General features: G+C 43.5%; 1 protein-coding gene across 2 annotated transcripts; it reads right to left on the minus strand.

Annotated features, from left to right (window-relative positions):
• Positions 1 to 5,027: 5,027 nt before the first annotated feature.
• Positions 5,028 to 49,229, minus strand: wdr19 (WD repeat domain 19). 2 transcript variants are annotated; one of them, XM_060916656.1, is made up of 36 exons: positions 49,173 to 49,229; positions 48,714 to 48,805; positions 48,547 to 48,612; positions 48,341 to 48,472; positions 48,068 to 48,183; positions 46,080 to 46,195; positions 45,922 to 46,002; positions 45,479 to 45,591; positions 41,924 to 42,097; positions 41,775 to 41,845; positions 41,433 to 41,605; positions 36,309 to 36,423; positions 36,112 to 36,218; positions 35,907 to 36,020; positions 35,660 to 35,809; positions 35,327 to 35,474; positions 31,247 to 31,454; positions 30,966 to 31,125; positions 29,737 to 29,847; positions 29,541 to 29,650; positions 29,358 to 29,415; positions 29,125 to 29,271; positions 28,844 to 28,926; positions 28,653 to 28,736; positions 28,415 to 28,561; positions 28,202 to 28,326; positions 27,878 to 27,987; positions 27,675 to 27,743; positions 23,188 to 23,265; positions 17,500 to 17,596; positions 14,825 to 14,949; positions 14,568 to 14,649; positions 14,295 to 14,445; positions 6,803 to 6,926; positions 5,772 to 5,848; positions 5,028 to 5,271 (listed from the first exon to the last, which is right to left on the minus strand). In XM_060916656.1, exons 1-36 carry the CDS (start codon positions 49,176 to 49,178, stop codon positions 5,154 to 5,156), a joined length of 4,038 nt encoding a protein of 1,345 aa, XP_060772639.1. In that variant the 5' UTR covers positions 49,179 to 49,229; the 3' UTR covers positions 5,028 to 5,153. The 2 variants fall into 2 exon arrangements, with proteins under 2 accessions (XP_060772639.1, XP_060772640.1); XM_060916657.1 differs by lacking the exon at positions 41,924 to 42,097.
• Positions 49,230 to 57,610: the final 8,381 nt, after the last annotated feature.

A 57,610-nucleotide genomic window follows, 5' to 3' on the forward strand; every position in this document is an offset into this window, starting at 1 on the left:
GTAATGACCTTCCCATTGAGGTCAGAACTGCTGACTCCCTGACCACCTTCAAGCGCAGACTGAAGACTCAACTCTTCAGGCTGCACTTCTCCCCTTCTTCCCTACCCACTGTGTAACTGCATTTTGATCTAGACCAACCCAGGCTGTGTATGGTCTAGCCTGGGGTTAGCTGTTTTGAGTTCTCTATTTAGCTATACTTTATATGGTTGGTTTGTTTCCCTGGGTGTTTGAGTATTGGTATTTCAATAGCATATTGAACTAGGTATTGCTGTCACTTGTTCAGCTGGCACTAGAACTTCTTGTCTAGAAGTTCAGCACCTCATGTACCTGACTTTTGCACTTGTTGTACGCTGCTCTGGAAAAGAGCATCTGCTAAATGCCATGTAATGTAATGTAATGTAATGTAATGAAGAGGCCGCTAGGAAAGCAGCAACAGCCAAATACCTGCAGAGGGTAAGGTAAGTCCTGAGAAGTCAGCTGAATGGGAAGAACAAGGTCTGGGCCATCAACACCTACTCCCTGTTGGTCATCAGATACCCTGCTGGCATAATAAACTGGCTGAAGAAGGAAATAGAGGCCATCGACATCAGGACAAGAAAACTCCTGACAATGCACGGAGGGTTTCACCCCAAGTCCACCATCCTGAGGCTGTACGCTAAGAGGAATGAAGGAAGCTGAGGACTAGTGAGCATCAGAGCCACTATCCAGGATGAAACAACAAAGATCCATGAGTACATCAGGGAGATGGCCCCAAATGATGAAGTGCTTAGTGAATACCTCAGGCAGCAGAAACCAGAGAAGGAAGCACAAGAGGAATCATGGAAAGACAAAACTACTGCACGGGATGTACTACTCGCAGATTGAAGAAGTAGCTGATATTGAAAAATCCTACCAGTGGCTGGATAAAGCTGGACTACAAGACTGCACAGAGGCACTAATCATAGCTGCACAGGAACAGGTTTGTGGGACGTCCAGATACAAACAGTTTTGAGAATTTCAATTCTGAATTGAGAAATGCACCAAAGCAACTGAGAAAAACTGTAGGGGAGAGTGGGGTAAGATGAGCCACTTTTTACATTTTTCATCATAACTACATGTTAAAGCCATTTTTGCTTCCAGTCTACACACCATACCAAATTTCAAAGTGTACTGTTACTATCTGAGCAAAACATAATTGATAAGCTCTTATGGTTAGAGTGATATTACCTCTTGAAAAAAAAATGTCAAGTGGCTCAACTTACCCCATGCACGGGGTAAGATGAGCCACTGTGTGGGGTAAATTGAGCCAACACAAAACATGTTAGGTTAACAAAGTAAACAACTTTTATTATTAGAAATGCAATCAATGAATCAAGTCAAGTCAATCAAGTGGGGGATAGGGCCGTTGCATAGAGAAGGGGAGATGAAGAGAGAGGTGATAGAACGAGATGGGATAGGGAGGGATAGATAGATGGATAGAGAGAGAGATATGCGTAGATAGATAGAAAGAGGGATGGTTAGAGAGGGAATGAGAGATATACTATATTATAGAAATTACTAAAACAGTAGAACAGTGCCAAAAGAATCTTATTTCTTTCAGTAGGTTAAAACATTGCTAAAACATGCAGCAATCATTCCATCAATCATTCAATCATTCCATCATTATTCAATGTTCCAAGCGTTCAAATGGCAAGGGAACACCATTTGCCTCTCCCTCCGTGCTGTCCCCCCAACAGTAAAAGGGGCGGGGCAATTTTTTCACAATATCCTGTCTTGACAGGACAGCCTCATCTTTCTCTTTGAAGACAAAGGTTGGCTTTCTTGCAGAGCCATGGCATGACCGGCTTCTTTTGAGAAATCTTGCCTCTATTTCGAAGACATCCAATTTGATTATCTGGCCAATGAAGAAATGCACTTTCTTCTTCCCCGTGTATTTTGCCACAACATAATCCCCCACATCTAACAACTGGTCTTCCTCATCTGATGTCATATATATATATATATATATATATATATATATATATATATATATATGTTGTTGTCATATATGACCAGTAAATGTGAAAACTTAAGTGTCATCCATATTGGGTAAGCTCAGCCACCAATGGGGTAAGTTGAGCCAGTGGCTCAACTTGCCCCACATCTAATGGCTCATCTTACCCCATGGCCACCATTTTGTAGAAAAATGCTAATAAAGGGGATTAGGCTAATCAAAATTATTTTTATTAGCATTCATATCATAGCTTAGAAAGCCACTAACTTAACCCTAATGTGTCTAAATATTATTCTACTTTTGTCTTCTCTAAATCATCTTCACTGTGGACAAACATGGAATTGACTTAGAAAGCACAAAAACACATTTTTATAAATATCTCCCTCACCTAGTTTGACATGTGGTGCTCCTCTCCACAAGTGTAAGTAAATGGTCCCGGCCCCCTTTGAATGTGGTCACATGGTCACATTTGTTTACTGTTTCTTAGAAACAGGGGGTGGGTCATCTTACCCCCTGGCTCATCTTACCCCGCTCTCCCCTAATGGTTTAGAGTTTAAAGTACTTAAAGGTACTCTTAACTAAGTGAGACAGGAGGCGTCTGGATTTGAACCAGAGACCTCTTGACTTGCAGCATGCCAAGTCTTAATCTATAACAGGACACTTTATAATGTCAGAATGTTAAGGGATCCAATGGCAATGTTAGCTAGGAAGTACCATGCTAACGTGAGCTACTGTTACCAAGGTTACAGTAGCTGGTTTGCTAGCTAGCTGTTGGTCAACTAACATTAGCCAAACAAACATAACTACGTTCATAACAGGTGTGAGGAATTAGCAGCTCACTAAACAGTTAAACTCATAGCATTGTGGCAAAAACAAGATGAAATAGCCATTTAAAAAAAATGCAAACTTACCACTGTCAGTGGAATTTTGTGACAGTGGATCATCCACAGTCACCTCAAGCATTTCTGAATTTGAGTTCAAGGCCTCGGTCAGTTGGCATGCAGGTCTGCCACTGAGCACAGAGTCAAGAAGCTTGAAATGGGGATTTCTCTGTGATCGAACACTTGTTCCACCCAAGTTTCTTCTTTTGGTCCCTGTACTCCTTTTTCAGTTTCTTGAGTTTGTTGTTGATCTGTTCGATGTTTCTGTTGTCCCCCACTGCAGCCATCTCACACTATCTATTTAAATAAGTTTCTTTTTTGAATCTCCGTCTAGTTTTTTTCTGAACTTCTGCTGAGGACCACAGCACCAGGAGACAGTTTGTCTCCTCCTCAGACCACTGCTGCTTTGATTTCGCATCCATCCTGAAGCTCTACTTGGCCTTAGGTTGATTAGACACTACAAAAATGGCGATCACAAAGTTGTTAGTCACAATAATCCCACCCCCAGCCAGTGACGTAAGCAGTTCTAGACTAATTAGGTGCTTCGTCTGCTCCTTCTTGTTCTTCATAAATGCCACAAAACATTTAAAAAAAAAACTTCAGAAGGCAAGATGTTACATCACCATTCTTTAACTCCAAAAGAGAGCAGAGAAAGTGGTAACAACAATCTCTGAAAGTTCATAAATAAGTATAACTTATAACGTTATAATTCTGACAGCTACACATGATGTAGACATTCCAGGAACCTACATTTGCTCACATAACCTGTCTACATGTTTACCCATTCGATAGAGTCAAGCAGATTTTGACAATTTATCCATGGCTGATAAATTTCCATCCTGACGAAAAACCTGTCAAGTTTTTGTATTTTCTCACCAGGTGTGACAACTGACATCATGTTCCCTCTGGAGCAACGATCGACAGATTCTTGACCGCCTTCCTCAACGACACGAATGATGATTGGTCCGAGTCAAACTTGTAGCATTGCCAGTTTCCCGACCAAGACACGTCACGAATTTATGGCACTACGATCACCCAATCTCATACGATGACCATTGTGGAAGAAAAAATACAGTATCATGTAGTCTGATCTTGGCATTACACTCTCTTTCATACTGTTGCTGGCACAATTGTACAATACCATCAATTAGCTTACTTATTAATTCTGTTTTACCATTTCCAACACTAATTGAGACTTTTTCTTGATTAAAAGTCTATGTCAATCCTATCCGCCATTTCGTGGCCCATTATGTCTTTGTGTTCGTTTGGTTATACAGTGCAGAACTGACAGTGTGTCGGAGTATACAGCTCTCTTTTTAAGACTCATCTCTCCCCAATGAAGTGCACTTCAAATGGTGAGAGACCATGGTTTAATCTACTACCAAAACTCAAATCTAGCTGATAAATCCATAATTTGATAACTCGACAAGAAATCCCTCCCTCCATAACATGTCATAGGCCTTCTCAATACGCATTTCTTTCCTATGCCTTATAAGAGGGCTTTAGTCAAGACTACAACTGTCTACAAGTCCACAACTAAGACTTGCCAAGACTGAGTCAAGATCCAGTTTTAAGAAGGTGGAGGCAAAGCCAAGAGCAAAAGATTCAACTAGTTGGTGTCATTCATGCATTGCACCAATGATTAGGTTTTAAAGAATGTATTACTTCTTGTAATACATTGTGCATGTAAAAAGAAATGACAACACAAGTACTGTATTATTTTTTACCATGTTTAGCTCGACCAACACCCAAGACAAGTCCGTAAATAGGGACAAAGTCTTGAGACGAGACATGAGTCCTACCTTATAGCTTCCAGTTTAACCTTGTGCAATCTGCACTCTAAAACAGAGAACTAATGGAGGCGTGGCCCAAAGTATAAACGTAGAATTGTACACCAGAAGCATACTTTGGGAAGACAAACACATCTTGGCTGATTGATTGACTATATTTGGAACAAAGGAGTGAGAACTGTCTACGTTTCATTTTAGATTCGGAAGATTGCAAATAAAATGTCATATTTGAAAAGCGAGCAGTGAAATAAATGAGCCTTGGATAATTAGTTCTCAATAACCTGAGAGAAATAGGAGACCAGCAAAATCGATTAGAAATTATTACCACAACTGTACAAAATGGCTCATTAAAAAAAAAAAACCAAACATTTAATTATTGCTGTTGATTATCTTTATTTTGCTTTTCAATCAATATGGAGGATGGCAGAACACACACACAAATTGGCTGTTTGACCCTTCCAAAGGCAAAACAGAAAAAAAGGATAGAAAAACCAAGTGTGTGTGTGTACGTCAGGGTTCATCTTGGTCCTGGTCCTGCTGCAGATATTTGGAGCAGTCAGAGATCTTCAGCTGACTTGCGCTGACACTCTCAGAGCACATGGGACACATCGATTCAGTCTCTAACAGCCTGTGGCATGTACACACACACACACAGTCAAAATGTCACTGCAAAATATGTCTTAATGAAAAGATCTTAAATGTATGCACATTTCTCTCACATATCAGACAAGGAAAACACTTGGAGTTGTGCAGTTATAGGAAAATAATCAACACTCGGATGTGACCTGAAGTGGAGTTACCGTTACCATCCCTGTGTGTTTTATTCCTCTTATACCACAGAAAGTTACCAACTATGACAGTTTATCATTAATTCATACTTTTTAACCATTTATAGTTCTATTTAATGCCCATATAGGACCACATATGAAGGCAGCTTAAATCAGACAGCTGTGAAAACGTCATACTTGTGTCACTTTAATGTGAATGTAGCTTAAAAGACAGCACTCGCATTTGATTGGTTTGTGGAATTTACTGCACATTTACCCTTTACATACACTGCAGGTCAATCGTATACAGTATTTTCAGGTGTTGGTTGGACGGATGAAGAAGAATAGTGAATCGACTTACTGTGTAAACTGAGAGTACAGAGCAGGAAAGTTGCAGTGTGGACACACACACCAGTCTTCCTTCACCATGTGGCGACCCTGAGCGAGAAGAAAGAAAAATTATACCAGAGACATAAAGACAAATGTGTGTGTGTGTGTGTGTGTGTGTGTGTGTGTGTGTGTGTGTGTGTCAAGGACCACACATCTATCTGACCTGAACTGACCCTGCTTCATATTTCCACAGTAAAAGTCTTACTCCTACTACAGTTCTGGAGTTGCCCTTGTGTTTCCTCAACTTTCTGGCCTACATATGCGGAGTAAAAGTTTCGTTTTCTAATGTCAATATTCACTTCACCAGATCATCTTCCTCCATCACTGCTGCTTGTATGGGCTTTGTAAACTAGCAAGCGAAAAACAAAGCAACCTCGCGACTGCCTAGCAGCCTCGCAAGCGAAAGCAAACTAATACTCGAAAGTTCCCTCAGTCCTTGTGAGGAAACACAAAACACTGAGTTAAAGAAACCCAACACGTGAAAGCAAACCTAGTGATCAAAAGGCACCAAGCGGCAGAGCCGAGCAACCTCGTGGGCCGAATGAAACCAAACATGCGAGAAAGCAAACTAAAAAGCCAAAGCAAAGAAAATGCGAAAGCCAAATAGTGAGCAAAAGCAAGCAAGCAAGCGAGAGCATACTGTTGTATAAAGGCAAATTAGAACAAAAGAGGCAAAGTGGTGAGCGAAAGCAAACTAATGTGAAAGTAGCGAGTGGGAAAACTAACAAGGTGAGCAAAAGAAAGCAAGTGAGAGAAAGCAAGCGAGCAAACAAAAGCAATCTAACCTGTGAAAGCAAACTATAGCAAGTAAAAGCAGTAGCAACTGTGCAAAAGCGAAAAATTTCACGAGCGACAGCAAACTTAAAACTGAAAGGAAACGACTGAGCAAAAGCAACCTTGAGAGTAACAATGCACTTGAAGATAAAGCTGATATATTTCCAGCTATGTTTTACACAACGCATGCCTGGAATGTTTTTGTGTTTTTTAAACCCGAGTCCGTACCGTAGCAATGCAGTAGGGCAGGTTGTTCTTGCAGCCAGGGCAAAGCAGCTCACACTCAGGCAGGCTGAAGCCACAGTATGGACATGGAGAGCTCTCCTCCTCCACCTCAGATGTGTCTGGACGACTTCACACACACACACACACACACACATATATACATATTTATTTTTTATATATACACACAGTGGTGTAGTGGTTAGCGCTGTCGCCTCACAGCAAGAAGGTCCGGGTTCGAGCCCCGTGGCCGGCGAGGGCCTTTCTGTGCGGAGTTTGCATGTTCTCCCCGTGTCCGCGTGGGTTTCCTCCGGGTGCTCCGGTTTCCCCCACAGTCCAAAGACATGCAGGTTAGGCTAACTGGTGACTCTAAATTGAGCGTAGGTGTGAATGTGAGTGTGAATGGTTGTCTGTGTCTATGGGTGTATTCAGACCAGGATAGTTCGATAGTTCACTTGCTTTGGTCCGAACCAAACTTTTATTTATTTTTTCATTTTGGTGCGGTTCGCTTTCACACTGTACATTTTAGTAAGCGAACCAAAATCTGTCAACAAAGCCACGCACCCTGAGGTCGTTCAGCTATTGGTCAGAGACGACACGCGCACAAAGTGCTCAGTTCAAAAGTAGTCATGGAGGCTTTCCGTGCTGTTATTCTTTTTAATGTCAAAGCTATATGTTTTTTTCCAGTTTTTACTGTTTTCACAATTGTGCGATTACTATGCTGCTATGCTGTTGTACAAGTAATTTATCAACGACGACTTCAAAGGGCAAGGCGGCTACGGAGGATAGCGCTGATGAGCGCACATCATGTTGTGACAGTTCTGGCTCTTCACGCAAGACGGAGGAGGTATGTGTCGGGATATTCACCTTATCCATCGTCTCATCTCATCTCATTATCTCTAGCCGCTTTATCCTGTTCTACAGGGTCGCAGGCAAGCTGGAGCCTATCCCAGCTGACTACGGGCGAAAGGCGGGGTACACCCTGGACAAGTTGCCAGGTCATCACAGGGCTGACACATAGACACAGACAACCATTCACACTCACATTCACACCTACGGTCAATTTAGAGTCACCAGTTAACCTAACCTGCATGTCTTTGGACTGTGGGGGAAACCGGAGCACCCGGAGGAAACCCACGCGGACACGGGGAGAACATGCAAACTCCACACAGAAAGGCCCTCGCCGGCCACGGGGCTCGAACCCGGACCTTCTTGCTGTGAGGCGACAGCGCTAACCACTACACCACCGTGCCGCCCCTTATCCATCGTAATAGATGAATTTCTTTTTTGCGTCGCTAGTACCGCCACTTTTTGAAAGAATGTCCCTGATTTTAATGTAGGTCTGACGGAGTTTCTTCACTTTTAGCCGACATTGTTCTGGGGAGCGCGTGAACCCCTTCTCCTTCATTTTCTCACTGAATACAGCAAACACGTCGGCATTTTTGTGTGTTCTCTCCAAAAGCTCAGATATGTGGACATCTGCCCAGATATCCACAAGGGTACGCGTTTCTTCCTCGGCCCACGTTTGCCCCCTACTCATTTTTTGTACTCTGTAGTCTAGCCTACCACTGGTCTGAATGACTGAACGACTGTTGTAAGGTTCCCTTGACAACCGAAACAGTGTTTGCACTTTGCGGTGGAGTGTCAAGACTCTGTTTCCCATAATGCTCGACAAACGACGGAAGCTCCCAAGGTGCAAAAAAGCAAAACTGGTCCAGTCTGCTTTCACACCTCCAAAAGGTCCGCACCAGGGTTCCTTTGGTCCGGATCGAGTCCGACCTTGCAGCTCGGTCTCGGTCCGCTTGTTTGGTCCGGACCAGAGTTGGTGGTTTGTATTCAGACCAACCCAAAAGGTCCGGACTAAGGGAAATTTGGTTCGTTTGGTCCGGACCAAACAATGTAGGTGTGAATACGCCCTATGTGTCAGCCCTGTGATGACCTGGCGACTTGTCCAGGGTGTACCCCGCCTTTCGCCCGTAGTCAGCTGGGATAGGCTCCAGCTTGCCTGCGACCCTGTAGAACAGGATAAAGCGGCTAGAGATAATGAGATGAGAGTGGTCGAAATACTTTTTTCCCAGTGTTCTGCAATATTGCAGAATGTCAAAATTTTGTTCTGCAATTTGGAAATATTTTCTGCAAAATACACAAGCCTCCATACTACACCCTTCTCAACCTAATAATGCCTATATTTACATCATATCTCGCTTTATAACTCCTAGCATTACTGTAATTATTTATTCTCTCACTCTGTTTTTAATTTCAGTCTTCACAGATCCTTCTCTGCAGCAAAGTTATCATTCCATGATCCCTCCACAGGTCTTTCAACCCCCTCGCCCTGACACTACGGGCTACCACAACTTGAAGTATACCAACTAATTCATAAATATACTAGTTATCAGGGTGGCACGGTGGTGTAGTGGTTAGCGCTGTCGCCTCACAGCAAGAAGGTCCTGGGTTCGAGCCCCGTGGCCGGCGAGGGCCTTTCTGTGTGGAGTTTGCATGTTCTCCCCGTGTCCGCGTGGGTTTCCTCCGGGTGCTCCGGTTTCCCCCACAGTCCAAAGACATGCAGGTTAGGTTAACTGGTGACTCTAAATTGAGCGTAGGTGTGAATGTGAGTGTGAATGGTTGTCTGTGTCTATGTGTCAGCCCTGTGATGACCTGGCGACTTGTCCAGGGTGTACCCCGCCTTTCGCCCGTAGTCAGCTGGGATAGGCTCCAGCTTGCCTGCAACTCTGTAGAACAGGATAAAGCGGCTAGAGATAATGAGATGAGATGAGATACTAGTTATCACACCCACACATTATCCTTCCACACAACATACTAACCACAATAAAAAATAGAACACAACTGTTCTTCAAGAAACAAAACATTCATTTTCATGTTACACGACATGTTACATTTTGTCAAGATTAAGTTTCTAGCTTGAACAATAGATTGTTAGCCAAAATGTACTTCATTCACAGTGTTTGCATCTGCAACCTGTAGTTTTGAATTGAAAGCAAGGTTTCAATTCTACACTCTGTTACATCTTACAATGATGCAAAGAATTGATGCCATTAAGGAATAAAACCCAACTGGCAAATGGAAAGACGTTTGGGTTCATTGTGTTTGCCTGGCTTCTAAAGTGCAAGGTCACGAACTGAACTGAGAACGACTGCAGGGGCTTCACTGCTCGAAACTAACAGAGAACTGGGTACAAACTAATCACGGCAGAACTGAACCTATGAGCTTTGTCTTACAGGGCAACTGTTTTACTTTGTGCTAGTCTGCACCACAGGCAAGACAGCACTAGTAAATAAAAAATAGAACATGTACACATCATGTATTAGTGTAGCTTGGTATGAGAAAACAAAATATTCAAACGTATCTATGAATAAAGGTAAAATACTGTTGCTGTCTTCAAAAGGGATATACACTACCGTTCAAAAGTTTGGGGTCACTTTGAAATGTCCTTATTTTTGAAAGAAAAGCACTGTTCTTTTCAATGAAGATCACTTTAAACTAATCAGAAATCCACTCTATCCATTGCTAATGTGGTAAATGACTATTCTAGCTGCAAATGTCTGGTTTTTGGTGCAATATCTCCATAGGTGTATAGAGGCCCATTTCCAGCAACTCTCACTCCAGTGTTCTAATGGTACAATGTGTTTGCTCATTGCCTCAGAAGGCTAATGGAGGATTAGAAAACCCTTGTACAATCATGTTAGCACAGCTGAAAACAGTTGAGCTCTTTAGAGAAGCTATAAAACTGACCTTCCTTTGAGCAGATTGAGTTTCTGGAGCATCACATTTGTGGGGTCGATTAAATGCTCAAAATGGCCAGAAAAATGTCTTGACTATATTTTCTATTCATTTTACAACTTATGGTGGTAAATAAAAGTGTGACTTTTCATGGAAAACACAAAATTGTCTGGGTGCCCCCAAACTTTGGAACGGTGGTGTAATATCAGTATAATTTTGCATGAGTCAACAATACAATATATACAAACTAGGCTTGGCACGGTTATGGGAAAAAAACCGAACCGTACGATACGCCTGTTGTGGTGCAATACGCGTATAAACCGCGGTACCCCTATTTAAAACGTTCGCAAAAAAAAAAAGCCGAATGCCCGTATGAAACCACGTGGTTCTCTTTCGCGAAAGAATTGAAGTGACAGCGGAATGTGGATGGCAAGTGCAAAAATGGCAAGTGGGAGTGGAGAAGGCAGGTCGTCGTACATAGAGGATGCCCCCGCGGCATTCATATCAGGTGTGTGGGAACATTTTGGTTTTCCCATTACATGCGATGACGTGCAGTGTGGATTGGGTGGCAGTCGAAGGCAGGGGCCTCGACGACCTGATCCCCGGACACAGCGGCTGGCTGTTGGGACATGGAATGTCACTTCGCTGGGGGGGAAGGAGCCTGAGCTTGTGCGGGAGGTTGAGAGGTACCGGCTAGAGATAGTCGGGCTCACCTCCACGCACAGCTTGGGCTCTGGAACCCAGCTCCTCGAGAGGGGCTGGACTTTCCACTTCTCTGGAGTCGCCCGTGGTGAGCGGCGGCGGGCTGGTGTGGGCTTCCTTATAGCTCCCCAGCTCAGCCGCCATGTGTTGGAGTTTACCCCAGTGAACGAGAGGGTCGCCTCTCTGCGCCTTCGGATTGGGGAAAGGGCTCTTGCTGTTGTTTGTGCCTACGGGCCAAATAGCAGTATAGAGTATCCGGCCTTCTTGGAGTCCCTGGGAGAGGTACTGAGGGGTGCTCAGACTGGGGACTCCATTGTGCTACTGGGGGACTTCAATGCTCACGTGGGCGATGACAGTGACACCTGGAGGGGCGTGGTTGGGAGGAACGGCCTCCCCGATCTGAACCCGAGTGGTGTTTTGTTATTGGACTTCTGTGCTAGTCACAGTTTGTCCATAACGAACACCATGTTCGAGCATAGGGGTGTCCATAAGTGCACGTGGCACCAGGACACCTTAGGTCGGAGGTCGATGATCGACTTTGTAGTCGTGTCATCTGATCTCCGACCCTATGTCTTGGACACTCGGGTGAAGAGAGGGGCTGAGTTGTCAACTGATCACCACCTGGTGGTGAGTTGGATCCGCTGGCGGAGGAGGAAGCTGGACAGACCTGGCAGGCCCAAACGTATGGTGAGGGTCTGCTGGGAACGTCTGGCCGAGCACTCTGTTGGGGAGGTCTTTAACTCCCACCTCCGGGAGAGCTTTTCCCAGCTTCCGAGGGAGGCGGGGGACATTGAGTCTGAGTGGACCATGTTCTCTACCTCCATTGTGGATGCAGCTGTTCGGAGCTGTGGCCGCAAGGTCTCCGGTGCCTGTCGTGGCGGCAATCCCCGAACCCGGTGGTGGACACCGGAAGTAAGGGATGCCGTCAAGCTGAAGAAGGAGTCCTATCGGGCCATGTTGACCTCCGGGACTCCTGAGGCAGCCGACGGGTATCGGCAGGCCAGGCGTGCTGCAGCTCGGGCAGTTGCGGAGGCAAAAACTCGGAACTGGGAGGAGTTCGGGGAGGCCATGGAGAAGGACTATCGGTCGGCCTCGAAGAAATTCTGGCAAACCGTCCGGCGCCTCAGGAGGGGGAAGCAGTACTCTGCCAACACTGTTTACAGTGCGGGTGGGGAGCTGTTGACCTCGACTGGGGACATTGTCGGGCGGTGGAAGGAATACTTTGAGGATCTCCTCAATCCCACCGTCATGTCTTCCACTGAGGAGACTGAGGCTGATGACTCAGAGGTGGACTCGTCCATTACCCAAGCTGAAGTCACTGAGGTGGTTTGCAAGCTCCTCGGTGGCAAGGCACCGGGGGTGGATGAGATCCGCCCTGAGTATCTCAAGTCTCTGGATGTTGTGGGGCTGTCTTGGTTGACACGCCTCTGCAACATCGCGTGGCGGTCGGGGACAGTGCCTCTGGAGTGGCAGACTGGGGTGGTGGTCCCTCTTTTTAAGAAAGGGGACCGGAGAGTGTGCTCCAATTATAGGGGAATCACACTTCTCAGCCTCCCAGGGAAAGTTTACTCCAGGGTACTGGAGAGGAGAATTCGACCAATAGTCGAACCTCGGATCCAGGAGGAACAATGCGGTTTTCGTCCTGGTCGCGGAACACTGGACCAGCTCTATACCCTCCATAGGGTGCTCGAGGGTTCATGGGAGTTTGCCCAACCAGTCCACATGTGCTTTGTGGATCTGGAGAAGGCATTCGACCGTGTCCCCCGTGGTATTCTGTGGGGGGTGCTTCGGGAGTATGGGGTTCGGGGCTCTTTGCTAAGGGCTGTCCGGTCCCTGTACGAACGGAGCAGGAGTCTGGTTCGCATTGCCGGCAGTAAGTCAGACCTGTTCCCAGTGCATGTTGGACTCCGTCAGGGCTGCCCTTTGTCACCGGTTCTGTTCATAATTTTTATGGACAGAATTTCTAGGCGCAGCCAGGGGCCAGAAGGAATCCTGTTTGGGAACCACAGGATTTCATCTCTGCTTTTTGCGGATGATGTTGTCCTGTTGGCTTCTTCAAACCAGGACCTTCAGCATGCACTGGGGCGGTTTGCAGTCGAGTGTGAAGCGGCTGGGATGAGAATCAGTACCTCCAAGTCCGAGGCCATGGTTCTCGACCGGAAAAGGGTGGCTTGCCCTCTCCAGGTTGGTGGAGAAGTCCTGCCTCAAGTGGAGGAGTTTAAGTATCTCGGGATCTTGTTCACGAGTGAGGGAAGGATGGAGCGTGAGATCGACAGGCGGATCGGTGCAGCCTCCGCAGTGATGCGGTCGCTTTACCGGTCCGTCGTGGTGAAGAAGGAGCTGAGCCAAAAGGCGAAGCTCTCAATTTACCGGTCGATCTACGTTCCGACTCTCACCTATGGTCATGAGCTTTGGGTAATGACAGAAAGAACAAGATCGCGGATACAAGCGGCTGAAATGAGTTTCCTTCGCAGGGTGGCTGGGCGCTCCCTTAGAGATAGGGTGAGAAGCACAGTCACTCGGGAGGAGCTCGGAGTAGAGCCGCTGCTCCTCCACATCGAGAGGAACCAGCTGAGGTGGCTCGGGCATCTTTTTAGGATGCCTCCTGGACGCCTCCCTGGGGAGGTGTTCCAGGCATGTCCCCCCGGGAGGAGGCCCCGGGGAAGACCCAGGACACGCTGGAGGGACTATGTCTCTCGGCTGGCCTGGGAACGCCTCGGTGTTCTTCCCGAGGAGCTGGCCGAGGTGTCTGGGGAAAGGGAAGTTTGGGCTTCCATGCTTAGACTGCTGCCTCCGCGACCCGGTCCTGGATAAGCGGAAGAAGACGAGACGAGACGAGAAAAAATCTAGATAGATAGATAAAAAACAAAAAGGGTTCCAGTGAAAACAGACAAAAAAAAAAAAACTATAGGAAAACAAGCTGTAAAGACAGTGGAAAGCGAAATACTGAGCAGAAGCAAACGCAATCTAGAAAGTGAAAGCAAACTAACCTGCGAAAGCAAATAGTGAGCAAACGCAAAATAGTGATGATATGCCAAACGTGCGTGTTTCTTACCGGACCATGGCCTCAATCTTCTTCTTGTATTTGGGGTCAATCTGGTTCCGGTACTCAGGCCTCATCAGCATCGCTGCAAAGCTGAAAGCAGAATTTTTTAATCCGGCACGATGGCACTCAATGACAGCCGACGTCAGGATGGGAACGACGTCTGAAATGCAAACACACACACAAACTTATTAAATCTGTAGACACACTGTATTTGTTCTGGCAGCAGCCTTACTTTAATTTGTCACCTGTGTGTGTGTGCGCACGCACGCGTATGCGACTCACGTGTGCGGAATTTGCTGATACTGTTGGAGACTCGGATCAGCATGCGGGCTCCTTTCAGATGGTCTCCTCTCTTTACGTGTATCTGACAAATACATCACTTACGTTAAGCATCGGCTAATCAATAACACACTGACGCACATTTCTGCTCATTACGGTAACCACAAGCACAAAGTAGTACAGATGAAAGACTGGGTGTTGAATATATCTCATCAGATAATGTGTGTGTGTGTGTGTGTGTGTGTGTGTGTGTGTGTTACCTTCACCAGTATGTAGCTGTGGAGGATCATCAGGTTGGTGATCATCTCAGCTGGGATCTTAATATTATTATTCTGAAGTTCCATATACATATTGAACAGGACGTCATGGGCATTCCTGTAGTTACCTACCAAACACACACGCACACGGTGGATACATCAGTACCATAAGCAGATTTAATGCCTGGGTAATAGATTTTTCCCATAGTCGCCCAGCTGACAAGTAGGAAAAAAAAAAAAAACATGTACTTTCTATTGACTTCCATAAAACAAGCAAACGAGTTTCACAATGGTACGATGCACCTCAACGCTGTAGCTATATCTCTAGCTATGTGTTAAGCCCATCAAATGCATAAAATGCAGCAAAAAGCCGTTCGAGAAATGAAAGACGCGAGCTAGATTTGATTTGTTTTTACTCCTGATGCGAGGACTCTGAAATGAGCTGAAATGTTAGCCTTGTTGTCCTGTATTAATAAACATAGCTAACTATCTAGCTACATCTTATTATATAACCTCATTTTAGCCCAGTCCGTTAGGTTTCCAGGCAAATAAAACATAGGACTACGGATCGCACTGGAGCTTTTACTTGCCTCATGGGTTCGCTAAAGTTTCATTTGTCCACCTTGTACATTACGACACAAAAGTTATTCGGTTAAAAATCAAATATACACAATTTCCCACTTAAGTCATACTTTAAGTATGAGACTAATGCAGCTAACAAGTAATGGAAGTAATTTTTTTTTCCCTGTAAATTATATACAGTTGTGGTCAGAAGTTTACATACAGTGACATGAAGGTCATCTTGGATATGAATGTCGTGGCAATATTTGGGCTTTCAGTAATTTCTTTGAACTGTTCTTTTTCTGTGGCAGAATGACTGTACAGCATACAGCTTTAAAAAAAAAAAAAACACTAGAATTTGGTGCACAAGTTTTAATTTTCTTTGGATTTTCTGAAATCAATACATGGTCAAAATTATACATACAGCACACCGAATATTTGGGTAAAATGTCTCTTCGCAAGATTCACCTTGACCAAACATTTTTGTTTACCATGAACAAGCTTCTGGCAGAATTCTGGTTGGATATTTCACGACTCTTCATGGTAGAATTGGTAGAGTTCAATTACATTTTTTTTTCTTGGCATGGACTCGACTTATAAGCACGCTCCATATATTTTCAATAGGGTTGAAGTCAGGACTTGTTTTCAGCTTAATGTTGGCCTGCTTTATCCTCCACAACCAGCTCTGATGCATGTTTGGGTTCACTGTCCTGTTGTAACTCCCAAGTCGTGTTCAAGTTTCTGATGATTTATGCTGAAGAATTCTGAGGTAGTCCTCCTTCTTCATTATTCCATCCACTTTGTGCAATGAACCAGTTCCACTGGCAGCAAAACAGCCCCAGAGCATGATGATCCTACCACCACCACCAGTTGGCACAGTGTCCCTCTGTACATGGTGGCCATTGTGGCCAAACAACTCAATCTTTGTCTCATCTGACCATACAGCTTTCCTCCAGAAGGCTTTTTCTTTGTCCATGTGGTCAGCTTCAAACTTTAGTTAAGCTTGAAGGTGTCAATTTTGGAGCAGGGGGTTATTTCTTGGATAGCAGCCTCTTGGCTGTGATGACCTGGCCACTTGTCCAGGGTGTACCCCGCCTTTCGCCCGTAGTCAGCTGGGATAGGCTCCAGCTTGCCTGCGACCCGGTAGAACAGGATAAAGCGGCTACAGATAATGAGATGAGATGAGCAGCCTCTTAGTCCATGGTGATCTGAACTGTAGACAGTGATCCATCAGCTTCCAGTTCATGGCAGGGCTGTGCCATGGTGTTTCCCAGGTTGTTCCTGACCATCCAAACCAATTTCCTTTCAGCTGAGGGTGACTGGGTTTTCTTGACGCAAAGTGGCTTGGCAAAGTGACGAGACCTCACAATAACTTGCATACAATTGTTTGAACTGATCTTGGAATTTGTAGTTTAGAAATGGCTTCAAGAGACATTCCAGAGTTGGGTATATCTGCGATCCTCTTTCTCAGATATGCACTGAGCTCCTTGGACTTTCCCATTTTACTGTGTGTTGGTCAATCCAATGAGTGCTATAACCAAACCCTTTTTATGAAGGCACAGAGAAGCTACCAGCTGCAGTCAATCATGATCACTCACAGGAAGTTAAGAGACCACGGCCTTGGCAAGATGAGAGACATTTTGGAAGTTTCAGCACCTTTGAATTAATAATCCAAGTGAGTGTATGTATAAATTTGACCCTGTGTTGATTCCAGAAAACCCAAAGAAAATTAAAACTTGTGCACCAAATTCTAGTGTTTTTTTTTTTATTTAAAGATGTATGCCGTACAATCATTCTGCCACAGAAAAAGAACAGTTCAAAGAAATTACTAAAAGCCCAAATATTGCCATGACATTCATATCCAAGATGACCTTCATGTCACTGTATGTAAACTTCTGACAACAACTGTACCAAACTCTTTATACACTTGCACTATGGAATGATGTCATAGTCCGTGTTTAATTTCAAACATTGGGAGGTGGGGCCAAGGGGACATTTACATAGCCTCTTGAACGGAATGACACCGACTTGTGCCATCCCAATAAAAATGTCGAAGTTTGTTAGCTACATTCGCTTCATTTGGACCAGACATTGAACATGATGCAAGATGTACGCACCTGCTGTCTGCTCCTCTCTGGCGATGATGATGGCCGTCCTCACACTCTCCTTATAGAGTTTGAGCGCCATGTACAATTGGAAGAGATACTTAGCGTCCTGGGAAACAAAAGCAGGAGTCACACACAAAAATCAGCCAATCGCCTGTACACACACACACACACACACACACACACACTCACCAGCTGTCTAAGCCAATCATACAGTACACAAGCACTAAACCACGCCTACAGCCAAACAACAGACACTGAGGTTAGTATTGTTTTGTCTCAAGTGCTAATGTTTACAGTTAGTTACTGCTCTTACTATGTTAGCACACATGGAATGAGATCTAATAAGACTTTTTTGGCTCGTCAACTTTAACTAGAATTCATTCAAACAGGAACTAACGAATCAAACGCTAGGGTTGGGGATATAACCTGTATTTAACTTTTCACACGGAGCTGGTGAACACACACACACACACACACACACACACACACACACACACACACACACACACACACACACACACACACGTTGGCTTGTGCTGTTACAGCACAGCAATGTTCTACTCACAGAGAGAGACTACATGCAGACAGCGACAGAAGTAAAACAACAAAAATATATGAATGAGAGTTATTACGAAATAATCAAGGACACAAAAATACCAAAAATGGGCAGTTCAGCCAAATATACTAACGTACTAACATCTAGTGAACAAGAAAGTAGCTAGCAAGACAGGAGTGTGTCCGATTTCAGCATCCGAGGTTCCTTCACTACTATCTTCAATTGTAATGTCACAGCTGAGGTCACAGGGTCATCAGAATGCCTTAAAACCTTCTCATGTAGCCACTAACATCTGAATCTAGTGTAAAACTCCTCACAATTAAACAAGGTGCTTTACTAAACAGAGCAAACGTCATTAGTACATGGATATCATGGAGTTTCTTCTTACAAATATATTCCCAGGTCCCCATAATCCCAAGGATCTCTTATGTTTTGTGTTAAATAAGGAAGTATAGGGACTTGGAGATATATATATATATATATATATATATATATATATATATATATATATATATATATATATATACACACATATATACATATACACATATATACATATATACATATACACACACACTACCGTTCAAAAGTTTGGGGTCACTTTGAAATTTCCTTATTTTTGAAAGAAAAAGCACTGTTCTTTTCAATGAAGATCACTTTAAACCAGAGGTGGGCAAACTACGGCCCGCGGGCCACATCCGGCCCGTTGGCGTTTTTAATCCGGCCCGCGGAAGACAATCATATAAACACGATTGAGCAGATCTATAAACTATAAGCATCAGTGTTATCACGTAGACAGGTGTTCTAGAGATCTGTCTTTCCAGTCAGTCGTATTCACGCGAGATTACATTTGCAGAGTGGTGCAGCGCGTGCCATGGAAATCATTCTGGCGCCCGCGCCACTGATGATCTCGAGAACACAGGATAAAACTTTACAGTGAGTGGTCCTAAAAAAAGGAAAGTGGACAGTGAGTGCAGGGTGTTCAATAAAGAATGAACAACTAAATATTTTTTTTTGCTGAAGTCCGATCAAAGGCTGTATGCCGTATTTGCAAAGAAACCGTTGCAGTTTTAAAGGAATATAACATCAAACGGCACTTTTCCTCCAAGCATGCTAATTATGCTAACAACCAGTCAGCGCAAGCACGGACGAATACAGCTCAGCGGTTGCTGAGTGAATGTGAGTATTAACACTTTCTCTTTTTAAAACTATGTTGGAGCTGTAATAAGATGGTAGTCACATGTTTACAGACATAATAATATAAAAAGTATAACTCTTAGTAATTTTGGTTGTCGTGGGTGGCTGCTGTAGTGCTGGTGTTTATGTGTATATATTTTTTTATGTGCCAATCTATTGAACTGCAAGCATTTTTCTGCTCTGCCTTTGTTGACTGAGAACTAAAATAAATGTCAATCTGATCTGCATTTGGGTCTCTGTCAGTGAAGGCCTTACAACAACACTAAAGCTTTTCCAGTTTATGTTCGATATGTATGAATTTGGTGTTGGCCCGGCCCGCCTGGCAAATTTCAAAAGCCCTGAGCCAAAAAGTTTGCCCACCCCTGCTTTAAACTAATCAGAAATCCACTCTATCCATTGCTAATGTGGTAAATGACTATTCTAGCTGCAAATGTGTGGTTTTTGGTGCAATATCTCCATAGGTGTATAGAGGCCCATTTCCAGCAACTATCACTCCAGTGTTCTAATGGTACAATGTGTTTGCTCATTGCCTCAGAAGGCTAATGGAGGATTAGAAAACCCTTGTACAATCATGTTAGCACAGCTGAAAACAGTTGAGCTCTTTAGAGAAGCTATAAAACTGACCTTCCTCTGAGCAGATTGAGTTTCTGGAGCATCACATTTGTGGGGTCGATTAAATGCTCAAAATGGCCAGAAAAATGGCTTGACTATATTTTCTATTCATTTTACAACTTATGGTGGTAAATAAAAGTGTGACTTTTCATGGAAAACACAAAATTGTCTGGGTGACCCCAAACTTTTGAACGATATGGACCTGTAAAATCAGAACCATAGGAACATAGGGACGTGGACATATAGAAGCCTGGGAACACAGAGATTTAGAGAGTTGCATCAACAGAACCCTGGGAAATCGAGACTTGGAAATATAGGGACCTGGACAAGTAAAAAACACTGGGAATCTAGAGATCTGGGAACGCATGGAACAGGTTCACAAATGAATCTGGGAACATAGAAATCTGGGGTCCTGAGTAAACATTACCCTGGGAAAATAGGGGCTTGGAAATACAGGCACCTAGGAACCTAGGGAATCCTTGACTTGCAAGTGACATCAAAGCAAAATAGAGACCTGGATGTCGGCCATGTTGTCGGATATACAAATGCGGGGTCAAGCGACATTCTATACAAAACGTAGTCACGTGTGCGCAACTCTGTTTGTTTTTCCACTGCTTTAAGCGTTCTTTTAGCTGTGCCATATCTTTGTGCTGTATATGGTTGTGGTCATAACAGTACTCGTGACCGTGGCACGTCCCGATTTTTTTTAGAATTCCGTCTGTGATTCGGAAAGAGGGCGAGGAAACTCTGAGGCTTAGTACGGAGAGAAGACGAGCAGGGCTGATCTAACAGAGGCTAAAACCAAAACAGCTCTTGTTTGCGGTCATCATTTTATCTCAGGTGAGATTCAAAAGCTTTCTCGATAATATCATGGAAGAATTTTATTTCGTGTTGCTAGAATTCTGCTATAAAATGAGTGTTCTCTTGTCGTGGTTCACTCGGTCATCATTATTTTAACCCATGTATTACCATTTCGCGTCAAGGAGTGCCAGCAAAATTATACAATAGAAACAATCCAGATTGGGCACCCACTCAGAAAATGGGCCATGTTTCGGCCAAGGTCGGATTTCGGCCAAGGCTGGCAGCCGAACGACACCAAAGAGCTCAAAGTAGGAGGAGGATGGTTGAATTTGCGGAAGTTGCATGTGGTAGCTCACCCGTGGAGTTCCAAGACACCACAGTGGAAGCTGAGAAATTAATACCAGGTCAGATAATTTTGACTGAAACAAAGCAATATTATTTTGAAACTTCCATAAATTTAAAGGAGATATGCAGAACCTTTATTTTTAAATACATTTCTGAGTGGATAGTATCTCCATCCTTGACTCTTGTATGCTGCATAAATGGGAATAAAAATATATATATTTTTTTAAAAGTTAAAATCGACCGCAAAGTTGGCATTCGAGCTGTCCTGCTGAGCCAGCCAGCCCTGAGCGCTATAGACCAAAGCCGGACTCAGCAGGCGAGAGTGGTTGCAGTGGCCTCTTCGTTCAGATTTATTGGAAATTCTTTGGATTCCTCAGATAGTAATACATCGGACTGTGATAATCCTGAAATTGGAGTGTGTGTACATGCTACTGATATACATGTAGATCCGTATCAGTTCGAACCATCGGAAAGTGAATCCGGTAGTAATGCGTCGGCCACGGAGGCCCCCCCTTACGAAATAAAGCCGGAGAACAAAGCCGTCTAGAGAATTGGATGGAATTGAACTGACAGTCTCATGTGACTCTCATTAAAGCAGGATAGGTGTTATAACTTATGCAACATACATGTACATGCATGCATTTTCACTGATTAAACGTAAAAGGCTAATTAAATAAATCAGATGAACTGAGACAATCACATTCTGAAGCAAATTAAATAATCTTATAACGGTAACTTAAACACACAATACAAGTTACATGTATTAATCTAAATGCAGGTAAACAACGAGTTGTTGTTGCTGTTATGTAACCAAACGAGAGTCGGACCTTACCTGTCTGTGTTCTCAATTCTTGAAGGCTAAGCTTGTGGCCGATTGTTTTGAAACAATCTGACTTTCAGTTCTTCGTTCATTCGCTTCTTCCACATAAGGGCGAGATATTGCTGCTGAGGCAAGCATATCCAGCAGAGAAATCTGATGACTGGTCCACTCATTCTCCATACTATTTACTCCGCCATTACTGCTCAGCTCACACTCCAGGAGAACTGGTGCAACTGAACTTACTTTCCTTTTCTTGTAGTTTTCTTTTCCTTTAATTGTTGGTACTGCACCCTCTTTCAGTACAGGCTTATAGCCAACGCTACTCAACAGATCAGAGGTTTTGTATGAGTCATCAGTAAAATGTGCCCGTGAATTTCTCGCAAAACGCATCCAAATCTTTGGAGTTTGAACATTCCTGGGCCATGAATGCAACATAAATCCACCTTCTGTTATGTTGCTACACCCACCAGGAACACATCCACGTGGCATGGCGATAAATTAGCTCAAAATGGAGGATCGGAGTTGCAGTCAGCTCTGTGTTTTAGTATAGCGGAAATAGCGATAGCCTTCCTGCTGTGACGTCAAGGTCATTCACTCAGACCGCTACCTATATGAATCACTTTAATTGTAAAAATGACTATATTAGATTTATTGTTAACGCTTAAAACTATTTCTGTGCTATTCTTGAGGTCTCAAGGCATTTATAAACAAAAAGTGAGGCCATGGTTCTGCGTATCTCCTTTAAGATTTCCAAATTGATCTGGGTACTCGATGGTCAGTGGAAGCGTCTTATCCTCAGAAAATCCCACTTTTTTTAAATAATATGGATCAAAACCACACACAGTATCTAGCTTCTCTTTGTATTGAATCTTCGCTCGACCGTTCAAATCATGGTAATACTGAGAAGATTCAGTGTTGTTTACAGACACGCTTTCAGCGGTTGCCATCCTAGTTGCTTTGCGCATCCACCATCATGGTGGACGCTCATGACGTAGCGCATTTTGATCACGTGGTTGCAAGTCATCTATATATGGACCTTGGTAAATAGTACCGTGTGAATATAGGGATCTGGGAACATAGGGAGCTGGATATCGATAGAACCAAGAGAAACTTGGAAGCATAGTGAAATGGGAAAATAGCAACCTGTAAACAGAACCCTGTGAACACAGGGACATGTGAGCATATGAATGTAAGAACATAGGGACCAGGGAACACTAGGCCTATCCTGCTGCATTTCATATTCTGCTAGCTTCGACTTCATGTTCGCTTCATCACAATTTGACGGAATTATCCATAGCCAAAAGGTTTGGGGTTTTTTTCTTAAAACTCAATTTATTGAATTTTAGTCTTTAGACATGTAGTTTACCTTTGGTATTCCGTCACTCTCTCCCATGAGGTAATCGATCAACTGATTGCTCAGAGCCTGGTCTTTAGCTTCTCCTACCTGTGAAAATACACAGATAATATTACAGTTTTAAGAATAAACTACTTATATTCATTCAATCAAGCAATGCGATGAGATTTACTGTACTTGTACATCCCCAAGTTTTCTGTAAGGAGCTGTTTATTGAACATTTATAGAACAAGTCTTCAGTGTTAGCAGTCAGTAATATTTCCTTCGTCTTTATTTCGAAAGTCTTTAGGATGGAAAAGTTTACGTTCTGTGGTAAACTAATAAAAAAAAAAAAAAGTACGATGTGTTGTCCTTTAAAAAAATTTTTAAAAATTTGAAAGTGTTGGGGGGGGCGGCATGGTGGTGTAGTGGTTAGCGCTGTCGCCTCACAGCAAGAAGGTCCGGGTTCGAGCCCCGTGCCCGGCGAGGGCCTTTCTGTGTGGAGTTTGCATGTTCTCCCCGTGTCCGCGTGGGTTTCCTCCGGGTGCTCCGGTTTCCCCCACAGTCCAAAGACATGCAGGTTAGGTTAACTGGTGACTCTAAATTGACCGTAGGTGTGAATGTGAGTGTGAATGGTTGTCTGTGTCTATGTGTCAGCCCTGTGATAACCTGGCGACTTGTCTAGGGTGTACCCCACCTTTCGCCCGTAGTCAGCTGGGATAGGCTCCAGCTTGCCTGCGACCCTGTAGAAGGATAAAGCGGCTAGAGATAATGAGATGAGATGAAAGTGTTGGCAAAATGCTTTTTTGCGGCGAATTAAACACTTCAGGAACTGGCATTAGGATACACACTGAATTTATGTTTAACCTAAAACTAAATCAATCAGTGCAGAAACCAAATTAACAGACTTGAACACTCTTATTTTAAAGATGGCTGAAGAAATAATTGCTGCTGGAAATTAGCCCGACGATACATAACTCTGTGTTCCGAAGCGCCATCGAGTGGGCTGCGAATTTTTTTCAAGTTTGAAGCCAAATACTAAATAATTCAGGATGTCATCGTGTCCCAAATCCGGTAGCTGGTTTGCCAAACACTTCAAGTGAAATAAATATATTTGTTGGTAAATTAAGAAGAACAAGCCTTTATTTTGTCACATTTAACCTTTAAAGTGCATATCCTGGACCAATTTCGTGTTTTTTTTATATGAAAGAATGTCCCTTTACACACTCATCCATAAGGGTAATTTTGCACAAGGCCATCTGTCTACAGTAGAAAAAAATAAAATAAAACGCATCTGGAAAAATTCCAAGGGAGTCTGGAGCCAGATTTGTGACGTCACCTGCGGAAGCGCCAGCAGGCTGCGAGAGCTTTGCACGGTTTCAGTGCACAGCCTGTGTAGACCAAGTTTAGCAGCTAGCGATTTTGCATTGAAATATGGAATTGTCACCTGAGTGCAATGTTACTTCACCTTTGGATGAAGAATGTAATGTTGCTACACCCTCCTACGATACATCTGTTAACCGTTTTAATAATTACGCGATAACGTTGAAGAAATTTGCAGAAAACAACCAGGTCGTTTTCTCATAAACAAACCAGCGCTGACGTAGGATTCAGAGGGAGGCGTCCCGCACGCAACGTCACGAAAATCAATGTTTCCCGGGAAATCCAAACGCCAAGTTTTTTCAGATGCGGACCAATTTGCCTCAAACGGCTTGATTTCAACTGAATTTTTCTGGTATTGCGCAAGGTAAAAAAAAAAAAATGCACAAAATGCAAAATGTGATATTTGACCAAAGTTTAATATAAAATAGAAGAATTACACTGATCTTGCTCCTGAATTTACCCGTGATATGCACTTTAACACACACGGCACACGAGAGAGAGAGAGCGAGCAGTGGGCTGAATAAATAAATCTGTTTGTGGGTAAATTATATGGATCTATGATGCCTGCTGGAAGAGAAAAAGCAGGGAGGATTGAGAATCGAACAGCTGTGGTTTGTTTACACCCGATACTAAAATTTGTAGCGTCCTAGCAACCTTCTCAAAGACGCGTACAAAAAGCCCAGGAACTCTTATTTACCCGGGCAAAAATGATACAGGATTTATCTTGTAGTGTCCTGATCCCCAGATCTTTAACCCAGCCGCATATAAAAAGTTGTACTCCTCCATGCTCTTCCAGGTTTTCATCCGTGTGTCCATGCAGAATGATGTCTGCAGCACCAGGTAGTTTGAGATGTCGGGGAAATCAACGGATGGATAATTTTCCAGCTCATAATGAATGAATTTATTTAAACACTAAGTTGATCAGCAGAGCTGGTGGGGTCGTGCACGTACAGATACAAATAATTACAAACACAAAAGACTAAAAATATACACAATCTTTAAAAAAAATTCCTTAAAATCTGTTGATCTCTTAATTACACTACCGTTCAAAAGTTTGGGGTCACTCAGACAATTTTGTGTTTTCCATGAAAAGTCACACTTTTATTTACCACCATAAGTTGTAAAATGAATAGAAAATATAGTCAAGACATTTTTCTGGCCATTTTGAGCATTTAATCGACCCCACAAATGTGATGCTCCAGAAACTCAATCTGCTCAAAGGAAGGTCAGTTTTATAGCTTCTCTAAAGAGCTCAACTGTTTTCAGCTGTGCTAACATGATTGTACAAGGGTTTTCTAATCATCCATTAGCCTTCTGAGGCAATGAGCAAACACATTGTACCATTAGAACACTGGAGTGAGAGTTGCTGGAAATGGGCCTCTATACACCTATGGAGATATTGCACCAAAAACCACACATTTGCAGCTAGAATAGTCATTTACCACATTAGCAATGGATAGAGTGGATTTCTGATTAGTTTAAAGTGATCTTCATTGAAAAGAACAGTGCTTTTCTTTCAAAAATAAGGACATTTCAAAGTGACCCCAAACTTTTGAACGGTAGTGTATCTTCACATTAAGTTAATTAATAGAATGCATAACTATTGCCTTTGTATTTAGTTCCGGCTACAACATGATCAAAATTTATTCTACAAATGTCAAATTTAGCTAGCAAATTTTTCTTTCATAGCAAAAATCCTTCTTTGTTAGCGTGTAAGGCTCTATCCCATTGAGTGGTTTCTATATCCACTTCTTGGTTTTAATAACTTGCTTGTTTGCTGAACACAAACATGGCAATGAGTTCTTGTGTTAAAGGAACAGTCCACCGTACTTCCATAATGAAATATGCTCTTATCTGAATTGAGACGAGCTGCGGGCGGCACGGTGGTGTAGTGGTTAGCGCTGTCGCCTCACAGCAAGAAGGTCCGGGTTCGAGCCCCGGGGCCGGCGAGGGCCTTTCTGTGTGGAGTTTGCATGTTCTCCCCGTGTCCGCGTGGGTTTCCTCCGGGTGCTCCGGTTTCCCCCACAGTCCAAAGACATGCAGGTTAGGTTAACTGGTGACTCTAAATTGACCGTAGGTGTGAATGTGAGTGTGAATGGTTGTCTGTGTCTATGTGTCAGCCCTGTGATGACCTGGCGACTTGTCCAGGGTGTACCCCGCCTTTCACCCGTAGTCAGCTGGGATAGGCTCCAGCTTGCCTGCGACCCTGTAGAAGGATAAAGCGGCTACAGATAATGAGAATGAGATGAGAGAGACGAGCTGCTCCGTACCTGTCCGAGCTTTGCACGACCTCCCAGTCAGTCAGACGCGCTGTCACTCCTGTTAGCAATGTAGCTAGGCTCAGCATACTGGGCTCCGTGTCAATGCGCTGCCGAAGCGCGCAGAAGGTGTTAGTACGCCTGTCATTATAGTGCGGACTTTCCATAGCATAGAAAATCACCACGTTTCAATTTGTGTAACTGAACTTGTTTCATATCACTGGTCATATAAACCTATGTAAACAGGAAAAACGCGGAAGAGTTTGGTCGCATCTAACTACAGCCCCCAAAAATACCATTGGCCATACTGAGCCTAGCTACATTGCTAACAGGAGTGACAGCGCGTCTGACTGACTGGGAGGTCGCGCAAAGCTCGGAGAGGTACGGAGCAGCTGGTCTCAATTCAGATAAGAGCATATTTCATTATGGAAGTACGGTGGACTGTTCCTTTAATGGACCAGACTCCACTTTTGGATCATTAATCCCTTTTGACTGAGAATGCCCTGCATGCTTGGTTTGGCTTCTGGCACATCCGTACAGTTTTAAATACAATACCTACAATTAAAAACAATTTGTTTTTATTGCATTTATTTAATTCCTGGACTCCCTTCTGTAACAGGGAGTGATGTCGTATCCCATTAATACATGTTCCAATAGGTTATTAGACTCTAATAGAACAGACGAGCCAAAATAATTGGGGATCTTTATTAATGGGCTCCGACTCGTTACAAGTACGAATTGGTGGGATTCGAAGCAGAAAAGATTGAGAACCCCTGACATAACTGCAAAACATCTGCACTGCCAAAAGTCCATGCGTTGTTTGGTTCATTAACTCAGCTGTAATATCTTTCATCACCGCCATCATTGTTCAGTCCTTACCGTCTCGATTGCCATTTCTATAGCCATATTATCATCAGTGTTGGGACACTTCAGAAAGTGTTTGAGTGCCTGAGAAAGACAGAGACATGGAGAGGTAAATGCAAAGAGGATGAACGATTCCTGTGAATGTAATAAAGCCTGAAAAACAATAGTCCCAGAGATACCGAGAGAATGGGAAGGACAGTCGGCGAGAGCGCACTCACCCTGCTGTACTGGCCACACTTCCGGAAAAACTTCCCAGCCAGCAGGTGCTTCTTTTCTCCCTCGAAATAGAGGGCTATGCTCTGGTAGTCTTCCATACTGGCCTCGGAGCCTGGTGACGACAAACACACGCACACACAATATCTAAGAAAGTTCAAGAGAGAGTACTTGTTGCTTCTTATATTTCTCTTTATCAGAGAGACAGGCAGTGAAACAGGAAAAGAGGCAGACACAAAAGACAGCCAGATCGATATTCTGAGACAGACAGACAGTCAGGCAGCCGGATGAACAAACTAGACAAAAGTGTGCGAGTGTTGTGACCTCACCGATGATGTCAGCATACACCTCCATCTGGCCGTGCTGCTGGGCGAGCTGGAAGGCCTCGTCGCTGCAGTGTGACATCACCAGGAACTGGATGGCTGAGCCGTAATCACTCAGACGCAGAAAAAACCTGCAGGTCATAAGCATGTTCATGAAATCAAACGTTAACAGATTTCTGCAAATCATCATGTCTTCCATTATAAACATCTCTCTAAGACCTGGCCACCATCTTGGCGCCATCGATGGACTGGGTCTCCCGCACGATCCTGACCGCTTCCTCTGGATTATTAAGATGCTCCAAGAGGATCCGGATCACGCTGTCCCAGTCCCGGGCGCTCTCGTAGGCCAACACAGCCTCTTTGTATCTACACACACGATAACGGGTATGAACTTTTAAAGACAGAAATCGAGGACATCGTTTTTTTTTGAAGAATGTAAATGATGACGCACACATACTTTCCATCAGCCTCTTTGGCCTTAGCGTACTGCAGGTGAATTTTGGGAGAAGACACATGGGGCAGCAGCTCTCCAACCTTTGCCCTGAAACACAGGTGAAAAGTCACAGGGTCACATGATCACTAAAATACGATTTCGGGCCTTATAGTAAATGTGTGCCCGTGTCATGACCAGGGTTTAATATTTTGTACCAATTCTTGCAGCGAATGTAGACCGAAGCAGCCTTGTCGTAGTACTGGCCTTTCTCATACAGCTGTGCCGCCTCCGAATATTGCTGCAGAAGAGAAAAAAAAAATCCAGACCGCACAAAGAAAAAAAGAGCATTCTTTTGTTTTTCTTAAAAAAATAATAATGAGTAACAAAAATAACTTGGGGAGTTACTGTTACCACCCCGAAGTGGATTATTTTCCAGTAACAGCATGTACTGAAGTGTTTTATTGCTCTTCTACCACGGCAATTGACACACACACACCTTCATGCTCTCCAAAATGGCGCCGCAGTCTTTCTTCAGTGTTTTGCTTGGGTGTTTGATGGCCTGGTTGGCTCCTCGGCGGATGTCTCCCATCCTGATAGACATGCGGGCCACTCCAGCCAAACAACTCTCGTCATGTTCCTGGAACTACAAAAACACACAGATAAGACGTTCTAACTCCCAGTAGGATTTCACCGCTCACCACCTTGTAAAATACTACCAAATGCTCTTACCTTGTTGTCTCCAGTGATGCCTTTTTCATAGTGAGCCAGAGCGTTTGTGTAATCTCCACTAAATAATGAAAAACACCAGCGTCTTAGAAAAAAAATGATAAACGGCTGGAGTTGTACGGCGAGTGTGGCTCACTTTTATGAAAGTTTAATTTAATTGCTGCATTGATGCAAGGAAAAGCTTACACAAACTCCAGCTGGATGGCGTATTCCTTAGATATAAAAGGGATTTCATCAGGATGTAGCCTCTTAGCTAGCTGCAAAGCACTGTCCCAATGCTGCAGGTCCCTCCTCATCTACACACACACAGTTCAACCACACTATTACAGCTGTATCAGAACTGAAATGCCCCTTGGTGTGTGTGTGTTAGAGACAGAAAAACCTCTAGTGCTGCCATCGGATATGAGGAAGCCAGGTAAAGGTCTTGAGCTTGGTTGTAGTCGTTGCAGAACATTGCTAGGTGTCCAGCCAGCAGATTCTGATCCTCTATTCCCTGAGAACAAGAAAAAAAAAAAAAAAAGGCATGACCTCCGTTTGGGGGCGGCACAGTGGTGTAGTGGTTAGCGCTGTCGCCTCACAGCAAGAAGGTCCTGGGTTCGAGCCCCGTGGCCGGCGAGGGCCTTTCTGTGTGGAGTTTGCATGTTCTCCCCGTGTCCGCGTGGGTTTCCTCCGGGTGCTCCGGTTTCCCCCACAGTCCAAAGACATGCAGGTTAGGTTAACTGGTGACTCTAAATTGAGCGTAGGTGTGAATGTGAGTGTGAATGGTTGTCTGTGTCTATGTGTCAGCCCTGTGATGACCTGGCGACTTGTCCAGGGTGTACCCCGCCTTTCGCCCGTAGTCAGCTGGGATAGGCTCCAGCTTGCCTGCGACCCTGTAGGACAGGATAAAGCGGCTAGAGATAATGAGATGAGACCTCCGTTTGTCACACTAAGTGAAGGAGGCATGGCAACTGCGTCAGATTTAGGGAAGGAGGCGTGGCCTCTGTGTTTGTCAGACTAAGTGATGGATGCATGGCCACTGTGTCAGACCAAGTGAAGGAGGCGTGGCCACTGTGTCAGAACAAGTGAAAGAGGCGTGGTCACCATGTTTGTCAGACCGAGTGAAGGAGGCGTGGCCACGGTGTTTGTCAGACCGAGTGAAGGAGGCGTGGCCTCTGTGTCAGACCGAGTGAAGGAGGCGTGGCCTCTGTGTAAGAACCAATGAGGAAGGAGGCGTGGCCTCTGTTTGTCAGACCGAGTGAATGAGGCGTGGCCACTGTCAGAAATAATTAAGGAGGCGTGGCCATGGCGTTTGTCAGACCGAGTAAAGGAGGTGTGGTCACTGTTTTTGTCAGATCGAGTAAAGGAGGCATGGCCACTGTGTCAGACCGAGTGGAGGAGGCGTGGCCTCTGTGTTTGTCAGACCGAGTAAAGAAGGCGTGGCATCTGTGTTTGTCAGAAATAATTAAGGAGGCGTGGCTACGGTGTTTGTCAGACCAAGTAAAGGAGGCGTGGCCACTGCGTCACACCAAATGAAGGCGGCATGGCCAGTATGTTTGTCAGAAATAATTAAGGAGGCATGGCCACTGTCTTTGTCACACATAGTGAAGGAGGCGTGGCTTCTGTACACACCTTAATGTCCTCCAGTGACAGCACCATGCCCACATTGCCCATGCTGCGATACACTCTGATGGCCAACTCCACCTCCATGTGATGGAGACACGCCCTTCCCAGCTCCGCCCAGGCCTCCGTATTGCCCAAAGCTGAACATAAAGACCACGCCGCTGAGAACCTATACACACACAGTGTGTATTTACACAGTGTACCATTCAAACACTAAAAATTTCAAAATGTTTTAGTGAAAATAATAAGTAATATAAATACAAAAAAAAAAAAAAAAAGTTCATGTACACCTCTTGAGGTTGATGGCTTGCTGCAGCTGGGATTGGATCTGCTCTTTGCTGCTGCTCGTTTGTACATTGTTGAGGAAAGAGTGTGTGCTCAGAAGTACGCTGCTCGTCTTGCCACTCTGCGTCTGGCACGTCAGTTCACCATTATACAATAGCAAGGGCTTGTGGGAAAACGGCAGTTTGGTGGCACCCACCAGAATCACCTTCGAACCTGAGAGAGACAGCGATGTTAATTTTACTCTTTAGTAGTACGTTCTCTAAATAATACATCATTTAAAAGAATTATTTATGAATGAATGCAAACAAACTGTCAGTGATTTTCTCTCGGTCCATAGGAACTCTAATGTTGCATTTAACCATGCCTGGTTTCCCTGGGGTATAAATATGAGCTTGCACACGCATAAAATCCCTTTCGTACAATATATTTTCAACCCAAAAGAACTCCTGGTTGCCTCTGCCAGGAGGTTAGGAGACAAACATGCCTGATAGAAAATATGGTCTTAAACTGTTAACTAAAACTCAGCAATAAACACATTTATTTTTTTCGCGGTCCAAATCCTGCGTTCTGATTGGCTGGTGAGCAGGTCCGTATCCTACAGTACAGACCCCAGTTACGGACCTCTGGCGACTCATTCGTTCACAACAACAACAAACACAGGAGCATTTTTGTCAACATTTATCTTTTTTTTATAAAATTTATTTATAAGATTATCAAAAAAATCTTATAAATTTTTGCCAGCATTTCTCAGGAGAATAGCATTAATTTTCCAGCATGGATAGCGATGACGACAGTGTTCACAGCGAAAGCGAGTTTTACTACCCTGAGGGAGAAGAAATAAAAGAAAACATTTCAGGAGAAAGCTAAAAACCTCTAATTGTTGCCATCGCCGAGCAAAAACATGGCTGAATCCTGAATGACTCCTATTTGTATAAATAGGGGACTACATAGGCGGCAAAATGTAGTTTTTTTCCTGCCATGGAAGTGCACTTGTATACCGAGGAGGAAGCCATTTGCATTACAGCCGTGAATGAGGATTCAAAATGGCGGCTCGGCTCAGTTTTCCCTTTCAGACACACTCGTTTTCTGTTAGAATTTGGTAAAGAAAAAAATAAATATATTATTTACCAGCTAAAAGGGATAGTTCGGGATTTTTGACATGAATCTGTATGGCATCCCCATCAATAGTGTCGTGCAAACACACTGACTTACCCCTGACAGCATCCTGTGAGTCCAGTTCTTGTCCAGTTTTGGTCCAGACGAAAGTAGTCCGGCAAGTTTGTTGGGATCACGAAAGTAAAACGTTTTTCGTCTCAAAACAGTACGTGTTCAAAAGAGTGATATATTTGCATCACAAAACCGTTGCCAAATAAAAAGTCAGACCTCGAAATCGCTTGGCACTATTTTCTCTCCCTTCTTATCACTGCGCGCTGCCGCCAGGTGACAGCGAAACGCAGACCCACTAAGCTGGTGGGAGACCAAGGCTGCACTCTATCCACGGCTTACACACGTGATGGCACGGAGGATGTGTATAGTGGCAGCATCTGTCCCCCCAGAGAGGATCTTTTCAAAAGCAGGACAGATTATAACTGAGAGGAGAAATAGAATCAGAATTAACTAGTTAATTGCAGCAATTAAAGGAATAGGTAGGAAAAGGAAGGCGCAAAGACACCGCGCAGCGCCTGAAAACGGGTTTTCAGGCGCTGCGCACCCGTTTTCAGGCGCTGCGCGGTGTCTTTGCGCCTGCAGCGGTGCTTTGCCTGTGCTGTGGCTGAAAATAGTTCCAGATATAAATTGGTCTAGTAAATCCCTTCGTGTTAATTTGCATTGATATGTGTACTCGATGTGAATGTACAGGTCATGAGAAATAATTATAAAAAATCTTGAGTTATTTGATTCACTTTTGCAACGACAATGCTAGCTGGACACGCCGGATTACAGCGACTACGCTAAGCTAAGCTAACCTGGGCGTTTATAGATCAGGGCAATGGCTGGGTCGGCTACAAAACGCTTTGGCTCACTCATCCAACTCTAAGGACTGCAGGGACTGACTCAATTTCATCTGGGGGTGGCGTACTTCTTTAAATCAAAAATAAAATCTCAGGAGCCGTTTGGGAGCCGAAAGAGCCGGCTCCTTATAGTAAGAAGAGCCAAAAGAGCCGAAATTCCCATCACTAGTAAACAATGAATGAAACAGCCGTGGCTGTCACCTGGCGGCAGCGCGCAGTGATAAGAAGGGAGAGAAAATAGTGCCAAGCGATTTCGAGGTCTGACTTTTTATTTGGCAACGGTTTTGTGATGCAAATATATCGCTCTTTTGAACACATACTGTTTTGAGACGAAAAACGTTTTACTTTCGTGACCCCAACAAACTTGCCGGACTACTTTCGTCTGGACCAAAACTGGACAAGAACTGGACTCACAGGATGCTGTCAGGGTAAGTCAGTGTGTTTGCACGACACTATTGATGGGGATGCCATACAGATTCATGTCAAAAATCCCGAACTATCCCTTTAAGGTCGGTCCGTATGGTGAAATACCGTGACCTCAGCCTTGAATTCTTTCAAGACCTCAGTCACGGTATTTCACGATACGGACCTCCCAGCTAGTAAATACAGTTGTGCTCATAAGTTTACATACCCTGGCAGAATTTTTGCTTTCTTGGCCTTTTTTCAGAGAATATGAATGATAACACAAAAACTTTTTTCCCCACTCATGGTTAGTGGTTGGGTGAAACCATTTATTGATAAACAACTGTGTTTTCTATTTTTAAATCATAATGACAACAAAAAACATCCAAATGACCCTGATCAAAAGTTTACATACCCCAGTTCTTAATACCGTGTATTGCCCCCTCTAACATCAATGACAGCCTGAAGTCTTTTGTGGTAGTTGTGGATGAGGCTCTTTATTTTCTCACATGGTAAAGCTGCCCATTCTTCTTGGCAAAAAGCCTCCAGTTCCTGTAAATTCCTGGGCTGTCTTGCATGAACTGCACGCTTGAGATCTCCCCAGAGTGGCTCAATGATATTGAGGTCAGGGGACTGAGATGGCCACTCCAGAACCTTCGCTTTGTTCTACTGTAGCCAATGACAGGTCGACTTGGCCTTGTGTTTTGGATCGTTGTCATGTTGGAACGTCCAAGTACGTCCCATGCGCAGCTTCCAGGCTGATGAGTGCAAATTTGCCTCCAGTATTTGCTGATAACGTGCTGCATTCATCTTTCCTTCAACTGTGACCAAGTTTCCTGTGCCTTTGTAGCTCACACATCCCCAAAACATCAGCGATCCACCTCCGTGCTTTACAGTAGGAATGGTGTTCCTTTCATCATAGGCTTTGTTGACACCTCTCCAAATGTAACGTTTATGGTTGTGGCCAAAAAGTTCAATTTTGGTCTCATCACTCCAAATTACCTTGTTCCAGAAGTTTTGAGGCTCGTCTCTGTGCTGTTTGGCGTATTGTAGGCGAGATACTTTGTGGCATTTGCTTGGTTTTAACAGAGCCCCTGATTTTCCATTTGTTAATCACAGTTTGAACACTGCTGACTGGCATTATCAATTCCTTGGATATCTTTTTGTATCCCTTTCCTGTTTTGTACAGTTCAACTACCTTTTCCCGTAGCTCCATTGACAATTCTTTTGCTTTCCCCATGACTCAGAATCCAGAAACATCAGTGGTTGGATGAAAGATGCAAGAGTCTGTCTGGATCCCAGAAACTCACTCAGCTTTTATGCACACACATTGATTACAAGCAAACAGATCACAGGTGAGGACGTTACCTTTCAAACCCATTTGTGTCAACTTCTGTGCATGTTATCAGGCCAAAATCACCAGGGTATGTGAACTTTTAAATCAGGGTCATTTGGGTAGTTTCTGTTGTCATTATGATTTAAAAAGAGAAAACACAGTCGTTTGACAATAAATGGTTTCATCCAACCACTAAGCATGATTGGAAAAGATGTTTGTGTGTTATCATTCATATTCTCTGAAAAATGATCAAAGAATCATAAATTCTGCCAGGGTATGTAAACTTATGAGCACAACTGTAACATATATAAATGAACCGATTCGAGTTCTTCCTCTACCCTGTATGGTGTCCTTGTGGAAGGTGTAAGTGTACACTTTGTCCTCGTCGAATGCCACAAAAACGGCCTTATCGTTCACAGAGTTTTCCCACAGCACACCCGTTATGGTGGAGGAGAAGTCAGGGATCTCGAACAGGGAGTCGTCCACCTGCACATTTACGTCAGAAACCCCAAAACACAACAGCAGCTGATTAATATATTTGCAGCCAAGAGTATTTTGTAGTAATATCGTATCATCATATTGCCCATCCCATAATAAGCAGAAGCGAAGGCAAGATATAGCATTTTGTTAGAATTGGACAATAATAAACTGATGTGTGTATGTTTGTTTACCGGAGAGTAAAGGAATCCATCGCTCTCGTCATCGATGAAGACGAGCCGGGTTCCGTTGGGGTCGGGGAAAACCTTGCGTACGGCCACTTGGTGGCGATACTCGTTGACACTCTGCCAATCCTCGATGTAGAAACACTGAATCAGACCAGTCTAGAAAGAAAGAAAGCAATAACGCTCAGTACAGTGAGTGGAAGAATGTGTGTGTGTGTGTGTGTGTGTGTGTGTGTGTGTGTGTGTGTAGTCCTACGTCCGTTCCGTAGAAGAGGAACTCTGTGGATAGTGCGTGGCTGAGGATGCGATATTTCTGGTCAGGATCTGGGAAAAGCTTTGTCTGTCTGTCTTCCTGGTCTTCACCTTCAATCTGCACACACACATTTTTGCACAGACCTTCCAAACGAAATGAATTGCTTTGGTCGAAGCAATAACGTCAGTCATGTCGCACACGTTCTTACCATATGCAGCTGGACCTTTCCCTCAAACAGAGCCGCTGCGTAGTCACAGTTCAGACACAAACTAGCCACTGTGCCCAGGTATTCGGTGTCCTTAAGACGTTCCACACCTACACAACCAAGCACTAGTTACTAACTGCTAAACTGCTTTCCATCGTTTCACAATCATAATCAGACCCCCACCCCACCCCACCACCTACCTCTGTCTCCCATCGAATAAAACCACGCCCTGTTGTTCATCCCTACAGCCAGGTGGTATGGTCCCACAGCAATAAAGTTAGGCTCCACCTCCACTGCCACAGTAACCGTAGTTTCCTATATGGACAGGAAATAGAAGAGGACTAAAGCAAGGAAAAAAAATCACAAAGTTCATCGAGTCCAGGATTCGGACTCAAGCCCGACTCGTGCCCCAATTTTAAGGATTCATGACTCGACCTGGACTTGAGCACTGATGACTCGGACTTGTAAAGTGGAGACGAGGACTCTGATTCTTTCTTTATTTTTTGTAACGTGCTATAATAGTTTGGCATAAGATATTTACATCTACATTCATTTTTGTACCAATTACGTGCAAGAGTGTCACACCTGCGCGTCTTGGCTCGAGCATCAGATAAACTCTTGGGTGCGCTCTAGACAGCGTGCGTGCCAAGCGGACTCTCGCGCACACGGCGTAAACAACTCACACCTGCACAGGATTAAGGTGCAATCAGCGCGCCTTTATAAGAACTGTGAAAACACACTTATTTAGCGAAGTATTGAGTTGCACTGCTGACACATTACCGAGCTTTATTTCCTTGCTTGGTTTCCTGATTTCCTGTTTCTCGTCTTTGATTCTGCCAAGTCTACGATAGCCTGTTTGTGCCTCGCTTGGCCTGTTGCCTGTTTCACTGTTTTACAATTTTGCCTGCCGTTCTGGATTGCTTACCGTCTTCACTTGTATTAATAAACACACCTTCTGCACTTACATCCGTCTCCCAACCATCTCTGACAGAATACTTCACACTCCCTGATAAAGAGAAGCACATTCACCTGTTCATACGTCACGTTCAGGAACAAATTAAAGTTAATGGGGCTAGAACACCCACCGTCAAACGGTGCAGTTGGAGTCTTGTTCTCGGGCTCGACTCAGATCAATAGTGGACTAGACTCAATTTTTTTTTTTAATGACTTGGACTTGGGGTGGCATGGTGGTGTAGTGGTTAGCACTGTCGCCTCACAGCAAGAAAGTCCTGGGTTCGAGCCCAGCGGCCAACAGTGTGTGGAGTTTGCATGTTCTCCCCGTGTCCGCGTGGGTTTCCTCCGGGTGCTCCGGTTTCCCCCACAGTCCAAAGACATGCAGGTTAGGTTAACTGGTGGCTCTAAATTGACCGTAGGTGTGAATGTGAGTGTGAATGGTTGTCTGTGTCTATGTGTCAGCCCTGTGATGACCTGGCGACTTGTCCAGGGTGTACCCCGCGTTTCGCCCATAGTCAGCTGGGATAGGCTCCAGCTTGCCCTGTAGAACAGGATAAAGCGGCTACAGATAATGGATGGATGGACGGACTTGGACTTGAACACTGGGGACTCAAGACTCAAGGTTTAGAGACTCGACTACAACACTTAACACATACTGTGTTCCCTCCAGAGTGACACCAAAAAACACACTTGAATATTAGAGCAATCTTCTGGCAAAAAACAGGACAGGCAAGTTTCCTTCTTGTGCTCATTTTTTATTCACGTGTTTTGGTTATTAGCTCACAACAAAATTACATTTGCTTGTTGGTCCATCGAGGCATACTTTTCTAAGTATGACCCTAAATACTGTAACCACTGTGCATACTTTAATAACACTACAAAACCAGTTATAAAACGGAAATTGTAGCATACAGACCTAATAAAAACACAGCATAGTACTGTCTCAACATGCAGTCCAACAGTGCCCTCTGGTGGACCCAAACATTTGTTTCAGTATTTATGACTTTTTTTTTTTAACTCTGTAATATTTTTCTTTGCTATATAATAAAATGTCAAACACATTTTAGTATTATACGTAACATGTTTCTGATATTCCCAATGTTTTTGCCGAGTAGTGAAGAAATAATGTATTTCCTGTATTAGGGACAAGATGACATAGTAAACAACCCGAATAAACCTATCTTAACTCCAAATAAAACAAGTTAAAAGTCTACTGAGTTTATAATACATATACAATACCGTGCAAAAGTCTGAGCGACGTATAAAGAAATGCTGTCAACTAAAAACGGCTTAAAAATAATGAAATGAAATGTTTCAGGATTAAAAAATAATAATAATAAGCAGTAAGCCATAATAAATGAAACAAGGTCAATATTTGGTGTGAGATGAACTTTTGCTCTTGGGGGGGAAAAAAAAAAAACAACAAAAAAAAACAGTCTCAGGTCCAGTGTAGGGGTCGACCGATAATCGGCCTGGCCGATATATCGGGCCGATATTCTGCATTTTTAGGGTTATCGGTATCGGCCATAATTTCCACCGATATGCCGATAACATGCCTTTTTGCAGCCATTTCGTTCCTAACGCGACTGTCACTGCACGTCCTTTCCTGCACTCGCCTCTCTGAGTTCAAGAACACGGTCCTGCCCACCACAACATCTGATTTGTTTGGCACAAGAGATATAGCCAATCGACACGTGTAACTAAACGCTGTGAACTGTTTCAAGGCGGCCGTACGGGCACTCGGGCAGAAGCGGCACAAGGGATACAGCCAATCAACACGTGTAGCTAAACGCTGTGAACTGTTTCAAGGCGGCCGTACGGGCACTCGGGCAGAAGCAGATCCCACTTCAAGGTAAGGACACGCTGCTTTTGCCGCAATAAGTCACAAACACACAAGTTGCAAAAGCACAACATCATTATATGTTTACATTCTTCATCTACTACTTGTTAAAATTGTCCATTTGCATCTGTGTAGCCAGGCAAACTTAGCTTACGGAAGGAAGCACTTGAATTAGCCTACAACCAACTAGTCTCACTGAAACTACATGTAATGCTTCCTTCACTACAATATAATCCTCCTAAATTGGGAATATTAGGCTTGGGCATTAAAAGCATTAGAATGTAGATGGTTACTTGTTAAGTTGTTATATAATAGGGAGTGATAGCCTACTTTGTTTGATTTTACGTTTTAAAAAATGCTGTAGGCAGCTCCCTACACTTGATTTGTTATTTAAAAACTACTTGAAGTTGGTAAGTCTTACTTAGTTCTTAGTGTAAAAGAATCCAGAGTGTATTTTCATTTATTCTCCACTGAAAATGGTGAGCTGTAATATAGTAGGGAGTGATTTATTTTTTTTATTGGTGAATATTTTATTATTATTTTATTTCTCATTTTATTCTAACTAATGTTTGACTTTATTGTACAAATGCTGCTGGCATCTCCCTGCACAAAATTTCATGTTCAATTTTACAATTAAACATACATTTCATGAATATGAAGGTCTGTGTCAGTGTGTGCTGTTTAATTTCATGTGAATTATAAATGTTTACATTTATCGGTTGCACATATCGGTTATCGGCATCCCAATTCCATAATAATCGGTATTGGCCCTGAAAAAAAACATATCGGTCGATCCCTAGTCCAGTGAGTGCAGTTTGATAAGGAAATGAGCTGTAGATTTTACTGAGCGTTTTACAGAACCGGCCGCAGTTCTTCTGGACACTTTGACTGTCACACTCGCTTCTTCATTTTGCACCAAAACCCAGCAGCCTTCATTATGTTTTCTTTTTTAATCTGAAAAGTGCGCTCTTATGGAATACGCTGCTCAGATACAAACTTTTTTTCTGTAACATTTAATTTTGTGCTGGAAAGTGAACGAATGTTTAGACTCTAAAATGTTTTTGTACCGACTCGATAATGTAGAAGTCATAAAAAAAAGAAATCTATAGCAAAGTTTGTATGAAAAATAAGGTGCCTCAGACTTTTGCACAGTACTGTAGATTATATACAGATTATCTACTGAACATCAACCTCCATGAACGATTAATATATTGTTTAAAATGTATATAAGTGAGGGTTAATAGCCTGTAGATAGTCTATACAGTCTATAGAATGTCGATACAGTTTATAGGTACATAGTGTAGACATATGGTCTATGTGTACTCGACAGATATTTTATAAATCGTCCATAGTGTATCCATCCATCCATCTTAGCATATCACTACAGCGACGTGGCCGCTCTAACGGCTTCAGCCATCAAAGTCTCTAGGGAACATTACAGTCGTGGTTTCCTGCTGCCTTCTACTGGATTATTATAGAGGTTTTCTCCTCTCAACCATTCACACTCACATTCACACCTACGGTCAATTTAGAGTCACCAGTTAACCTAACCTGCATGTCTTTGGACTGTGGGGGAAACCGGAGCACCCGGAGGAAACCCACGCGGACACGGGGAGAACATGCAAACTCCGCACAGAAGGGCCCCCGTCAGCCACTGGGCTCGAACCCAGAACCTTCTTACTGTGAGGCGACAGCGCTAACCACTGCACCACCGTGCTGCCCCGTAGTGGTGCCATATTCTTTCCATTTTGCTATAATGGATTTAATGGTGCTCCGTGGGATATTCAAAGTTTGGGATATTTTTTATAACCCAACCCTGATCTAGACTTCTTCACAACTTTGACCTGTTTGGAGGCTCCTTGGTTTTCATGTTGCTTGCTTAGTCGTGTTGCAGAGTCAGGGTCCTTCCAGAACAGGGTGATTTATACAGACATCATGTGACAGATCATGTGACACTTCGATTGCACACAGGTGGATCTTAATCAACTAATTACGTGACTTATGAAGTGAATTGGTTGGACCAGCTCTTCATACGAAAGGGGGTGAATACTTATGCACACTTCAGATTTCTGGTTTTCATCTTAATTATTATTTGTGTCACAATAAAACAGCAGTTTTCACCTTTAAAGTGGTAGGCACGTTGTGTAAATCAAATGGTGCTAACCCTCCAACGATCCATTTTAATTCCAGCTTATAATGTGACAAAACAGGACAAACACCAAGGGGGATGAATACTTTTGCAAGACACTGTATATATATATATCCCTATTTCAATTAAAGGTTGGCGTTTTCTCATTTTTTTCAGTGTGAGATGAAGCGAAGTCACCAAAAGGTGATTTTTTTTCCCCTTAACCGTTGGAAGAGGTGCCAATAATTGTGGCGGGCACTGTCGTGTATATACTCTGTAGGTTCTCTCTGGGCAGTCTTTAGTTAGTCTGTAGTCTTAAAACAATCTATCAATAGTGTATGGATACTCACAACAATGTAATGAAGTTCAGAAGAGAACGGTGTGCATGCGTCTGTTCCTCACCTTCTCTACCTGATTGGCGACGGTGACCTCCAGCAGGGACGTGAGGTAAGCGAGGCGTGTGCCGCAGCTGTGTCCGAGGATGGGCAGCTTGGTCAGATAGACGTGCAGCCTGCCCTGCTGAGACGACACAGCCAACAGCTGACCATCGTCCGTCCAACAGATCTGATCCAACCCTGAGAGACAGGGACGCATAAAGAACAATAAAACTAATGTGCTAAACAAAGAGAAAAAGGACTGGATGGTCCAATGTTTTCCATCAAGCAGATTTGTAGGTTCAGAGGAAGCTGTGGGGTACGGAGCAAAAAATAAGGTGTGTGCACATTTCGGTGTAAAAGCAGCCACCTTTAGTCTCCTCGTACAGCGGGATAATAGCGTCCATCTCCTTCAGATCAGTCAGGTCATGGATCTTTACACTGCACACAGACCACACATGCTGTACTTTACTACACGCACACGCACACACACTGTAGCATACAGAACACACCACATACCAGTTATCTCCACATGACGCAGCTTTGTTAAGAGCCTGAGAGATAGCGATGCTGCTCAGACTGTCTTTGTGATTATGAGCCTGGAAAAGTTCTTGTCCAATCTCGCGGATGTGTGTCGAAATCACCACAAAATAACCATGCGAGAATCCGATCATTATGTAACCATCACCATACCTACAAGAGACAGATAGTTTTATTACCAACATCTGACTTCATTTTCCAGATTTCCAATGACATTCAGTAGATGCGATTTTTTTTTCCCGTCAGTCACGCCCCCTCACATCTAGCCCCACCCAAACCAAGTTTCCAGCAGTGTGTCACCGTGTCGGTTAAACGTTAAGTATTTAAAGCAGATACGCAGAACCATGGCCTCACTTCTGTTTATAAATCCCTTGAGACCTCAAGAATGGCACAAGAGTAGCTTTAAGCATTAACAATAAATCTAATATAGTAATTTTTACGATTAAAGTGATTCATATAGGTAGCGGTCTCAGTAAACGACCTTGACGTCCGTAAAGTCACAGCAGGAAGTCTATCGGTCTCGTCGCCATTTCCGCTATACTAAAACACAGAGCTGACTGCAACACCGATCCTCCATTTTGAGCTAATTTATCGCCATGCCACGTACAACCCCGATTCCAAAAAAGTTGGGACAAAATACAAATTGTAAATAAAAACGGAATGCAATAATTTACAAATCTCAAAAACTGATATTGTATTCACAATAGAACATAGACAACATATCAAATGTCGAAAGTGAGACATTTTGAAATTTCATGCCAAATATTGGCTCATTTGAAATTTCATGACAGCAACACATCTCAAAAAAGTTGGGACAGGGGCAATAAGAGGCTGGAAAAGTTAAAGGTACAAAAAAGGAACAGCTGGAGGACCAAATTGCAACTCATTAGGTCAACTGGCAATAGGTCATTAACATGACTGGGGATAAAAAGAGCATCTTGGAGTGGCAGCGGCTCTCAGAAGTAAAGATGGGAAGAGGATCACCAATCCCCCTAATTCTGCGCCGACAAATAGTGGAGCAATATCAGAAAGGAGTTCGACAGTGTAAAACTGCAAGGAGTTTGAACATATCATCATCTACAGTGCATAATATCATCAAAAGATTCAGAGAATCTGGAAGAATCTCTGTGCGTAAGGGTCAAGGCCGGAAAACCATACTGGGTGCCCGTGATCTTCGGGCCCTTAGACGGCACTGCATCACGTACAGGCATGCTTCTGTATTGGAAATCACAAAATGGGCTCAGGAATATTTCCAGAGAACATTATCTGTGAACACAATTCACCGTGCCATCCGCCGTTGCCAGCTAAAACTCTATAGTTCAAAGAAGAAGCCGTATCTAAACACGATCCAGAAGCGCAGACGTCTTCTCTGGGCCAAGGCTCATTTAAAATGGACTGTGGCAAAGTGGAAAACTGTTCTGTGGTCAGACGAATCAAAATTTGAAGTTCTTTATGGAAATCAGGGACGCCGTGTCATTCGGACTAAAGAGGAGAAGGACGACCCAAGTTGTTATCGGCGCTCAGTTCAGAAGCCTGCATCTCTGATGGTATGGGGTTGCATTAGTGCGTGTGGCATGGGCAGCTTACACATCTGGAAAGACACCATCAATGCTGAAAGGTATATCCAGGTTCTAGAGCAACATATGCTCCCATCCAGACAACGTCTCTTTCAGGGAAGACCTTGCATTTTCCAACATGACAATGCCAAACCACATACTGCATCAATTACAGCATCATGGCTGCGTAGAAGAAGGGTCCGGGTACTGAACTGGCCAGCCTGCAGTCCAGATCTTTCACCCATAGAAAACATTTGGCGCATCATAAAACGGAAGATACGACAAAAAAGACCTAAGACAGTTGAGCAACTAGAATCCTACATTAGACAAGAATGGGTTAACATTCCTATCCCTAAACTTGAGCAACTTGTCTCCTCAGTCCCCAGACGTTTACAGACTGTTGTAAAGAGAAAAGGGGATGTCTCACAGTGGTAAACATGGCCTTGTCCCAACTTTTTTGAGACGTGTTGTTGTCATGAAATTTAAAAATCACCTAATTTTTCTCTTTAAATGATACATTTTCTCAGTTTAAACATTTGATATGTCATCTATGTTCTATTCTGAATAAAATATGGAATTTTGAAACTTCCACATCATTGCATTCCGTTTTGATTTACAATTTGTATTTTGTCCCAACTTTTTTGGAATCAGGGTTGTAGATGTGTTGCTGGCCGGTGCAGCAACACGACAGAAGGTGGATTTATGTTGCATTCACGGCCCAAGAATGTTCAAACTGCAAAGATTTGGATGCATTTTGCGAGAAGTTCACGGGCACATTGGGCGGCTACGAAGTGGTCTCTCCTCTGCTCTGCACATTTTACTGAAGACTCGTACAAGACCTCTGATCTGTTGAGGAGCGTTGGCTATAAGCCCGTACTGAAAGAGGGTGCAGTACCAACAATTAAAGGAAAAGAAAACTACAAGAAAAGGAAAGCAAGTTCAGTTGCACCAGTTCTCCTGGAGTGTGAGCCGAGCAGTAATGGCGGAGTACTCAGTATGGAGAAAATGGAGAATGAGTGGAGCAGCCGTCTGATTTCTCCGCTGGATATGCTCGCCTCAGAAGCAATATCTCGCCCTTACGTGGAAGAAACGAATGAACAAAGAATTGAACGAAGAACTGAAAGTCAGATTGTTTCAAAACAATCAGCCACAAGCTCTGCCTTCAAGAAGCGAGAACACAGACGGGTAAGATGCAACTCTCGTTTGGTTACATCACAAAAACAACACTCGTTGTTTACCTGCATTTAGATTAATACATGTAACTTGTTTTGTGTGTTTAAGTTACCAGTATAAGATTATTTAATTTGCTTCAGAATGTGATTGTTTCAGTTCATCCGATTATTTAATTAGCCTTTTACGTTTTATCAGTGAAAATGCATGCATGTACATGTATGCTGCACAAGTTATAACACCTATCCTGCTTTAATGAGAGTCACATGAGACTGTCAGTTCAATTCCATCCAATTCTCTAGACGGCTTTGTTCTCCGGCTTTATTTCGTAAGGTGGGGCCCTCCATGGCCGACGTGTTACTACTGGATTCACTTTCCGATGGTTCGAACTGATACGGTTCTACGTGTATAGCAGTAGCATGTGCAATTTCAGGACTATAACAGTCAGATGTATTATTATCCGAGGAATCCGAAGAATCTCCAATAAATCCGAACAAAGAGGCACTGCAACCACTCTCGCCTGTCGAGTCCGGCTTTAGTCTATAGCACCGGTTCCCGCTGTGAGGTCACGCACTCAGGGCTGGCTGGCTCAGCTCGAATGCCAACTTTGTGGTTGATTTTAATTCTCAAAAATATATATATTTTTTATTCCCATTTATGCAGCATACAAGAGTCAAGGATGGAGATACTATCCACTCCGAAAGGTATTTAAAAACAAAGGTTCTACATATCTCCTTTAAAGAATAAAATCCCCTCTATTTTGCTAAGACAGTTACTTGATAAGCAGATACGTATATACAGTAGGTACCAGCGGTAGGAGACGATGTTCCCGTAGCGCTCCTGGAAAGCCAGCTCGATGGGGTTATCCGGGTCGTTCAGGTTAAACAGGAACAGAGTCGCCTTCCCTACTGCCACGCTCACCTAAAGGTCAGAGGTCAAGCAGTCTTATGATGTCTTTGTAACAATAAACTAGTCATATGAAGACTTTGGTAAATATAGCATGATAAATGATTCAATCTGAATGAATCTGGGCTGAGGTTCCCAAGAGCAGCACAAAATTAAGATCATCTTAACTGAGAGAGAGAGAGTGTGTGAGTTCATTGTCATGCTCGCTCTACCATTTCATGATGATCTGTGTGCTGCAATGCTTTTGGGAAATTAATGAATCAGAATGAATCACTTAACTCAAAAGATTCAAATGACTCACTGAAATTAGAGTTATAGCTCGTGTGCATGTGTGTGTTCACCCACCGTGCTCTCTCCTGGTGACGATCTCTCATCTGTCTTCATCACAGAGAACTGAATATCAGCTGGATCCGCTCGAACGGAGGTCTGAGGGACATAGACAGAATGAAGGAGGACATCAGAACTTCCCCTTTTGCCACACACACACACACACACACACACACCTGTCGGATGGTGTCTCCTTCATGGTTGCTGACTGTGATATTGTGATCCTCGCTGCCCAGAGCTAACAGGTTCTGAGAACTCCAGCAGCCACATGTAATCCTTTTAGTGTGTTTACCTACACACACACACACACACACACACACACACACACACACCTCAGTGTGTAGAAACAGTGGAACAATTGGAAAAAATGACTAATGAATAGATTCACATTTACAAAGCACACTCTGATGAATCAAAATGAAACAAATCTGAGTGAATCATTTAAGGTCTCAAATGACTCAAATTCATGAAACCAACACGAATGGCTCGTTTGAGTAGTCAAATGACTCAAATTCATGAAACCAACACGAATGGCTCGCTTGAAGACTCGAATCAAATCCATGAAACCAACACAAATGGCTCGTTTGTGGACTCAAATGAATCAAATTCATGAAACGAACACGAATGGCTCGTTTGAGGACTCAAATGAATCAAATTCATGAAACGAACACAAATGGCTCGTTTGAGGACTCAAATGACTGAAATTCATGAAACCAAACATGAATGGCTCGCTTGAGGAGTCAAATGAATCAAATTCATGAAACAAACACAAATGGCTCGTTTGAGGACTCAAATTCATAAAATGAACACGAATGGCTCGTTTGAGGAGTCAAATGACTCAAATTCATGAAACGAACACGAATGGCTCGCTTGAGGACTCAAATGAATCAGATTCATGAAACCAACACGAATGACTTGCTTGAGGACTCAAATGAATCAAATTCATGAAACGAACACGAATGGCTCGTTTGAGGACTCAAATGACTCAAATTCATTAAACCAACACGAATGACTCGTTTGAGGACTCAAATAACACAAATTCATGAAACAAACACAAATGGCTCATTTGAGGACTCAAATGAATCAAATTCATGAAACCAACACAAATGGCTCGCTTGAGGACTCAAATGAATCAAATTCATGAAACCAACACGAATGGCTTGTTTGAGGCCTCAAATTACTCAAATTCATGAAACCAAGACGAATGGCTCGCTTGACGACTCAAATGAATCAAATTCATGAAACAAACACGAATGGCTCATTTGAGGACTCAAATGACTCAAATTCATGAAACAAACACGAATGGCTCGCTTGAGGACTCAAATGAATCAAATTCATGAAATGAACACAAATGGCTCGTTTGAGGACTCAAATTCATAAAATGAACATGAATGGCTCGTTTGAGGAGTCAAATGACTCAAATTCATGAAATGAACACGAATGGCTCATTTGAGGAGTCAAATGAATCAAATTCATGAAACAAACACGAATGGCTCATTTGAGGAGTCAAATGAATCAAATTCATGAAACAAACACGAATGGCTCATTTGAGGAGTCAAATGACTCAAATTCATGAAACCAACAAAAATGGCTCGCTTGAGGACTCAAATTCATAAAATGAACACAAATGGCTTGTTTGAGGAGTCAAATGACTCAAATTCATGAAACGAATACAAATGACTTGTTTGAGGACTCAAATGACACAAATTCATGAAACCAACACAAATGGCTCGCTTGAGGACTCAAATGACTCAAATTCATGAAACAAACACGAATAGCTCGCTTGAGGACTCAAATGAATCAAATTCATGAAACAAACACGAATGGCTCGCTTGAGGACTCAAATGAATCAAATTCATGAAATGAACACAAATGGCTCGTTTGAGGAGTCAAATTCATAAAATGAACACGAAAGGCTTGTTTGAGGAGTCAAATTCGTAAAATGAACACGAAAGGCTCGTTTGAGGAGTCAAATTCATAAAATGAACACGAAAGGCTCGTTTGAGAAGTCAAATGACTCAAATTCATGAAACAAACACGAAAGGCTCATTTGAGGAGTCAAATGACTCAAATTCATGAAACAACATGAATGACTCATTTAAGGACTCAAATGACTTGAATCACTGAAATGAAATTTTCATCGTGTGCGTGTGTTATTTTTTACCCAGCACTGGAATCTTGCGTGAGGTTTGCTGGTTGTAAATGAGCAGATTTCCTTTAGACGTCCCGACTGCCAACAATGGTCCCGTTTTGGACCACAGCAGAAAAGACAGCTGATCTCTGAACACAATCAAGAAGGACAACAGTCTCAACAGTAAAGAGATTGTGAAGAAGCCCACACACTGAAGGGGCCATGGTCATTTACTGCACTCCATATCTGCACAGCAAATACAATTAACTATTTATTTATTTAAAAACATCAGTTTTTGTCTCTCACACGGCTCTCATGCCGCAGTCCATCTGTGACGACTTATTGACGTTGGCGTCCCACAGATGGATGGAAGTGGATTTTTCCGCAATGACGGCTAAAGTGTCTCCGTCTTTATCCCAGTCCAAAGAGATGCACCTCCTACACACACACACACACACGTTATACAGGAAGTGTGAGTGACAGAAAACTGGTTTACAGATGTGTCTGCTTACCCAGGGAGATTCATCTCGTTCATCTTTTGTCCATGACGGTCGAAGATCTTGACGGAGTTGTCGGGTCTAAATATTGGACGGACCAAAAATATACATTTCCTCTGTTTATTAAGCAGAAATAAAGAATAAACATGGATGTGTAAATGAATCTGATATATGATTCATACCCAGCAACAGCCAGATAATTCCCTAAAGATTTCTGCCATTTGTACTTCACACATGATCCACTCCAGGATTTCTCAGAAAGTGTGAAGACACGCTGAAAGAGAACAAATAATAATAATAATAATAATAATAACAGTAGTAGTAGGAAGAAGGAGACACAGAAGTTCCTTTGTCAATCTGTAGAAGCCAGGTACACATTTGCACACTATTACTAGCCTACTCCATAGCTCACTAGTGTCCTCTTACAGCAGCTACACCATTCAACTCACTATGCATACTAATTAGTACACTAGTGAGGATGCTCATTAGCTTGATTAGCTCACAAGCTCCGTTAGCTGAAGCGCTGAAAGCAGCAGCGTCGTGTGAGGGGGAAAAAACCCTTAAACCACTTTCGAAAACATGAATTAAACCACTTCCGGTCGTCTGTTCATCTTAAACAGAAAACAATTCGCGTTACAAACCTTCATTTTTCACGAAGCAGCATAACAGAGAAGTTTCTCCTTCCCAGAATGCCTCACTGCAACGCGTCTACGTCTCCCTTAGCGACCACCTAGAAACAGCCAATCAAAACCACTGATATCTTGACGTAAAAAAAATCTAGAGAGCTTATTGGCCAGTCAGAGTGAAACCATCTGGCCGCCATATTACCACGCACATCGGATCAGCAGCTCTGCCAAGGGAGCCAAACAAAACTGGCCATGCTATTCATCTAATTGTGGAGGAAAAAGAAACACAAACTGGACACGTTATTTATACACGTGTCAGTTGTCAAATGGTTGATTTTTGTGGGGGTGTTTGTGCTTTAATCATAATTAAATAAAATTGGCTGGCTTTTTTTCCGTGGAATATCAAATATATTCCATTCAGCTAGCACTGCGAGACTCGTTCAGTATCATGCTAGCTGAATGGAATATATCTGATATACCATGGCGGCACGGTGGTGTAGTGGTTAGCGCTGTCGCTTCACAGCAAGAAGGTCCGGGTTCGAGCCCCGTGGCCGGCGAGGGCCTTTCTATTTGGAGTTTGCATGTTCTCCCCGTGTCCGCGTGGGTTTCCTCTGGGTGCTCCGGTTTCCCCCACAGTCCAAAGACATGCAGGTTAGGTTAACTGGTGACTCTAAATTGACCGTAGGTGTGAATGTGAGTGTGAATGGTTGTCTGTGTCTATGTGTCGGCCCTGTGATGACCTGGCGACTTGTCCAGGGTGTACCCCGCCTTTCGCCCGTAGTCAGCTGGGATAGGCTCCAGCTTGCCTGCGACCCTGGAGAACAGGATAAAGCGGCTACAGATAATGAGATGAGATGAGATACCATGAAAAAGCCTTTATCCGTCCATCTATTATCTGTAGCCGCTTAACTGGTTCTATAGGGTCGCAAGCGAGCTGGAGCCTATCCCAGCTGACTATGAGAAGAAACCTTTATTTGTCACATGCACACTTCAAGCACAGTGAAATTCTTCCTCTGCATTTAACCTATCTGAAGCAGTGAACACACGCACACACCCAGAGCAGTGGGCAGCCACACTAGAGCGCCCGGGGAGCAGTCAGAGGTTAAGTACCTTGCTCAAGAGCACCTAGCCCAAGGCCGCCCCACGTTAACCTAACTGCATATCTTTGGATTGTGGGGAAACCCATGCAGACACGGGGAGAACATGCACACTCCACACAGAAAGGCCCGCGCTGACCGCTGGGCTCGAACCCGGACCTTCTTGCTGTGAGGCAACTGTGCTAACCACTACACCCTGGACAAGTCGCCAGGTCATCACAGGGCTGACGCATAGACACAGACAACCATTCACACTCACATTCACACCTACAGTCAATTTAGAGTCACCAGTTAACCTAACCTGCATGTCTTTGGACTGTGGGGGAAACCGGAGCACCCGGAGGACACCCACGTGGACACGGGGAGAACATGCAAACTCCGCACAGAAAGGCCCTCGCCGGCCACGGGGCTCAAACCCGGACCTTCTTGCTGTGAGGAGACAGCGCTAACCACTACACCACCGTGCCACCAAAAGCCTTTATTATTATTTTTATTATTAATATACATACACATTCCTTTTGGGTGTTCAACATGTCTTTCTCTTTCAAAATTCTCTCAAAATCTTTTGTATTTAACAAAACAAACCTGGCGGCCATTGTTTACAAATTGTCACAGTCGCTCACTAGCGCAGAAGTTTTACGTCTCCAACTTGTGACGTCATGTTATCTTGACAACCATGCAATATCGTAAACCATATTCAACGCTCATTCTCCATTCGTTAGAGTGACGTAATACATGTAGGATAAGCGATATACTAACAATATTGCATGCTATCAAATCAAATGAATGAAACCCGCTAGAAGAGAATAGAACACGTGTTTTTATTCCATCGAAAAAGTGTCCTGGATGTACAGGCCGTTTCAAAAAATCTGATCTCATTTCACAATCTAATAACTTTGCCAATTCTCACTCAATTGACCTCAAATTTTAACAGCATGTGTGGAAACAGGTCAAAATTTTATGTTTAATGTTTGTTGTTTTTATCTTTTTAGGTATAGAAATGCCATTCACTGGAAAAGAAAAGGTGTTTTGTGTGTTAGAGTACGCTCGAACACAGTCGAACAAGACTGTGCGGCGTGCATTTATGAGAGAATTCTCTAAAAATGCACTGTTACCAGAGACATGCTGCAGCGTGTTTGGCAGGGAGCTGGACGACCAATTTGATGTGTGTGTGTCTCAGACAGTGGGCATATTGAAAATTTGTGAAATCGTTCATGGAATCCACATACCTTTGAATTTCTCATTCAAACTTTGAGGAATAAATCTAATATCGCTCAACATTATCAAACTATTCAGTTTCATTTGCCTCAACTGTGTAGTTTCTGGGATATTTACATCTCAAATATCACATTTTTTGAAACACGCTGTATAATAATGAACAGTATTCAATATATTTTATTATCATGGATGCATTCAGGAAGATTCATCTCATCTCATCTCATTATCTCTAGCCGCTTTATCCTTCTACAGGGTCGCAGGCAAGCTGGAGCCTATCCCAGCTGACTACGGGCGAAAGGCGGGGTACACCCTGGACAAGTCGCCAGGTCATGCATTCAGGAAGATTACTGCAGATTTTTTTATTATAATTATTTCAACCAAATACAAAATACATAGACAATACATGCATAACAGAAAACAGTGTACATTACAACATGACAGAACAGTTCGGGTTTCCACAGAGATGGAGACAGCATGTAGGTCAGGGTCCACAAACAAAATAATTTCCTGTTGCCCAGAGGCAAATGAACCTTCATATACTGTTCCAGATCAGCAATTTAAAAAAAATGAAAAAAGTGAAAAAAAAAAAAAAACAGTCTATAGCACAGAATGAAAAATGAAAGCAATCATGCGAATAATGGATGGAACAGAGTGTTACACGTAGATATTACAGATTAACTATTTAGAAACAGATTGATACCAATCCGTAGCTATAGTTAAAAATTATGTATCATCAATCATTGAATAATAATAAAACTAAACAAGTCCTAAATTAATTACAATTTACTGCATAATTATAATCTCATATCATCATCTCTAGCCGCTTTATCCTGTTCTACAGGGTCGCAGGCAAGCTGGAGCCTATCCCAGCTGACTACGGGCGAAAGGCGGGGTACACCCTGGACAAGTCGCCAGGTCATCACAGGGCTGACACATAGACACAGACAACCATTCACACTCACATTCACACCTACGCTCAATTTAGAGTCACCAGTTAACCTAACCTGCATGTCTTTGGACTGTGGGGGAAACCGGAGCACCCGGAGGAAACCCACGCGGACACGGGGAGAACATGCAAACTCCACACAGAAAGGCCCTCGCCGGCCACGGGGCTCGAACCCGGACCTTCTTGCTGTGAGGCGACAGCGCTAACCACTACACCACCGTGCCTCCCTGAATTCTGAATTATACCAGAGAATTCTAAAGGAAAATGTCAGGACATCTGTCCATGAACTGAATCTCAAGAGAAGGTGGGTCATGCAGCAAGACAATGACCCTAAGCACACAAGTCGTTCTACCAAAGAATGGTTAAAGAATAAAGTTAATGTTTTGGAATGGCCAAGTCAAAGTCCTGACCTTAATCCAATGGAAATGTTGTGGAAGGACCTGAAGCGAGCAGTTCATGTGAGGAAACCCACCAACATCCCAGAGTTGAAGCTGTTCTGTATGGAGGAACGGGCTAAAACTCCTCCAAGCCGGTGTGCAGGACTGATCAACAGCTACCGGAAACATTTAGTTGCAGTTATTGCTGCACAAGGGGGTCACACCAGATACTGAAAGCAAAGGTTCACATACTTTTGCCACTCACAGATATGTAATATTGGATCATTTTCCTCAGTAAATAAATGACCAAGTATAATATTTTTGTTTCATTTGTTTAACTGGGTTCTCTTTATCTACTTTTAGGACTTGTGTGAAAATCTGATGGTGTTTTAGATCATATTCATGCAGAAATATAGAAAATTCTAGAGGGTTCACAAACTTTCAAGCACCACTGTAGATAGATAGATAGATAGATAGATAGATAGATAGATAGATAGATAGATAGGGAAGGAAGAGGAACTATACGAAAGTGAAAGAGACACCGTCTAAGAGAAAAACTGAAATTACCTCCCTAAAAATAATTATAATAGTAAAGAGCCGTTAAAAATTATCAGAGACTGAACTAGAAAAGGAAAAAAAAAAAACTAACAGTGAAAGGCAGCGCTATAAAGATATGTCAAGAATGGGGGGTAAAGTGGAGAAAATAAGAGGAGGTAATGGAGAGAGAGAGTCAGGAGAAACTTTTCTTGGGGCAAGTTTGATCAGGGTGGCACGGTGGTGTAGTGGTTAGCGCTGTCGCCTCACAGCAAGAAGGTCCTGGGTTCGAGCCCCGTGGCCGGCGAGGGCCTTTCTGTGTGGAGTTTGCATGTTCTCCCCGTGTCCGCGTGGGTTTCCTCCGGGTGCTCCGGTTTCCCCCACAGTCCAAAGACATGCAGGTTAGGTTAACTGGTGACTCTAAATTGAGCGTAGGTGTGAATGTGAGTGTGAATGGTTGTCTGTGTCTGTGTCAGCCCTGTGATGACCTGGCGACTTGTCCAGGGTGTACCCCGCCTTTCACCCGTAGTCAGCTGGGATAGGCTCCAGCTCGCCTGCGACCCTGTAGAACAGGATAAAGCGGCTAGAGATAATGAGAATGAGATGAAGTTTGATCAGACACGACGGTTTAACACATAAGCCAAATACACGCGATGCGAGTGGTAATATGGCGGCCAGATGGCTTCACTCTGACGAGCTTATGAGCTCCCCTATTTTATACACGACGCTTTATCACATAAGCGAAGTACACGCAATGGGTGTGGTAATATGGCTGCTTGGTCGCTTCACTAGTCTGTACAGCGCGTATTGGCCAATGAGGTGTCCAGATTTTTTACGAACAGCTGAGTGGAGTTCACGTCATGGCAGGGATTGAGCGACATCTCAGTTATCCAATAAGTAGAATGGCTGTGCGTGTTAGCCAATCACAGTGCAGTAGGCGGGATGTGTTATAGGAATACACAAAAAAAAGTTGTGTGGTAAAGAGGGAGTTACAAACGTAGGCGCTTCCTTTAATTATGTCTAAAAGGAGTCATTTAAACCAAAATTAAAATTAAATAAAATATTCCTTCGTATCCCAAGTGTAATCATCCAAGGAATGCCTGAAAATTTGTACTTTATCCCTGCAAACACATACAGTTGGGGCCCACATGGGCCTCATTTGGGCTAGGTGGGCTTCGGCTGGGCATGGGCTTCGAGTGGGCTTTGTTGTTGGGCCCCACATGGGCAATGGGTGGGCATTAAATGGGCTAAATTAAGCATGGGCAATAAGTGGGCTTTGTTGTTGGAGCCCACATGGGTAATAGGTGGGCAGTAGATGGGCTAAACTAATACATGGGCTATAAGTGGGTTCCAGCAAGGCTCCAATTCAATTCAATTCAATTCAAAAACACAAATAATTTTACTCTCATACCTACCAGTTGAGATGTAATAAAATAATCTTTAAAAAACCCCGCAAAATTACAGTGGGGCAAAAAAGTATTTAGTCGGCCACCAATTGTGCAAGTTCTCCCACTTAAAAAGATGAGAGGCGCCTGTAATTTTCATCATAGGTACACTTCAACTATGAGAGACAGAATGGGGGGAAAGAATCCAGGAAATCACATTGTAGGATTTTTAATGAATTAATTGGTAAATTCCTCGGTAAAATAAGTATTTGGTCACCTACAAACAAGCAAGATTTCTGGCTCTCACAGACCTGTAACTACTTCTTTAAGAGGCTCCTCTGTCCTCCACTCGTTACCTGTATTAATGGCACCGGTTTGAACTCGTTATCAGTATAAAAGACACCTGTCCACAACCTCAAACAGTCACACTCCAAACTCCACTATGGCCAAGACCAAAGAGCTGTCAAAGGACACCAGAAACAACATTGTAGACCTGCACCAGGCTGGGAAGACTGAATCTGCAATAGGTAAGCAACTTGGTGTAAAGAAATCAACTGTGGGAGCAATTATTAGAAAATGGAAGACATACAAGACCACTGATAATCTCCCTCGATCTGGGGCTCCACACAAGATCTCACCCCGTGGGGTCAAAATGATCACAAGAACGGTGAGCAAAAATCCCAGAACCACACGGGGGGACCTAGTGAATGACCTGCAGAGAGCTGGGACCAAAGTAACAAAGGCTACCATCAGTAACACACTATGCCGCCAGGGACTCAAATCCTGCAGTGCCAGACGTGTCCCCCTGCTTAAGCCAGTACATGTCCAGGCCCGTCTGAAGTTTGCTAGAGAGCATTTGGATGATCCAGAAGAGGATTGGGAGAATGTCATATGGTCAGATGAAACCAAAATAGAACTTTTTGGTAAAAACTCAACTTGTCATGTTTGGAGGAGAAAGAATGCTGAGTTGCATCCAAAGAACACCATACCTACTGTGAAGCATGGGGGTGGAAACATCATGCTTTGGGGCTGTTTTTCTGCAAAGGGACCAGGACGACTGATCCGTGTAAAGGAAAGAATGAATGGGGCTGTGTATCGTGAGATTTTGAGTGAAAACCTCCTTCCATCAGCAAGGGCATTGAAGATGAAACGTGGCTGGGTCTTTCAGCATGACAATGATCCCAAACACACCGCCCGGGCAACGAAGGAGTAACTTCGTAAGAAGCATTTCAAGGCCCTGGAGTGGCCTAGCCAGTCTCCAGATCTCAACCCCATAGAAAATCTTTGGAGGGAGTTGAAAGTCCGTGTTGCCCAGTGACAGCCCCAAAGCATCACTGCTCTAGAGGAGATCTGCATGGAGGAATGGGCCAAAATACCAGCAACAGTGTGTGAAAACCTTGTGAAGACTTACAGAAAATGTTTGACCTCTGTCATTGCCAACAAAGGGTATATAACAAAGGATTGAGATGAACTTTTGTTATTGACCAAATACTTATTTTCCACCATAATTTGCAAATAAATTCTTTAAAAATCAGTTATTTTATTTTTTTTTTCTTCTCATTTTGTCTCTCATAGTTGAGGTACATCTATGATGACCTCGCTTGCTCACTCGGGTTTGTTGACGGTGCAGTGGCTGGCTGCTTTATGTCCCGGGGCTCCCTCATGCCTATGTTACCTTCTGGCTCTCTCCTTTTAGTTATGCTGTCATAGTTAGTTGCCGGAGTCCCTGCTTGTACTCGGTGCAATATGTATACTGCTCCTACTTATTCAGTTGACATTGGGCATACCTAACCACCTGTGTTTTCTTTCCCTCCCCCCCACCCCAAATCTGTCCCTCTGAGTTACATGGAGTCAACAGGAAATCTTTTGGTGGAGAGGGTGGAGACCTCGACTGGCTATCGTAGCCTGCAGGGAATCGGCCGTCAGACTTCTGTCGCATGTCCCAGACCCGGTGAAATGTAACTGAATTGTCTTCGCCAGCCCTAAGGGTCCCATCTGCATCTCATCATTGCTGAGGAGTGTGCTCCCATCACCCAATCAAGCATCCAGCCAGAGCAGGTCATGATATTTTTTACCATATTAACATGCCATTGTTGTGTGTTATGCCTGATGTAAAGACTCGTCTCTGCGAGCCTACCACACAGATTTAATACTTGTCATTTTTAGGGCATACCTAACAACCTGTGTTTTCTTTCTCCCCCCCCCCAATCTGTCCCTCTGAGTTACATGTTGATCCTGGGATTGAGATGCTGGCCTCTTCTGCCCCTCGGACCTGCTTGATCCATCCTGGTGCCCTGTGTCTGGTCGGAGTTTTATCGCACCACTCCTGTGAAGGACGGCCCCATGAGGACAGTTGAGGGTTATACCTGTTAAAACTGTTAATGTTATAGTCATGCGGTCTGTTGTTGCCCAAATGAGGATGGGTTCCCTTTTGAGTCTGGTTCCTCTCGAGGTTTCTTCCTCATGTCGTCTGAGGGAGTTTTTACTTGCCACCGTCGCCACAGGCTTGCTCATTGGGGATAGATTAGGGATAAAATTAGCTCATGTTTTAAGTCGTTCAAATTCTGTAAAGCTGCTTTGCGACAATATTTATTGTTAAAAGCGCTATACAAATAAACTTGATTTGATAAATTACAGGCCTCTCATCTTTTTAAGTGGGAGAACTGGCACAATTGGTGACTGACTAAATACTTTTTTGCCCCACTGTAATCACAATTAAAAATAAAATCTCAATTTTAGAGCATATAGTTAAAGTTTGCTATAACCTAAAAGAAAGCACGCATATTCCACTGCAAGCCCAAGGCTTATATTCATGCACCGAATCTGCAAATTTATTGTCGCTAATAACCAATGGTAACTATGGCTGCCATTTTGGAATCATCCTGTCTGTTACTGT

Source organism: Neoarius graeffei, chromosome 3, assembly GCF_027579695.1.
Source record: "Neoarius graeffei isolate fNeoGra1 chromosome 3, fNeoGra1.pri, whole genome shotgun sequence".
NCBI classification, from domain to species: domain Eukaryota; kingdom Metazoa; phylum Chordata; class Actinopteri; order Siluriformes; family Ariidae; genus Neoarius; species Neoarius graeffei.

Bases quoted from the DNA above. Each gene is read 5' to 3' on its own strand.
- wdr19 (XM_060916656.1), bottom strand. The intron at 27,744-27,877 runs GTGAGTGCGCTC...TGTCTTTCTCAG, and splicing joins AGTGTGGCCAGTACAGCAGG to GCACTCAAACACTTTCTGAA. The intron at 14,446-14,567 runs GTGAGTCGCATA...TTTGCATTTCAG, and splicing joins TATCAGCAAATTCCGCACAC to ACGTCGTTCCCATCCTGACG.